The sequence below is a fragment of the Cyprinodon tularosa genome, unplaced genomic scaffold (genome assembly GCF_016077235.1).
Source record: "Cyprinodon tularosa strain WSP-4 unplaced genomic scaffold, ASM1607723v1 ctg276, whole genome shotgun sequence".
In the NCBI taxonomy this organism is placed as follows: Eukaryota; Metazoa; Chordata; class Actinopteri; order Cyprinodontiformes; family Cyprinodontidae; genus Cyprinodon; species Cyprinodon tularosa.
This window is the reverse complement of record NW_024038981.1, coordinates 658,818-730,906: the sequence shown is the minus strand read 5'-3', so window position 1 is coordinate 730,906 and position 72,089 is coordinate 658,818. Positions and strand designations below refer to the sequence as shown.

The following is a 72,089-nucleotide window of genomic DNA, read 5'->3' as shown; positions in this document are numbered from 1 at the left end:
CATCTTTGAATTAGATTTTAAGCTTTTTGGCTACAAAAGACCAGCTAAATTGCTGGATGGGTAAAATAAGGAATGTTTTTGTTTTTTGTTTTTTTTGTGTGGTTCCACAAAAGCTTGGAAAAAGTAGTTTGTTTGACCTGACCTTGAAACAACTGCCAATATAAAAGTAGACATCCAAATACCCGAAGGGTAGTTCAAGAAAGATTTATTAATCTAAATTAACTGAGACATGAATACATTTGACGCAATACGCAAATGCCATTCCAGGGTGTGTCTCTGTTTTTAAAAGTGTCTGTACACCTTTCTCAGTTCAAGGAAATTACTAATTGTAGTTTCACCTTACAGGATTATAATAACATCTTCTGTAACTGCATATCATGGAGGAGAGACACAGAAAGTTAACAATGTCTATCATTTATTTCCCTTAATGATCAAACTGTTGTCAACACCCTAAAGAAATATATTAGTTTTAGTCTGCTTTTATATAAGATATCTCAGCTATAGCATAACTTAATATTTGCCTCTTTCCATCCACTCATCAGTTAGGCTACCTGTACAGAGATCTTAAGGTTTTCCTCTCTCCAGCACCTTTAAACAGTACATTATTGCAACATTCCCAAGACAGCACAGTCCATTCACTAAGACCTAAGACCTTGGTGGAAAGACAATTGGCATCAGGGACTAAAGATATTTGTTTTTCTTTTTTTTAAAGCTGTTCGCTTTTTAGCAATGCTTTTAATCTCTGAAGGTCCTATCATATTTAGTTAATTCCAAGTTAATTATTGTTATTAGGGTACTACTTCATTTCTTTTAATTTAGTTAAATACTTTCATCGGTGCAATTTGATTTATTCTCTTATGTATGGATTTTAGGCTTTTTCTCTCTTTGATTTCTAAATCACTTTGTCTTAGTTATATTCCCAGTATGTTAGATGTCTTAAATACAGTAGCTGCCCTCAGTTCCCTCAGTTCCAGTAGTCAGAGCTGCTTAATAAGACTCACTGTGTTCCATAATCATTTTTCACATCACTTCATTACATGGCATCTCTGATTTTCATCGTTCACTACTGGATAATTTCTTGTGCTGTATCTCATGTTCACCTTGTGCATTACTTGAAAAGATGACAGGATAAAGCTTACTTGGTGTGGAAATATGAGCATCAAGAGAAGGGCAAGAGTGTTCGAAGCAGTGATCAAAGCAAAAGGTGGCTACTTTAAAGAACCTAAAATATAACACATATCTTCGGTTGTTTCACACGTTTTTGTTAATTAAATAATTCCACATGTGGTAATTCATAGTTTTGATGCCTTCAGTGTGAATCTTAAATTTTTATAGTCATGAAAATGAAGAAAACTGAATGAGAAAGCGTGTACAAACTTTTGGTCTGTACTGTATGTATATGTATATATATATATATATATATATATATATATATATATATATATATATATATATATATATATATATATATATATATATATATATATATATATATATATGCAGGGTCTATCTATCCTCAGATTGTCCAGTATGAACCGATCAGGTGTGACATCCATAAAGCGCCCAACAGATTTCACTCTCACAAATGGAGCAGTACGGCTATTGCCATAGTGTTCTGCTTGTTTTATGCATATAAATTGTTTTATTATAAGTATGCAGGGAGTTTATCAGGTAGACATCTAACAGCGTATCACCTTTGATTGAAGCTACTCCACTGGGCCGCTGTAGTAGCTATGCATATGTTACATGGACTGGCAATCATGATTTCTTCAGCAGAAATAGGTTACATTAGGTTGACAATAAATGCTAAACAATAATTTTGAGTTTCTAAATGCTTATACACAGCTATCCTACACTATATTTATATAACATGTTACAAACAGCCACAGAAAAAAACAGTATAAAAAATTAACAAATTCATATCATCCACACTCAATTTATTGTATTTTCTTCAATGACAAAGTTTAATCATGAACAGAATTATTAGCCAAAAGCAACTTAATCATCATACTTTGTGACCCTGGTCTGTGAAAAGTGCTATAGAAATAAAGTTTACTTACTTACTTACTTACTTATACTTTAACATAATATATATATTTTTTACACTGAAGCATTTGTCAATTCACCAATTATCACTTTGATTAAAAAGAATGTAAAAGAAAAAGAACACAATAAAAATGTCACAAACATCAACCAGCTGTAATTAAACTACATCTCATCATGACCATATTCTTGGAGCTCTATGAAAGCCCAAACTTCCTCAATATTCCCTTCAATATCTTCAATTGCCCCTGCTAAGTTTGTCCTTCCCTTTTCTACAAAGTTTGAGATCACATTTCCAAGTTCTTGAAGTGTTGGTATACTAGGGTTACCATATTTTCATTTGGGAAAACCAGGACACCTTGGAGCGGTGGGTGGGCGGTGGGGGGGGGGGGGGGGGGGGGGGGGGGGGGGGATGAAAATAGTTGTTTTAATGGTTATTGAGTCAGATATGTGGCAGTAATGTTTGATTTATCTAAAGGTTTTAATCTGTTACTTTGTAAATGGGTTTGGCTGGAATTTAAGGACAGATTCTAATAGATCTGCAGAGTGGGAACTATAAATCTGATAGGAGTTTAATTTTTTTATTGTTGTTTTGCACAATATGCTTAACTAAGTATTTTTTGTTGTTGAATATTAGAGATTTTGCAGATATATTTTGTAGATACATTGTTTAGATTTACTTATATATTTCTAACCCTTTTATAGAATAGAATAGAAAAATCCCTTTATTGTCCCACAATGGGCAAATTTACAGCAGCAGAAAGATTATTGAAATTGGTCACACAAATGAGGACCTTAGAAAAATGTATAAGAATAACACAATAGGGAAGAGTTAAAATATACAAAATAAAATTCTGTAAAGTGTTTTAACAATATAAAACTGGAGAATAAATAACCAATATGCAGCTATGGACATTTTTACAGTAAAGGATATTTGAAAATAGCACCAACATCAGAGATGTGCAGAATGACAGCAGCAGGTTATTTAACTGACTAAGGTTTCTATCATTATATTTGATTTGATTTGTTCCTGCTCCCGGTGGTTGGAACCTTTATTCCACTCTGGATTCTTGTGAGTCTTTGTTCACTTTAACTTTTTAAAAAATAAATAAATAAACAAATAGTTTTGAAAACCTCTGTATTCATTCTTTTCCTGCTTTGTGTGTCAACTTTCACGGTTGCTAAGCAACAGAGCATACGCCAGTAAAACCCGTCGAAGGGTGGACCTGGTCGAATTCACAGCCAAAACTCTTCCGGCCTCCTTATTTTCAAGGACTTCGAAGGATCCAGTCTAGGTAGACCGCGTCCTTGGAGGATGCAGCCCAGGTTTTCGAACAGAGCCTCTGATTAAGAACAGGGCTGCCACGCGGCTCAGGGATTACGTCACACGGAGCGTCGTGCGCAGTGAAATCAGGACATTTCCTCACTTTCTAAAAAAAACCCGGGACGCCCGGGACAGGACGTGAAATACGGATATGTCCCGGGAAATACGGACGTTTGGTCACCCTATGGTATACCGCTCGATGCAGTTTTCAGTTGCTGCAGGATGGGATAGAGTTTCTCAATTTGTTCCTCATGATAGTTTGCCATCCATGCAAGTACATGCATGATTTTTGCCTAGGAAAAATACATTTCATAAGACAGAAATTATTTGATTAAGACAAGAAACTGGTGGCTCAATGGTGTTAATTAAATCCTACAGTAGGTTATTGCATTAACAAATGTTGAAACAAATAAAACACATTATTACAACGGGTGAAAATAGCTGTTGTGAAGCACTCTTAAATAATTTACTCCAGAAACCATGGCAAGAGTTCAGCACAAATCAGCAGTTCTGAATGAATGATTGCTTTTTCCTCTGTCTAAGTCTCAAGAGGAAATCCTCCGCTCTGTTTTGCCAGTATCAGTCAAGTGATAGCTTGTTCTGCCAATCAGCATCAAGCAGCCTCACCACCTGCTCCATAGACCTTCAAAAGGCTTAGCCTCTGTTGAAGTGATGGAATTTTGTGTGTTATCCAATCAGGGCTCTACTTTCTCAGTGGTTGCTCCAATGCATTGAGGCCCTGGCTCTAGACTAAGAGGCAGCATCTTGCTGTTTCATAGCAGAGGGGAGATAGCGTCTCACGGCAGGCTCAGATAGTTGATCATTGCGCACTTTAATGATTACATTTACTAAATTAAATACTGCATATTTGACAAACTATTTTATGACTATGATAAGTTTAGCCTCCCCAGTATTCAGTGAGAAATCTTCGCTGCACTAAATATATATAAAAACGTTATGATGAATAAATTATACAAACAATATTCAACAAACCACCTTCTTTTGGGCTGCCTCTTCTATTCCACCTTGGAGGTAATCTTGTAGAATGTCCTTAAAAAAAATAATAGGAAGTTATTTTTTACCTCACTATGGAGAACACTAAGTGAAATTTTCAATTATCGTTTTATGATGGGAAAAAAAATTCACTTTGAACTTTCAGAAAAACATTAAATCTTTCTATTATAAAATTAATAAATTATGAAAGTTAATCTGCTAGATTACCAGATGAGCCTGATAAGTCAGTGAATTTGAGAGGTTAATCAAACTCAGCAGAGTGATGAGCAGAATCACTCCTGTGGTGGGTCTCACAGCCATGTTTGCTGAAATTAAAACACATTATTAGGATAAATAAAATTATATAAACAGCATCTTCAATCAATATGTTCTGCTTCTCTACCCAATGTTATGTAAAAATCTTAGTTGTTCAGTGTCTGATCGTACCTGCTGGTTGAATGAAAGACGAGCCAAGGTACAGATGATAATCAACCTAATGACAAACCAAATCCCAAATGTTTTAAATACTCTTCATGTCACTTGTCACATGTTAGACTCCACCTGACTAAACCAGATCTTAAGTTTCATTCTTCATCATGGTTAGCAAATTTGCAAAAACGTTGCAGAGGTTGCAAAAGCACTTTGCAGATGTGATGAGAAAATCCTAATCCCCATGCCATAATGAACTCCTTACCAAGAGTCAGTAAAAAGAAATTGAGAAACAATTTTTGCCACATAACATGGTGTCAACTTCTCATATGAAAAAGTCACTTAAAATGTTTAATATAAACGTCATCTATGGCATATTATGACACATAAAATCCCTGTTACATCTTCCATGTCCATGTCATGTACATCTCCATGTCATGTTTGCCAGAATCTGCATTCCAGGGTGTGCCTCTGTTTTTAAAAGGTCAACTTCTCAGTTCAAGGAAATTACTAATTGTAGTTTAATCTTACAGGAATATGATAAACTTTTCTGTAACCGCATGACATGGAGAGATCTGTATAATATAGACACAGAAGATAACTGAGTCTATAATTTCTTTTCAATATTGATCAAATCATTGCAAACATCATATAACAGTTTTAATCTGCTTTCCTTAAGATACAGTTTAAGGCAATTTCGAAGCCCTGTAAATAAATGAACCAATTTGACAAAATTGGCCAAAACTCGACACATTTGAAGCAGTTTAGAATGGCGGCATCTGCTGATTTAATTTCGGAACTACAACTGAGCGGGTGTCCTAATGTCTGCATTATTTCACGCTTGAACTGGTTTGTTCCATAATAATAGTATATTTAATGATCATATAAATAAATGAAAATATGAAAATAACTAATGTCTGACTTGTGAAATCAGTTATATCATTAATTGCTCCTGTAACTATGGCTACTAGTTCTAATGTATCCAGGTTGTCAAGCTACATGTATATCCGTTTAACATGCAAGCCTCACAGCTGAGAGACTCTGAGATTAATTCCCACCTGGTTCCTCTATTACAGATCTGTTTTTTTTTGTTTCGTTATTTTGCTAATTTATGGCATTTGGGACACTTCTCAGCCTATATGAATTCATTAATAAAGAATCCTTTTAAGTAGTTCTGATAGTTTAAGTGATTTGGACCAACTCTGCTGCCCAGAGTTTTCCAAGTTCCTTCCCTGGTTCTGACAGAAGAAGATGATCACATTAAAGAAGAAGCATTGACTGTTTAGATGTGCTGTGTGAATTAATATGTTATAAATTAATCAATACATGACTGGGGTGAGTATAGATGTGTCTGTAATATTTGTGTGTCTCTGTCTATTTTAGGTGTATGTGTCATGATCTTCGCATTGATGACTGGCTTGGTTGCTTGTTCCATTCACTTGTCTTGCTCTGCCCGGTTGCATATCACTGCTCATCTGATCCACCTGCTTCTGCCTCTATTTATGGTGCTTATATCTAGTTATTAGTGAGAGATTATTCTCTTTCTCTAGTGCCAGTCATGAAAGTGTTTTACAGTAGCAGCCATTGAATGGCAGCCGAATGGCAGCAAAATCCCCTCTATCTTCCAGCCACTGGCCTTGTCAATGGTGTACATATTTTTTTACTCTGACTCTACCCTTTCATTGAATTACAGGGTCTGACCAGGACATAACGCTTCTCTTTATATGTCTATGTTCACAAATCATGACAGAATATTTTAGTACAAAAATTGAATCTTAGGGGACCAGCCAAAAGCCCATAAAGGAAAGTGGGGAAATTTCCTAAGGGCTACTACTGTAGCGTACCTTAGCGTTTCTGATCCTGACCTGTTCTGCCTCTTAACCACTGGGCCTACCTGTTCCCAACTGATTTGTTTGCCTGAACTGTCTTTTGTCTCCTTGACCTCTGAGCCTTCCTGTTCTGATCTGTTCACCTGACCTGGCTTCAGACTCCTTCTTGTTCTGGCATCTTGGACACTCTGGGCGGTGCCTGCTCCATCCTTTGCAGCCCACCTGTTAGAACCTACCTACCAGTAGTTCTCAGGACACAGGCTGAACTGTTAAACCGGGTCGGTTACTCACGTGTTGATACCATCCATTGTTAGATTTATGTGGTCACTAACCTCTGTTTGCTTTCACAGAGTTACCTGTGATAGACACCTGTGATAAACATTTTCTATTCTGTGAACCATGCACCATCAGCTTTGTTCCAAAACAAAGTACAACCAGTGCCTAAACAAACGATAAGCCCAGTAAAGCCCGAACAAGCCAAGATAAAGATGGCCAAAAAGATGACACAGAAAGAGCCTATGTCAGAACTACAGGAGGATTCATCCCAGATCTCAGCAGGACAAAAAGAGGACTCCCCTTTAAATTACCAAAAACCTCCATCCCCACAGACACCAGTCCAGACTGCACCCAATTCCCCCTCTCCCCCACAAAGCCCAGATGTTCCTTTTCTGGAATTTTCTCATAACATGAACAAAGTTTTCAAGATTGGCCTACAGTTGACATCCTCTCCACATAGCCATTCCGAAAGCCGCAGCTATGTGAAAAAACCAGCATCTTCTAAAAGCAGCAGAGCCCCAGATCCTCCTCTACATATCACGGAACGTCAGGACCTTCAGATAACTTCTCCGTGATACACACCGGGCCCTGGCAACAAGCTTATCAGACATAACAGTTTCCAGCATCAGCTTGGGCCTTACACTGGAGCTTATGGAATATCTGTGATGATACGTGGCAGAAATAAGAAAAACAAAATGGGAACAAACAGGAACAGACACTTAAGAGTCATAAACTGTCAGATGCAGCCTGCTACAGAGACAACATCAACCACTAATTCATATAAACTGGCTTTATTAAACATTAGATCTCTGTCAGAAAAATCCCTTTTAATTAATGACTTTATTATTGACAATAATGTTGATGTTATGTTTTTAACAGAAACGTGGTTACATGGACTTAATGAAGCACATATTCTGTTGGAGTCGTCTCCTCCAAACTACAATTTTCTTTGCCAGAGCAGACAGCAAAGGAAAGGTGGAGGAGTGGCAACATTGTTTAATGACTCACTGAAGTGTAAAAAGGTGTTTTTGGGAAAATTTGACTCTTTTGAACATTTGGCTCTGCAGGTAAAGAGCCCGGTACGAACTATGTTTCTAAATGTTTACAGGCCTCCTAAGTCCACGTCAAACTTTTTTAATGATTTTAGTGACGACCTGTCTGTGATATGCGTTGATTATGACTGTTTAATTATTGTGGGAGACTTTAATTTTCACGTTGACAACCCTGAAGACAGAAGTGCAAAAGAACTGTGTGACACACTTAGAAACTTTGGTTTAACTCAACATGTTAAACAACCAACACACAAACAGGGACATATTTTAGACTTGATCATCACTAAAGGTCTGAAGATTTCTAAAGTCAGTGTTACTGATGTTGCCCTATCCGATCACTTTTCTGTTACCTTTGAGGGCATCATTTCCAGTGACTCATTTAGCCAAAGGGACATCATAAGAAAACGCACCTTTAAGGAAAATGCCACAGAAACTTTTACTCAAGCTTACTCTGCTACTTCAACCTTGGGGTGCAACTCAGTAGAAGAGCTAGTAGATAACTTTCAGTCTAAAGTCTCAGACATCATTAGGTGCATTGCTCCAATTAAAGTGAAAGTCTTTTCCGGTAAGAAAAAATCTCCTTGGAGAAGTGCTCCAGCAGTTAGAAGTGAAAAAAGGGAGTGTCGTAAAGCTGAACGCAGGTGGCGAAAGACGAAACTCCAGGTTCACTATGACATCTATAAAGAGAGACTTTACAGATATAGCTTACAACTGAAGAATGCAAGAGAATCTTTCTTCTCTGAAATCATTAACAAGAACATTAATAATACTCGTGCTTTATTTGCCACAGTCGACAAGCTAACAAATCCTCCTGTGTCCGTGGCTCCTGAACTCCACTCCACCCGGGCCTGCAATGAATTTGCTAATTTCTTTACTGAGAAATTCCTAAAGATCAGAGTATCAGTTTATACATCCATATCAAGTTCAGTACCAAAGTTGTCTCCAACTGGAATTGATCTTGGCCAAATGTCCCAATTCAGCCAAATAAACTATAAAAGCTTAGAGGAAATCATTCAGCAGCTAAGTTCCTCCTCCTGCTGCCTTGATGTTCTACCCACAGCTTTCTTTAAGAAAGTTTTGCCTGTCATAGCATCTGATTTGACTCAGATAATAAACACGTCCCTTCTGTCAGGTGTTTTCCCGCAGTCCCTAAAAACAGCAAATATCAAACCACTGCTAAAAAAGAACAGCTTAGACAAACTACTACTCCAGAACTACAGGCCCATATCAAACCTCCCCTTTATCAGTAAGATTATTGAAAAAGCAGTGTTTCAACAGTTAAACACTTTCTTAGATATGACCAGCCGCTTTGACGTGTTCCAGTCAGGTTTCCGTGCTCACCACAGTACAGAGACCGCCCTTATCAAGGTGTTTAATGACATCCGTATAAATACAGACTGCGGAAGAACCACAGTGCTTGTACTATTGGACTTCAGTGCAGCATTCGATACTGTCGATCACTCCATCCTGTTAGAGCGCCTGGAAAACTGTGTCGGCCTCTCTGGTACAGCTCTCAACTGGTTTAAATCCTACTTAAAGGACAGGGACTTTTTTGTGTCAGTAGGCAACTTTACATCAGAGATGACAAAAATCACATGTGGGGTTCCCCAAGGGTCCATTCTGGGTCCCCTCCTATTCAATATCTACATGCTCCCTCTTGCTCAGTTAATAAAAAACAACAACATCAGCTACCATAACTATGCAGACGACACACAGCTTTACATCACCATGTCACCAGGTGACTATAAACCAATTCAAGCACTGAGGAAATGCTTAGAAGAAATCAATGCCTGGATGTGCCATAATTTTCTTCAACTGAATAAAAACAAAACTGAAGTAATAATCTTTGGACCAATAGAGGAGAGATCTAAAGTTAGCACACAGCTTCAGTCGCTTCAGCTAGTAACCACTGATCAGGCCCGAAGTCTAGGTGTAGTGCTGGATTCAGACTTGAACCTCCAAAAGCATTTAAAGACAATTACAAGGTCGGCTTTCTATCACCTGAAGAACATTTCCAGGATTAAAGGACTAATGTCTCAGCATGATCTGGAAAAACTAATCCATGCGTTTATTTTTAGTCGAATTGATTACTGCAACGGTGTTTTCACAGGTCTGCCTAAAAAGTGGATCAGACAGCTGCAGCTGATCCAGGACGCTGCTGCCCGTGTCCTCACTAAGACTAAGAAAGTAGAGCACATCACCCGAGTTCTAAAGTCCTTACACTGGCTCCCTGTATCTCAGAGAATAGACTTTAAAATACTTCTGTTAGTCTATAAATCTCTGAATGGCTTAGCACCTAAATACATCACAGACTTGCTATCAGTTTATCAACCCTCCAGACCACTCAGCTCTTCTGGCTCCAGCCTGCTCTGCATACCTAGAACCAGAACTAAACATGGAGAAGCAGCATTTAGTTCCTATGCTCCACTTATCTGGAACAAACTTCCAGAAAACTGTAAAAGTGCGGAAAGCCTGAGTTCCTTTAAATCAAGACTAAAAACACATTTGTTTAGGATTGCCTTCGACTGTTCTAGTTAAACAATTCAACAAAAACATGTTTTCTTTAATCCAACTGTTTTTAATATTCTTTTTTTTGTTTCTGCATTTTTTATTTTATTTGTTTTTTATTTTTTCCTACTTGCTTTGATTCTGTTTTATCTTCCTGTATTTTAATCATGTAAAGCACTTTGCATTGTCTTTGTACTGAATTGTGCTATACAAATAAATTTGCCTTGCCTTGCCTTGCCTATCCACTGCTACTCTGATCATCTGTGTTTTAAATAAATGCCCTGAATTATCCCACTGTCTGTCTTGCCAAGAATAGTGGGTCTGTTGTTCTGAGTCATGACACTATGTATTGAACTATTCTAAACTAGAACTAAATATAAAATTTCTTTCCCTGTTTTTGAATAAAAATGTTAATGGTAAAATCCACCGTTTATGCCGCAATTCTGATGCATACTGCATAACTTAGTAGTATTGATATGCCCAGATGATTCAAATTTACTGTGAACCTCGATACAGAGTGTGACGTAATAAGGCCTTGCTTGTAATGGGCAGGTGACTGGGATGCGCTCAAAACACTTCTCAGCGACAGTTCTGCTTCGAAAAGGTCGAAGGTCATTGAGCACAATGGCTAGACACGGACACCATAGAAGGACCACAACCTGGCAACAGGACATACATCTCTGCACTGTCAGAACCCGGTAAAATAACATCCAACAGGCCACAGATATGCATGTGTCTGCACAAATTGTTAAAAACCAACTCTATGAGGAGGGTGTGAGTGCCAAACTTCCACAGATGGGGGTTGTCCCATCCCAGTGAGATATGAGAGTAAAACCTTTAAAGGGTGGCCTCAAGGGGACAACTGAAAGAGATGTATGCACCATTCTAACGGATTTTAACCGACCTCCTGACTCCTCTCGATTTGGAGAAAAAGCAGCACTGTGGGGGTTGTGCTCACAGCTCAACACAGCCTCTTACCACTATCCCAGTGGCTGGCCACCCTCTGAGAGAAGCTTATTTCAGTCAGTAAGTGGGGCTGCTCACTGATGATTCATATCAAGTAGTCGATGCAATACAGTACAATACATACAATGACTTTCCATGCATGGAAACATTCTCATTGTGTGAGAAGAAAAACCAAAAACATGAAAAAAAGTCTTTAGATAAAAATTTTACGAATTATTTTGATGAACTGTTATTGCTTGATATTAAATATTTTTTCCTGATAGTGTGCATTTCTTGTGGTCAGTAATCATGTTTTCTGAACAGTAGTTAAAGTTAGAAATAAAAAGTGTTGCCGGTTTTTTTCTCTGTGTACTTTTTACTGGAGCTAAAGAATGTTTTTAAGTGAGGGACAGAAAAGATTAGATAAATTATTGTCTCATTCTATATCGAAATTATCTTTCAGTTTCTGTTTGGATTATAGAGACACCATGCAGAACAAGTTTGGCCTTGGCCTTCCCTTATTTACTTCTCAGAAATCACCTGTGGATGTTTCAACTTACTTTAAAATAGTCAGGTTTACAGTAACTGTGTACTGGAATAATGAGAAAAAGAAACCTACTTGAGCATGACACAGTAGGCTGATTACCACTTTTATATGACACTGTACTTATTATCCTTGTAAAAATGTGTAGTAGTCTCATTTTACAAATACAATTACTTTCTTTTTATGAGGACACTAACAGACTGTCCAACTTGCAAGAGAAGACATTTATTTGCAATGTTTCGGTACTAGACCTTCATCAGACCTAATGAAGTTCTCACAAAATAACATCAGGAGGATTGCAAAAAGCAGTTAAAATGAAGGAAAGTCATTTTTTCCACTTAATGTCCCAACCAGCATCTACATCACCAGTTAATAACAATTATTTAATGAAGTACAAAAAGAAAAAAAATACTCTTTGTATATGAGGCTGTGAAGATTGTCTCTCTAAGTCATTATGTTTTCACTGATTTCAAGGGCATAGGTTTGATTTCCACTTTGGTACTGTAGGGACACTACTGGTCCTAAGTTTCATTAATGTAATTTTAGCAATGCAAAAATGTGCATGCTTTTTTATGCTTGACGTGAGCATCAGGGTGCATTTCGTTTAAAGAGAAAAGCAACGTTTTTTGCTACATTTAATAATTTTATAAGCACTACACACACTAGATGCTGTTTATCAATGTTTGAAGCATGAATGTGGAATTAGGACTTTTTTCCACTTTGAAAAGGTTTGCATTCAGACTTACTATTGACTAAGACAGTAGGTAAATATGTGCCAATTTAACCAAATATAGTCTAAATATGCCCGTTATATGTGGATTTATCCTGTATTTTCTTTTGAAGATAATACAATTTTGCAAAGGTTAACAGGTGAAACACACTATTATTTTTTTAAATGCTCTCTCTGTATCATGAAACAGCGCTAAATAACACATTCAAGGGACGCAAATATCCAAAATAAACAGCTGGATTCAAACATTTTTACCAAACACTAATGTTTTTTACTAATTAACTTATAGACTGTTTAGAAATCTATGTAAAATAAAATCAATGTAAATAGTGTCCCTCTGTTTGTTATTGGCTTTATCCTATTTTTAAAAGTAGAAATAGTCAAAGAAATAGCAACATTATGTGGAACCGTAATTATGCTTTCTAAACAAAAAATAGCAGATGTGTGTGGTTATATAAAGAAATAACACCTGCTATTTATAGCTGAACTGCCTCTAAGGTTCGTCATAAAATGAAAACAGTAATTGCAATGAAGTATTGTTAAAAGGGAAACCCTCATATTTTCTTTTTCAGTCAGCTGTGGCTAAGAATCAGCAATCAGCAGCTTTCGCCTGTTTTAGTGTAGATAGAATTACGTTTTTTTTTTCATTAGGACTAGTTTCGTAGCCTAATATTAATTGAAGAAACTAACGTGAATAAAATTCTTATTTCGTGCTCCATGCACGCACACACGCATACGGATTAGAAAACAGCCAATCAGGAAGAGATAATGCGGAACTTGAGGCAGAACAACCAATGAGAGTGCAGCTAAACAGGACAGTTACTGACTTTAAAGGACAAGAAAGACCGGGCAGCACTCAGACGGAGTGGCAGCAGCAGCTGCGGAGCTGCGAGAGAACAAAAGGTCGGTCCAAAATTTTGGTTGGGACATGTCCCTATGGTCCCTATGCCGAGGGGTCCAGTTACAGTACCTTATAAAGTTCACTCTTTTCATCAAAGATATTTTTAAAGAAAGGAGACAAAAAGTCACTGAAGTAGAGGATATAGAAAAGTAAGTATAGGACATCTGTGTGGTCATAGAACTCTGAGGTGACAACCACAATTAGCTGTAATCATTTGTTAAGGTCAGTTCATAAAGCTGCATGCCATTTCATATAGCTGCATGCCAATCCTTCCTCTCATTTTTTGAAATAGGCTGGAGGACTACTTCAAGATTTATATTTACTGAAACGATAGGTCATTTATTCAGGTAAACTTGGTCAGGGACGGAGTTGGGGGGGGCCCTTACCCAATAAGAGGCCACCCCTACAGTAATACTCTCAATATTCAAAACATTTTAATTTTTCATAGATTATCAATTACTTGGCAACAAAAACATCCATCCATCCATCCATCCATCCATCCATCCATCCATCCATCCATCCATCCATCCATCCATCCATCCATCCATCCATCCATCTTCTTCCGCTTATCCGGGATCGGGTCGTGGGTGTAGCAGCTTCAGTAGGGAGGCCCAGACGTTCCTCTCCCCAGCCACTTGGGCCAGCTCCTCCGGGGGAATCCCAAGTTGCTTCCAGGCCAGCCAAGAAACATAGTCCCTCCAACGTGTCCTGGGTCTCCCCCTGGGCCTGGAACACCTCAACAGGGAGACGTCCAGGAGGCATCCTAATCAGATACCCGAGCCACCTCAACTGGCTCCTCTCGATGTGGAGGAGCAGCGGCTCTACTCTGAGTCCTCCCCTGATGACTGAGCTCCTCACCCTATCTCTAAGGGAGAGCCCGGACACCCTACGGAGAAAACTCATTTCAGACGCTTTTATCCGGGATCTCATTCTTTCGGTCATGACCCAAAGCTCATGACCATAGATGAGGGTAGGAACGTAGATCGACCAGTAAATCGAGAGCTTTGCTTTTTAGCTCAGCTCTCTCTTCACCACAACAGACCGGTACAGGGCCCGCTTCAAAAACACTGTGGTTAATTCTGCACATCAATATACTAACATTAAAGATGATAAGTACAGAATTTATGCTTTTTTTTTCAGAACTAAATTTTGTGTTATATGTGGTAAAAAGAAGATGCAAGTCAGTCTTCAGTTAAATCATACATAAATACCTATTCTAATAAAAACTTAAATAAAATTGTATACATACAAAACATTTTTTGTAGATATTACTACTTGTAAACATTAATTTTATGCAGAATGATTATTGATGAAAGTAGGTAAGTAATGACAATGGAAAAGATGTTCGACCCAGAACTCAAACCTGAAAAAACTTTATCCACTACACCTTTTATCAAGATGGATGTTTAAATATATGCATCTATTTGTTAGCAAAGGCTGTAGAAAAGTATAGTTTTTCTGTATTTGGAAAATATGGATGTTGTGGTTGTTAATTTTTCTGTTGGATCAGTATAGATTGACCCTAAGGTTCTGGTGCCGAACTGCTTTCGGCCACTGTGGTGGATGATCCTCCCACCACCACGTCGTGTTAGTATTTTTTTTTCTTGCTTTATATTATATTACAATTTATGTTTAAGTTGGTTATTTATTTTAGACAGGTATTTTCTAGTGGGTGCAAACTTTAGTTAATCTCTTTCTGAATGGTTTATTTACACTTGTTCTTTTGTTTGAGGTGCTGCTGATGCAAACCAGCTGGAGGAGGAAACCTGGAGCATACCATTTTTGAAAGACTGACGGGGGAGACTTGTTCTAAGTTGTTTTTAATTAGTTTGTCACTTAAATACTCACTTATTATTGTTTCTGCTAATCAAAAGTTAGTTTTGCTTTATTTGTTTCATAGAATGGTTAATTTTGTATTTATTGGTTCTTTTGTTATGTTGTGCCTCCCTCATGTGGTAGACTTGGGTTACTCCATCCCTTTTGAAGCAGCCTTTAGTTCTTTGTTTGCAGGTCAATTTTTTGTTTGAGTTGGATCCTCAGTTGACCTCAGTTAAGTTGGGCCCAGATCCATGTTATTTTGTGTTTAAGTTATTTTGTATTGCTTTTGAGCCATTGCTAACCATTTTTGACACAATTAAATGAAAGCACTTTTTCAATTTTTGAACACCTTTTGTCCTTATTTAAGTTTGGTCCCTCACAACCACCCTTCAGTGGTTATTACCTGGCCACCCTTATAAAATTTTTCTGGCTGCTCCTCTGAACTTGGTTGATTTCAATTATTTTCATTTAATGTAATCTTGCTCCCAGCTATTGAGCTTGCATTGTGTCGGTTGCAGCAACAGAGCAAAAAGCACAAACCCCTCTAACTTGCTGATCATGAGATACTGGCATAAATTAAATTAAATTTGCATAAAGAATTAAAGTATTAAAATGGGTATTCTTACTAACTTTATCTTAACTAAACCATTGCACATTTCAGCATTGTGCTTTTTTGTAATTTTATTTTAAGTTTTTGAAATTTTAACACACTAAAAAAAACAAGCAACATCCAGATGTACATCAATGTAATTGTAACATCTCTATTCACAATCCACGCTCTTTTTTTATATACATACATTCATATCTATATCTGTGGCGGTTGGTGGGGTTTTTTCCAGGCAGAGGCTATGTATTCAATAAAGAGGTATACCAAAAAGCAATGAAATGTATACTAAGTGAACACACCAGTATATTTATATGAATGCCAAAAAATATTATAAAGCAATTCAGCCATCTCACAATGCAGCCGCACATACTAAGGGCATTCGGGTAGTTAATGGTCCAGGCAACAAGATGTCTGTCCACTCCAGCGTCCTCCAGCTTCCCCCTCAGCAGCTCTGGTCTGATGGTGTTGAAAGTGTCAAAGTCCAAGTCAAAGAACATGACTCTCACTGTGCTCCCGGTGGTTTCCAGGTGGGTAAGCGCCTGCTGCAACAGGTAAATTATGGCATACTCCACTCTGATGTCAGCAAACTGCACCGGGTCCAGAGTGGAGCTCACCATGGTGTGTGGGTGAGCTAGCATGAGGTGCTCCATGGTCTTCATCAGGTGGGAGGTAAGGGCGAATGGTCTAAAGTGGGCCAGTTCCTTGCTTGTGGCGTTTTATGTACCAGTACCAAACAGGAGGTTTTCCAAGCTCAGGTTTTAGATGTAGCAGAGGATATCACTGAGTTCTTCAGCACAGTTCCTCAAAAACCTTGGGGGATGCCACACAGTCCAGAAGTTTTCCTCTGTTTCACTCTCTTCAGCTGTCCTCTCACCTGCGTCAAAGTCACTGTGAGGGGGGAGAAAGGCAGGACAGAGGATGTGAGTGGATAGGGGGTAGGTCAGAGTGGCGGTCAGTGGGAGGGTAGGTCTCTGGTGGCCGGGGGGGTTGAGAGTTGAGGACAGGGACGGGGCTAGTGTGAGGGGAGTCAAACTGGATGAGAACCCTGTTTAACTAATCTGCGAACTTGTTTCCTCTGTATGCAGCCCTGCTGGTGATGTTCCTCTACCCAGAGTCCATGTTCTTGAGACTTCACCATACATCTCTGACGTTGTTTTGTGGTAATTGGGGTTAAGGGTCGAGCAGTGGGGGCTTGAAGTCAGAACGTCTAGATTCCAGTTGCAATGCCCTAACCATTAGGACGCCACTCCCCTATTTGGTAAAGCCATTAATCTCCTAATATGGTAGAAGATTCTTACTTAGTGTTATAACACAAACCTGAAATTTTCATAAGCTTCTGGCTTTTCAAGGTTAGCAAACAACAGTGTTGGGCTTTTAATTAACATTTGCTGATTGTGCAATTTGTTAGTTATTTCCAGTGTTAGATCTCATGAATCCACTTTTAAGTAAGTGTATTGTCTCTGCTGCCATCTATTGACACAATAATTAAGTTCCTGAAGGTATACATAGCAGGTGTTTTCATGTGTTTTAGTCCTAGACTCCTTGGTGAATTGAGACCCTTTTCAAGGACCCACTTTGTCAGTAGTGCGGGTTTGAAGGGTGACAATTTGAGCAGAGGTGAAATTGAAAAGACAAAAAAAAATGTTTGATTTTGAGGAAACATTTCTAGACAACTCTATGCCAGTTAGCTTGGCTAAGAAGAACTAAGACCAAGTATACATGCAAATAGTTTATTAAGTAATTTTTTGTCAAACATAGATCTCAGCCATGTTGGAAATGTATGGACAGAGCTGAACAGATGAATGTGAGAAAACAGCATCTAATTTTTTTTTGTTTTTCTGATGCAGGAACCCTGCATCAGAAAGGAAATCTCACTGAGCCCCCCATTAATAATTTTATTTATATTTTTAGCTATCTTTACAATATTTATTAAATAAATTAGACTTACACCAGCCACAGCTGGCTACCGGCCAGTTATTATGAAGACGACCAATTTAAATTTTCACTTGTTCCATTTTTCTTTTGTTTTTTTCTTTTTCTGTGTGGACTCAAATCTTTCTCCTTCCCCTGGTCCATGTTTGTTTTGGTCAGAGCTCCCATAACAACAAATCTCCTGGACAACAGAGATTTTCTTTGAAATTGTTAATGATTGTTGTGTATAATAAAATCTTCTGTAAGGTTTTATTTTGCATAAAGGGGCATTAGAAAAGAACGATCATTTAAGGTTTACTGTAATCTATCATTTTAGTGCAATCAGCTGAACCAGAGAATGAATATGCTTGTTAAATTGCGCAGTGATGAAAAAAAAGGAAGTTACCTAACCCTAGTTTTTCCACAGTTTTTGGTGGTAATACGGTTGGAAGTTAAGTGTCCATCCAATACAAATTCGTCACATTGCCCAAAATACTGGTTAAGGGTTATATGCTAAATATCAATCAGGTTTCAGAAAAAAAAACAGCACTAATACTGCTACTGTGAAGGTGATAAATTATATAATTGTAGCACTTGATAAAAAACAGAACTGTGCTTCACTTTTTATTGATCTTTCAAAAGCTTTTGACACTGTAGACTATGCTATTTTAAAATGCAAGCTACTTCTTAATGGCCTGTCAGAGCATGTGGTTCCTTGGTTTTCAAATAATCTAGAAAACCGGTCTCAGTGTATAAATGTAAGGGGCTTTGTTCTGAATTTGCTACTGTTCACAAGGGTGCAGAGATGGGAAGTAACGAAGTACAAATACTTTGTTACTGTACTCAAGTAGATTTTTCTGATATTTTTACTTTACTTTACTACTTATTTTTATGCCGACTTTTTACTTCTACTCCTTACATTTTTACACAAATATCTGTACTTTCTACTCCTTACATTTTAAAAAATTGTCTCGTTACTTTAGTTTTGAATCATTTCAATGGAGTTACCGTTATTATTTTTCACGTCATCAATACCAAATTCAATCTAATTGGATGGGAATCTACGTTGCATTTGACGCACCACTACAAGATGAATCGACAGATTTGGCGGTATTCATTGGCGGCAAATCATTGCAGCTTGGTGGCGGTGGCGTTAGCATAGTAGCATGGACGACGAGATGATTGAAAATGAACACAACGGAGATCTAGTCCTATTCGCAGACATCCATTTAAAATGTAGGCAACGGCATGAAAAAAGTGGTTTCTACTTTTACTTTTATACTTTTAAGTAAATTTACAAGCCTGTACTTTGTTACTTTTACTTGAGTAAAGAAGTTTAATCAGTACTTCCACTTTTACCAGAGTATTTTTTAACACAAGTATCTGTACTTTTACTCAAGTACGAAAAGTGAGTACTTTTGCCATCTCTGCAAGGGTGTGCCACAAAGTTCTGTTTTGGGCCCCCTCTTATTTATCTTATACATCAACAATGTTGAGCAAAATTTCCCTGATGCTAATATGCATTTTTATGCTGATGATACCATTATTTATTGCTTTGGGTCATCTCTTGAACAGGCTATTTATTCCCTACAGAAGCCTCTGTTGCTGTACAGTATTCATTAATTAATCTTAAATTATTTCTTAATCCTGACAAAACAAAGTTAATGTTGTTTTCAAATCATAAGAAGGTACCACAAACCCGTTCAGTAGTGTCCACTCTGGAAGGAATGTCATTGAGGTGGTACATGAATATAAATACCTTGGAATTGGGATTGATGACACCCTCACCTTCAAACCTTTTATTAATAAACTTGTTAAGAAATTAAAAGTTAAACTGGGCTTCTTCTTTCGTAATAAGACATGTTTTTTTTCTTTTGGAGTAAAAAAGTGTCTTGTCTCTGCCACATTTTTATCGGTCTTGACCTTTTTTATAAGAATGGTACTTCTTCATTTCTTCAAATGTTGGACTCTGATCACGATGCTTCATTAAGGTTCATCACAAACTGTATAGCCATGACACATCACTGTGACCTGTACTCTCAGGTGGGATGGCCTTTCCTCTCTACGAGAAGGCAGTGTCATTGTTACACATTTATTTACCAGGCCCTTCTTGGATTACTGCCCTCTTGTACCTTACTTACACAGAAAAGCATGGCTTCTTATGCCCTGAGATCCAACAATCAGCTGTTGCTCACTGTTCCTTTTGCCCGAACAGAACTGGGGAAGAAAGCCTTTAGCTACGCAGCTCCTTCTGAGTGGAATATTTTACAAAGAAACTGGAAGTTAACTGAGTTATCTTTAAGTGCTTTTAAGTTGAAATTGAAAGAATTTGAAGCAGCCGCAATGATCTGTAATTGTTTCACTTGATATGTTTTTTTTTTAAATTTTTATGTATCTGTCATTTACACTCACCGGCCACTTTATTAGGTACACTTGTCCAACTGCTCGTTAACACTTAATTTCTAAGCAGCCAATCACATGGTGGCAACTCAGTGCATTTAGGCATGTAGACATGGTCAAGAAAATCTCCTGCAGTTCAAACCGAGCATCAGTATGGGGAAGAAAGGTGATTTGAGTGACTTTGAATGTGGAATGATTGTTGGTGCCAGAAGGGCTGGTCTGAGTATTTCAGAAACTGCTGATCTACTGGGATTTGGACGCACAACCATCTCTAGGGTTTACAGAGAATGGTCCGAAAAAGAAAAAACATCCAGTGAGCGGCAGTTCTGTGGGCGGAAATGCCTTGTTAATGCCAGAGGTCAGAGGAGAATGGCCAGACTGGTTCGAACTGATAGAAGGGCAACAGTGACTCAAATAACCACCCGTTACAACCAAGGTGGGCAGAAGAGCATCGCTGAATGCAGAGGCGCACCTTGTCAACAGGCAAACCAAGCAACTGCTTGGAGCCCCGAGCCGCTGGGGGGCCCCCGAGAGCCAGCTACTGTACACCCGCAGATCTACTGGGGTGGCAAATGCCCCCCTAAATGACAGCCTTGCCACCCCTGCTGCCACCCCAGTTGGCTGTAGGGGTGGCAAGGCTTATAAATTATGAATAATTTGAGAATTGCGACCGCTAATTTCCAATGTCGGACTGCAGTGAATGCAGCACGAGATGACGCGAGAGCGACTGAGACTGATTGTTTTGAAAACCGAGCGGGGCAAAGCGAGGGAGCCAGGGGTGATGGGGAGAGGAGACACAGGATGAAACAGGTAAAAATTGATTAACTATCTATCAAGAAATGAAATAATAATGAAAGCACAATGTTGCTAGCATAGCTGCAATGCTGATTGATGCAATGCTGATGATAAAAATCAGGTTGCAGAGCGTTATTTCTCTATCTATGATGTTAGTTAGGCCTGACGTCTCAGGCTCATAAAGACATATTTGCGGTCAACTATGACAGAAAAGAGACTATATAGTTTGGTTGAACTCAAATCAAAACGCACAAAGGCATTGGATCTAAATAAAGTTGTGAAGCGTTTTGCTGAGCAACATGGAAATCACCGCATTCAGCGGTTATAGGCATGTTAACTTTATGTTATGCTCTCTGGTGAACCTTTACAGAGCTGCTACATTTTGTTTTGGCACCTGAGAAAATCTGATATTTCCTTTAATAAAACCAAAAGTGTTAAAAGTGAATTTAAAAATGTGATACTGGTGTAAATCCTGCATAATACAAAGCAGTGTTGTTGTTTCTTTTTTTGTATATATAGTATGAAACTATCCAGAAATGACCTGTATGAACCTACTCACAAAGGGTTTTGTACTTTTACAGATTGGAAGCAAATTTTATTTTTATGTTGCTTCTTTTCAGATTTGTGGAGATTTTGATGTAACATCCAGTACCTGCCTTTTTGTTGATTTGTTGATACAGCAGCTCTATCTACAGCATATTTACATGCATGAAATGTCTCTTTCATGTTGCCTTAACTGCTGTATGTCAAGTTACTGATGAACAAATGGGGTAAATGTGTGTTCAGAGCAAACAATACATAGATGTCTGGTACCTTGTTCGGGTGCCTTGACCCATTTATTTCTACTGTTTTTATTCTAACTTTACTACAGGTCAGTCCATAGATCTCTGATGGGAAACTTTTTCTTTCTATAGTTTCTTCTTGTGCAAATGCTGCAAAGCTGCCTCTCTGACAGTCAATCTCACACATCTGCGACTCAGCACCTGTGTCTTACCTTAATACCTTTCCTGTGATAATGCCCCTCTAGAAGTAGTGTTATCATTCTTCTATCTCCTATTAAGTGAGATCTCATTGTACGATGTATTTCTAATACGAACTGTTTCACATGAAACACTTACTGTACATACTATTCTCACCAAACTGTGATAACTGTGATTAAATTCAGTGTAAACAAATGCCATATGTTGCCACCCCTACAAAAATTCCTGCCCCTCTTTCGCCACCCCATAAATATTTTTCTAGATCCGCCCCTGTACACCCGTTAGATAAACAGCAACAGGCGAGCATGAAGTGGCAACACTATAGTAACTGAGGAGATGCACAACTGCATATAAAAATTAAGATTGGATGGAATGTTGATTGACATAGGCTTTGCCCAGTCAAAATCCAGCCCTGCCCAGGTGGATGACTTCCCTTAATGAAAATGAACGTAGCCTAGCGAATGGGTGACGTTGTAGGCCTATCGTTCAGTAAATTGGAAAGCAATTATGTAACTAAGCTGAAGAAAAAAATGATTCATTTTCCATGTCTCAAGAGAGACTTTCAGGACTGGCGCTTATTTCCATAGAGTGCGAAGGTCTTTGGATCTGGAGGACTTATGTCTGCATTTGCATAAGCCAAGGCCCGTAAGCAGCAATTCTGGAAGCAGTATAAGAACCCAATAATTTCACTACACTTACTACACTTTATATTTTGTACAAAGTTTATATTGGGTTTTTAAAGTAATTTACAGTTTTTTTTTTTTATTTTATTATACATTTATTTTACTTTATTAGTTTATTCTTTACTTTTATTCTTTTATATTTTCCAAAATAACAAGGTTGTTCATGTTTAGAACATTTGGAATAAAAAAAAGGTTTTATTTAATACATTTTTCATTTGTATCAGATTATTTATAGCCTAACATAATGGTGATGAACACTGGTCAGTAGGCCCCCCTAGGATTTTTTGCTTGGGGCCCCCACAGACTCTAGAATCGCCTCTGTCTGAATGCACAGTACGTCGAACTTTGAGGCAGATGGGCTACAGCAGCAGAAGACCACACAGGGTGCCACTCCTTTCAGCTAAGAACAGGAAACTGAGGCTACAATTTGCACAAGCTTATCGAAATTGGACAATAGAAGATTGGAAAAACGTTGCCTGGTCTGATGAGTCTCGATTTCTGCTGCGACATTCGGATGGTAGGGTCAGAATTTGGCGTCTACAACATGAAAGCATGGGTCCATCCTGCCTTGTATCAACGGTTCAGGCTGGTGGTGGTGGTTTCATGGTGTGGGGAATATTTTCTTGGCACTCTTTGGGCCCCTTGGTACCAATTGAGCATTGTTGCAACGCCACAGCCTACCTGAGTATTGTTGCTGACCATGGCCATCCCTTTATGACCACAATGTACCCAACTTCTGATGGCTACTTTCAGCAGGATAATGCACCATGTCATAAAGCTGGAATCATCTCAGACTGGTTTCTTGAACATGACAATGAGTTCGCTGTACTCAAATGGCCTCCACAGTCACCAGATCTCAATCCAATAGAGCGTCTTTGGGATGTGGTGGAACGGGAGATTCGCATCATGGATGTGCAGCCGACAAATCTGCGGCAACTGTGTGATGCCATCATGTCAATATGGACCAAACTGCCTGAGGAATGCTTCCAGCACCTTGTTGAATCTATGCCACGAAGAATTGAGGCAGTTCTGAAGGCAAAAGGGGGTCCAACCCGTTACTAGCATGGGGTACCTAATAAAGTGGCCGGTGAGTGTATTTTAATGTATCTATGTTTAATGTATCTTATGTAACTTTGCTGCCTCTTGGCCAGGACTTGAAATAGAGAACCTTGAAAAAGAGTTTTTTAATCTCAATGGAGTTTTTTCCTGGTTAAATAAAGGTTAAATACATAAAAAAAAAAAAAGCTTAAACCAGGTCTTGAACCAACAACTATTGGATTGAAATACAATGTCTTACAACTGACACCACTTGCATTACTGTCTCTTAGAAAACAATAATACTAAATAAATAAAAATACTACTGAAACCAGTGGCTTGGTCAGACCGTTGTATTGTTTAATCTAACCAAAATTGTTTTATCCAAGTTGTTCCAATCAATCTATTCTTAGTAAATATTGTTTCTCTATCCAAGAGACCGCAACTCTCCTACAAACTCCCATATCTTGACTGAGTACTGAGGCTGTTTAATGCCTGTCGAAGTTTTACGGGCTATCTGAACCACTTCTTGAAGTGGTCATTTGGTGTGGCGGGGTAGCATGGCTTGGACGTAATCAGTTTTGGCCCCTCCCCTAAATGAAGCAAGCCTCGATATGCACTTCACTGAAACAACCCTCCACTACTAGACACACTCCTCGAAGCATCAGCTCATCTCATAATTAGTAACATCTCTAGGAACTAGGATGAGAACATAAGGCAGAGAGAGATCCATAATCAGGATAAGCCGGCCAGCTATGCCACCCTTTGGAGCAAAGGAACCAAAGTAGAGCTTGCAGCTTGCTGCTAGTAACTCAAAGCAGAGAACGGTATTGGCAGCTCAGAGAGGCCTACTTGGAAATAAAGCTAATGTCTTTAAAGAGGCTACAGCTGGCTCAGACTAACTAGATCATAACAGCAGAGGATCAAAGCTGAATAGAGGAAGATCGGATTAGTCCGCCAGGTGGAGAGAGGTTCGAAAGCAAGGTAGAGGGTAGGGTGGCCAGATGACGGCTTTAGGGCGAACAGTCCGGATTTTCATTGCACTGTCCCGCGTCCGGTGCCTCATCCAGCCGGACGTGTATCTGTCCTCCTTTATGAGGCACTAGGCTTGTAGAGCAGATTTTTATTTTATTTTTATCTTTTTGCTGGGCTGCAGCACAATATCCAATCATCAAAAATGCATCACTATCTGATCTAACAGATGATTGGCTAGGAGTGGCGGCGTGTCAGATAAAGATCTGCTTGTCATTGGTTAGAAAAGTAAACAAGGATCAGAATTACTGATGCTAAGTATTAAAGTCAGTGTACTGTCAAAACCAGGATGTCGTTTAACCCAGAATGGACAAAAGGGTGTGAATTTATGACCAAAGGTACTGGAGATTCATTCCATGGTTTCTGCCACTTTGTCGAAGCAATGTGGGCGTAATCAGTTGAGGACAAGCTGCAATTGAACGGCGTGCGAGTACGGATTAACATAAAAGTAATAAATGTGCAGCAGCGAACTCTTCAATGTTAGCTTTTACATGAAGTTTTGTAGCCCTGGATGCTAAAACAACTTGTGCAGAGCTGCAAGGTGGACTATACTATAAAACATCACCAGTAGACTGTGACCGGGAATGTAGACTGTGATGAAGCAGCAGCTGGTCCATGTATGTGTGGGACTTTGGACAGGAAACTGTGTATCTAGGGGTAATTTAAAACAACTTTTTTAAAAGCCTGATGCTGTGACAGAGGCCATTTTGTACCATGAGATCCTCTGTATAATTGGAGGGAAGAGCATAGACATCTGCTGTTTCTCAATTCTCAAGAAGGCGCGTATGGACATAGTTTTGGAAAGTACGTTCTTGACAACAACCCAGGAAATTATGGACTTGGGGTAAACGGGAGCATGCAGATTAAATCTGGAACAGAAGCATACTGCATTTTACCTCCTGTTACTAATGTAATTAATTGTGAAGCTTAGAAGTGTAATGTTCTCACCTGAAATTATTTTAATATGTACTTTTGTAAAACAACAGCGACAGAAGTGCAAATGATGTTTGGTGTGAGTAAATCTGCACTAAGTGTCGCTGGAAAATGTCTAGAGTGCACCCCAGTCATGTGAATTCTGCGAGCGAGGCCCCATTAGGTCACACTTCTTGTTGAGCTTCACAGTAAATTCGAATAATCTTGGCGTTTCAATACTACTGAAGTGTTTAAAAATATCACAATCGTGCCGCAAACACGATTTCCCATTTACATTTTTATTTAAGATGTAAGAACATTTTATATTTAGGTCTGGTTTAGAATTGATTCAGAATAGTTTTCTACATGCACATAGATCTAAAATAGACAGAGACTGACACACTTTACAGATTTGCACACCTATACCCAATACAGTCATATCACACGTCTCTTATCCCTGCTGGGGTTACAAGGGGTGATGGTGCCTATCTCCAGTTGTCATTGGGTAAGAGGCAGGATATACCCTGGTTGTCGGTCTATCGTAGGGCAACCATTCAGTTTATTTATAAAGCGCCAAATAACCACACATGGCAGCTCAAGGCACTTTACAGTTCAACCAGATGATACAGTCAAATTAATTCAAAGTTTTCTGTCTTAGGAAAACCAGTTGATTGCATCAACTCATTGACTCAAAGGCAATCCTTCACACTAAGCATGCTTGTAGTGACAGTGGAGAGGAAACAACTCCCTTTTAACAGGAAGAAACCTCCAGCAGAACCAGACTCAGCGTGTGTGACCATCTGGTGAGGCCAACTGGTGTTCAAGGAGACAGAAGCTAACATACAGTAAGAAGCAGAGATACAAAAGGCAACTGTAAACCAGCTCCACAGGCGGCCCCATCCAGGAAACAAACAGCCAGGCAGACAAGCTCTGAGCCAGCTCCCATGTCTGAGGATGAGGAGAGCAGTGTTGGGAAAGTTCTCTTTCTACATGAACTAGTTCAAAGTTCAGTTCACACATTTTAAAATGAACTAGTTCAGTTCATAGTTCATAATTCAAAATTTTGAACTAAGTTCACAGTTCCAAAAAATTTCATAGTTCTTTTTTTTTTAATATATTGCTCAATTACACCATAGCCTACTGTAGAACCACAGACAGCAATTATTTTATCAGTTGTAACACTGAAACTGTGCGTCAGATTTCATCTTCATATCCAGTTTTGAATTCTTATCCAACCAGGGTTTACATTGCATTGAGGGGACAGTATTTCCCCATTGTTGTTTTAACGTTTTGTTGCTGTCCATTCACTTCACACTAGTAGCAGCTGCAGCTTTCACCCCTACAGTATATTCTCAAAAACATCAGCTGCTTGAATGGTCTTTTTTATGAGGAATTATTAAAAGAAAAACAGGAAAGTAGTCTTTAAGGTACAAATGTTTTTTTAATTTTAATAATTTTTTCCATTTGAAATTTAATTTCAGGACATACTAAAAAGGAATACTGGAATCCTGGAAAATTATATCAGGCAGGTTTAACAAACAAGTTACATGAATAATAAAACCCTCAAGAACATTTTTCTAACACAAACTGAGTGACCATACTGCTGCTTTGTCGCCTCCACGGTCGCCTCCATGCTGCTGTGGCTTCCACGCTGCATTTTGTTTTAATGACGCACGCGGCTGTAGACTACGACAGTGGTAGCTGGTGTTGCCAGATTGGGTGTTTTTCCCGCTACATATTAAGGCTTATTTACGGTGTGATTTAGCCGGGGTTTCGCCTGGAGGGCTCTATAGAAATTTGGCAACATATTGAACAAAATTGAACTGAGATAGCGTGCCGTTCACAGAGACCAGAATGAACGAGTTCACAATAACGTTCATCAGGCAGTAATACAGTACGTTCAGTTCACGTTCGCCCAAAATATGAACGACTTCATGAACTTTCGTTCAATGAACGCGTTCAGGCACAACACCTGGAGGAGAGCACATCCAGCCAGTCACAGTCAGAGAAACAGGACTACTCTGAAAAACAGGCCGATCCGATCTTGAACGTCTATAAACAAAGTTGTTGATGGCAGTAGCACAGCTGATAATTCACAGAGAACTATCACACAGAGAAAAAACAACCTGTCATGCACACTCATGCCTAAAGATAATATAGATAAGCCTAATAACCTAACAGTCATGTTTTCTGACTGTAGGGGAAGCCAGAGTACCTGGAGAGAACCCACACATGCAAAGGGGGAACTGTAAACTCAATGACCCTGGACATGACCCCGGGAACCATCGGCGTTGGCAGACCCTTTTCACAGTGCACGTGCCCCATTGTGGATGTGTGGTGCCTGGGGCACTGATTTTTTTATTAGTTAATTTTCTGCTTTCACAGCTCCGTTCTCACAGAGGAGTTGAGGGAGGAGAACTCTCCAATATAAGCCAGTCACAATTGATCGACAGCTTCGCAAAAATGAAGCCGGGACCAGTGCCGGCTAGCCAATAGAGGGCGCTGCTCCACACCCAATGACCCTTATTAAGACATAAAATAAATAATTTTATTTTTTTTATAATTTAATTTTAAACTAAAACATTAAATATTTTGAAATATATCTCTACATATTTTTTAGACGTGCAAGATAAATATTTAATCTTTAATGACTAGTAAAGTGTCATTTCAGAGTCAATGGGCAAAGATTTTTGCCCATTGACTATCGTTAAAAGTTGTCCATGCGCAGTAGCTCCTCTGGTATACAAAGGTATAGGAGAGCACCAGAGCTGCACCCCGAGCTGACAGGAAGTGTATTTGCTCACCACCTCCCGCCACAGAGCAGACGTTTTGCAGGTGATTGACAGGCTGAGTCGCAGGAGTTGGAGATCCTTCGGAGAGAGAGAGAAAGAAATGGTGCAAGAAACGTCTTTTTCCAGGCCACAAGAAGGCTAGGCATTAAACTAGGCTTACATTTTATTCTGCTTTCCCTGCCCCCTTTTTCAAACTCCAGGATCTAACCCAGCATGAATTAAGACATTTAGGACTGATTCACTTTTTACTTAGCACTTTTTAGAAAAGGCAAAGAAGAATGAACAATCTGGGATTCATATGGAAAATAATAGAATATAGTCTACTTTTTCTAGATGTTTGTTAATTTGCACAGTTGCTCATAAATAAACACATTGTCAGAAAATAAATAGTTTTTAAATATTAAAAATATAAAGCTGACCAATAGATTGTCCATTATTAAACTGGAACATTATTTTTCTACGTTTGTGACATCATATTGGACCATGCAAAAGACAGATTTACCTTTACAAAGCCTAGGAAGGGCAAGATTTATGTACAAAATGTGAAGCTGTTCATGAAATTATGTTTTGTTTTTATAATGTTTTTTTGTTGTCGGCATTCATATAAATATACTGGTGTGATAACTTAGTATACGTTTGACTGGTTTTTGGTATACGTCTATTTTGAATTTATAGCCGCCACTGGAAGAGATGCTACCGTTTACTGTTAAAAAAATGAACATCCAGCTCTCCCATCTTTCTTGCCGTGATATACACACCTCATAGGATCATCACCATCAAACCAAAAACCAATGGGCCAAAATAGAAATGATAAACACAGACATGTACTGTATGTTGTAGAGGTTTTTTTTTTTTTTTTCCTTTCACAGTTGCACATTTTCAGTTTTGAATTTCTAGTTGCTGACAGATCTGTCAGCAACTAGCAATTTATTTCTGACGCTTTACAATAATATATTAGTGCAATAAAAAATTTGCATGCGTGCTTGCATTTATTATCTATGCCCATGCTTTTTTTAAATAAAAAATTGCCCAAAAAATTTTTGCCATTTTTTTTTCGCTTTTTTTTTTTTTTGGGTGCCCTATTGTGCCCCCGTATAGTATTGGGTCAGCTGACGCCCCTGCCGGGAATCAAAAGCTACTTGCTGCAAGGCAGCAGTGCTACCCACTGCACCACTTTGCAGTGATTTTTTATAGAAAATGATCATTTACATGGCACATCCAACCAGTTATGCTCTAGATAATAGCTTAAATCGATTTAAAAGAAAAACAAATAAAAAATTTGTTTATTTGATTCTTAAAGATAAAAATGTTGTCTTGTGCTTTAGTAAAATGTGTCTGACTGAGGAAAGTGAGGAAGGGAAATGGAGAGACAGGGAATTTTTCATCACTTAGTTATTGATGATTCTCCTATATGCATTGCTCATACAACCATCTTCATCCCTCTGTCCATCATCAGATCCACAGGAGTAATATGGAGAATTGTTCCAATCATTTAAACTATTTGAAGGATAATATATTGATGTATTTATATATTTATTGTTGCATCTCACTCAAATATAAGGGAACATGGACTGAGAAGAGTCCTAATTAAAATAAATTAGCAAAAAATAAAATAAAAAATACAGGTATGCAGTTAAGGTACTGAGGAGGATACCCATCAGTCAAATGGATGCATATGCTTTGGAAACCAGGAGGGAAGTATAGTGACATGACCACACCATAGCTGTTATGCATCAGTAGTGCTGTTTATCATATTGTAATATCACAGGTAGGACAATTGTTTTTATTATTTATTAATATAATCATTATCAATACTATTATTATTTAACAATAAAGTTCAGCTGTGAAAAAATTTTCATGCACTGACATTAGGGTGGTCATTGTAGTTCTGATTGCTATCCAGCAGATGCCGCCATTCTAATCTGTATCAAGTGTATTGATCATGGAGTCTAGTTTTGATCAACTGTGTCAAATTGCGGTACTTAAAATACCCTAATTTCACAAAGGTGTGAATAAAGATATCTATCTATCTATCTATCTATCTATCTATCTATCTATCTATCTATCTATCTATCTATCTATCTATCTATCTATCTATATATATATATTTATATATATATATATATATATATATATATATATATATATATATATATATATATATATATATATATATATATATATATATATATATATATATATATATATATATATACATACACACACACACACACATTTAGGGGATGTTGGCCTAGTGCTCTGAGAAGGTTGCAAGTACCCAGTTCAATCCCCATCCTGCACTCTGGGGCCCTGAGCAAAACCCTTAACCCCACACTGCTCCCTGGGCCCTGCACAATGGCAGCACACTGCTTCCCAAGGGGAAATTTCTCCAGTGTAAGATCAATGAAGTGCAATTATATATATATAAATATGTAAGATAGATATAAATATGTAAGATAGATAAGATAGATATAAACATGTAAGATAGATAGATAGATAGATAGATAGATAGATAGATAGATAGATAGATAGATAGATAGATAGATAGATAGATAGATAGATAGATAGATAGATAGATAGATAGATAGATAGATAGATAGATAGATAGATAGATAGATAGATAGATAGATAGATAGATAGATAGATAGATAGATAGATAGATGATAGATAGATTAAATTCACATTACTAGTTCAAAGTGATCACATTTTCAATACTTATTTTTCAGTTAAATTTTTCAGAGTTAAAAAAATCTGCATATAAAAAAATATAACCTATCAAAACTCAAACTCAATTTTTTTTATCCTCCTGAGATTCAACTGGCTCTATTTCACTGTCTTAAATTCGGCATCTAAATTCAGTGTAAAAAGGGAAGGGTTACTTCAGGTCACAGACATTAACAATCCAATACCCAGCCAATCCCGTTATGTTTTCTTAGTCACTTGACGTGAGTAAAAAAACATAGGAAAAAAAAAAAGTATTGAAAACACCACCATAATTTCCAAGAAAATATATTTCTAGAGGTGCTGTTGACATGAAGTCAAATCATAGATGTCCAGAAATTAAGTTATGTGTAATAAAGTGAAATGGCAAAGGTAAAAAGTATTGAACACACTCCAAAAAAGTAAAAAACAAAAAGTTAATTTTAAGTTTCAAGTTTTTAGACAGTGCGTTTCCCATCAAGGAAGTTTTTTCACATCAAAATGTCAGATATAGCGTTAAGAAGGAGGCTTTATAAAGTGGACCAAAAAAACGCCTTGTTTTGCCGGAGTATCGGGTCCGCCCCTTTGAAATGGGGGTCGTTTAGTTTCTTTGTTAGCCTTTAATACCTGTTATCTGTCTAGATCTATGAAATGGTTGGTCGTTAAAGGGAATTGTTGGCCTGGCTAAATAGGCAAGGTGTTCTGTTCCCCTGTAAGGGGGTGTGAAGATAGTGATTGCTGAATTGTAGGTTTTTGAAAAATGAAATCTTAAGGTCTTTTCTTTCTTAACATAGATGGCTTCCTTCACAACCCTCTCAAACCACCTACACTGAAAAAAGTTATGCAACCGTTTTTGGCATTTACTTAATCATATCTAGTTATTTAACACAATTGTTTCATCTTAGCAGGGCAGGACATTGAACAATTGTGTTAAAGTAACTAAATATTTTTAACTAAATGCCCAAATCAGCTGTATTATTTTTTTCAGTGTATCTTGTGAACATTCTGGTCCTTAAAAGGATGTCTTTGTCCATAAGGTGTAGATCTACCGCCAAGTCTTGTCCCGAGGAGGTTTTTCTTCTGTGTTGGGCCATGCATCTGTGGAGAGGTTGTTTGGTTTCTCCAATATAAAGATCAGAGCATTCCTCCCTCCATTGAACTGCATACACCACTTCACTTATATTTGGTCTGGGGGGTTTTGTCTTTAGGAAACAAATTCCAGTTGATTGTTTTTTAACTTTTTATCTGCTTTCGCAGCCTCTTCCGGGCTGGAGTCCATCTGCGAGGCGGCCTCATGGTCTGTGCCGACCACATTCATTAATCAAGTATTTCATCCCGATCAGTAGGGATGAAATAGAACGAAAGTTACGTATGTAACTACGGTTCTATGAATCCCGAATGACAGCCAGAGCGTTTGGTCCCTTAGTATCGCTGGCTCACGAGAAGATTGAGTGACTGAACTACCAGTGTTAGTGCCCATATAGGCTTCCGCTGATCACTGGTAGGCCACAGGTGACTTTGTTGATACTAATTCTCGACCTGCGCAAGAGTGATCATTCAGTGCTTGACGCACCACCTCTAGCTGTCATCCGGGATTCATAGAACCATACTTACATACGTAAATTTTTTTTTGCCACCTGTGCTTTGCATGTTTGATGTGAAGGGCCCTTAAGAGTGCTTACATCCGGGCCTGTGTTCTTGTGAAAAAAAATCCCAAAATAACATTTAACTGAGATTTAGAGTCAAGATAAAGAGAAAATATCTTTATGACTCCATGTGTACTAATTTTATTTCTGAATGAGAAGCTGTACTGTAATTCCAGTGCAGGAGCCCAAATGCAGTCTCTTGAATAATAGCTATTACCTTTAGCTTTTTTTTTTTGCATGTTTCTGTGTGTATTTTGCAATGGGAAGATGATCCGGACATTGAGGACACTCCTGTTGCACTCCTCTCTGTGGCAACTGAAAACTCCACTGGCACCATCCAGTTTGTCGAAGGTGACATTGTTGTGAGAAATCTCCCCAGATAGGCTGATGCACTTCTTCTCTTGTTTGGCTTAACATATGCATTACATTTAGATTATCCAAAAAAACTTGTCCACACATTTACCTTTGTTCAGAAAATACTCCTGTGTGGATGGTTTACAATTACCGGTAGTCTTTCTGGCCATCTCTTGTTGAACCCTTTCTAACACTTTGATTATCTCCTGCGAATTTGCCTGAAGTAGCTCAATCCCTGTGCTTGTTGTCTCTAGGTTTTTCTCGCGGGGACAAAATTAAAAACTGTATTCTTGGAGACAGTTGGAGCCTAAGCAGGTGTGGGTTTAGTATATAAGGAGGTAAAAACTAAGAGAGGGGGTCTCTTTCCTTCTGTGAATAGAAGAAAACCAAGCTTGAGATATAGAAATTGTTTTTCTGTTTGATTTGTTCATTATCAGTAATCTCTGTTTAACCCAAAAAAGGCTTTCTTTTTTTTTTTTTTTTGTATTACATGGAGATTACTACCAATTGGAATAAAGGACCGGGTAGAACAACCTGCTCCATTTACCTATTCTGTGACAACAGATCCCAGAGCACACTGGAAACCAGTTAAACTTTCTCACTGGGTAGACCGCCACACTTGGTGAACCAAATGAACAATGAACTGGTTAAATCTGTGGAGGAGCAACTATGATTGATTAAACTGGTTTCCACTGTGCTTGACCAGAAGGGCCACAGAAAACAAAATAAAGAAGATAAACCATAATGAAAATGCAACTGCAGAAAGCATTTTAAAATGCCAGGTTAACAAGAAAATGGAAAAGGAATATAAAAAATAACCTTTTTTTAATGTGTCATTAGGAAATGTTTTTAAAATAAAATTTATGAATAGAGGTTTTTAAATATCGATTTAGAAATGTGATTTAAAAATACATTTTTAAATTACATTAATAATGGATTAATACATTCAATTCAGAATTCTATCTGGAGAGACTCACACAGAGAAAAGCTGCGATTAGAAAATATTAATTTTATTCATACAGGTACTACAATCATATTCTTTAGAATATTTAATTCTAAAGAGAACCAACTGATTGCAAGGACTCATTGACTCTCTGAAATCCCTCACAATGAGCATGCATGTAGCGACAGTGGAGAGGAAGACCTCCTGTTAACAGGAAGAATCCTCCAGCAGAACCAGGCTCAGTGTGAGTGACCATCTGCAGAGGCCAACTGGGGTTCACGGAGACAGAAACAGATTAACACATGAACGAAATAAGTTCTAGGGCACTTGTTGTGGGAAAAGGTATTCACTATTCACTCCAGGTAAATAAACAGAGATCAATGGATTTGTCTGGAACAAGGAGACAGCCAAATAGGACATTTATTTATACAGTATATTAGCAAAATCAATTTAGTCCTTTAAAATTTTATTCCTTCTGAAAATTATCTCAATAAAAAATTATTTGGGTTTTTTGTGCATTCGAAACAATTTCCTCTTGTCTGAGGATAATTGTTTGAAATACATGTTGGGATATATTGCCAAAATGGAGCTAAATCAGTTGGATGAACCATCTGAAACCATCCCCCTTTCCTTTTCCACAAGGAGGACAAATGATTCCTTAAAAAGTACTGTAAGAGGCGGTCACCTCAAGCACGGACCAATCAGGTGATGAATGAAGCCGATACTTCAACAGGAAGTGCCCCCACGTAACTCATGGTTTAAAACCCAGAGCGCAGACCTTATCTTTCTCTTTCCCTGAGTCACTGCCCGTTAATTAGAGGCTCGTTTCACGTGAAATACCCGAAGAAAGCTAACTGGAAGTAGCTTTCATTTTTCCTGCGTCAAAAGTCACGGATCGCAGTGTTCCATCGTGCATAGCGCCTGCGCTAACTGGGGAGACAGAAGAGTCTGGAGTTGACTGCTGAGAGGAGTTTGTTTTCCCCTTTTTCGTAAGGATCGACCGGAGGGACGCTTCCCGCTGTTTGCTTCCACAAACTCAATCTTCCTCGACTTAAGAGCACATCAAGCCCTCTGCTGTGGCATCAAACTGACAGAACTTTCCCGAGAGTGGATCTGGTGTTGAAGAACATCCGCACGGCCGGAGCCAGGCCACGTGTTCCCTCGGAACCCCCCACTCCTTCACGGACCAAAGGCAACTCACAGCAAATCAATTTCCTTTTCTTTTGATGCATTAATGAGGTGCTGCGCTCGGCTAACTCCGGATAGCGCTTTATTTTGATGATGTCACCGGCTGAAATTAAAGTGGATAATATCTCAGAATTCAGAGCTTATTAGAACACTTCAGTTTGTTGATGGGTGTAATTACTGATTGATAAAAAAATATTTTTGAACGATTTGATTTAACAGTAGATGTTACACAATGTCCCTTTAAATGTTCAAGTTAAGAAGAAAGTAGTCAAACAGAGGTATTGTTGTGTTCGTTCTTCCATAATAAATAAGTCACTTTGATTCATGCAGCTCTTTTATTTGTTTATCAAATAAAAGAATAAACATTATTTTCTGCTGTGCATTGGAGGACAACCAGTGTGATTTCAACAAGATTGTTGTTCTCCACGGTGCTGATGAGGATCCGGTTAATGTCTCCATCCTTGTTGAAGGCCAGGAGATTTTACCACCATGCTACAGTACTGCAAAAGCCTGCTGGCTGCTCATGGGACTGATATATGCACTGAACATGGCATACCCTCTCCCTTTGCACTACACTTTTGAAGTGTTCCAAAAACTTTTCCTGGAGTTGAATGGATTCAAACTATCAGCAAAAGTAAACAACGTGAAGTTAAAGTTGCTTTCATCTTAGAGGAGGCAAATGTGGCATCAAATGCAAAGAATTAGAAGTGGGTTCCAGTTAATGTAAGTGCAATGTTGCATTGTCATTAATGTTTTCTTTTTCTTTTCAAATAATATATGTTATTTGGCAAAAAAATAATATGCTCAAATATTTAGTAGAGATTTTTATGTTCATTGAGAATGGTTAGAATGATTTTGGTTCATTGTCGAAATTGCATTCTTCAAAATAAACTTGTCTGGACGACTGGTTCAAATGTTGAAATTGCGCTTTTAATGTGTAGGTTTGTAAGATTTTTATTGCTGATTTGAGTGGTGACTATATTAACTGTTGCTTTCACAACAGTTTCCAGTAACTATAAAGAGTAATTGAGTTCAGATGAGAAATAGCTGAAATATAAACGGGGAGGGGGGGGACTAAAGACATATATATATATATATAAACTCAAAGTATTTGTCTTAACTGTCTAACGAATCAAAATGTGTTTGAGACAGAGAAACCCTGAACCTCAGAACAGCATCCTGAGGGATGTCGTACAAACAGATTTTTCCTAAATGTAGAGCAAGTTACGTAAACTGCCCACATCTCCAAATGCATAACAGTGAGCAGATTTGCAGTTAACTTAAAATGCATCCAAGTCTGTGGAGAACTTTGCCCAAGGTTTATGATGGGATGTTTATTGCAAGATGAAGAGTCAGATTAGTACACATTTTGTCACAATAGAACGACAAACCTCAGTGTGTTTCACAGGGATTTTATGCGTTAAGCCAAAAAAAAGTGAAGGGAAAACAAGGTGTTCTTTTATTAATAAAAATGTTTTAATTACCAAAACTGTATTGGTGTATATTTAATTCTGTGTATTTGTTGTTTACAAGTCATACCAAACTTCTCTTTTTTCTGTACAAATTATAATGCAGTACAACAAATGCACTTAATAATAATGCAATATTTGTACATGCTTTTTTCAGTTAAATATAGGCATACATAATCTATACTCCACTGCTCAAAGTTTAAATGGCTGTTTCAGTTCTGATCCTCGCCCGGAGGTTATTTTGAGCATGTTTGTGTAGGTTAAATATTCTTGATCTTACATGAGTACATTTCTGTAATAAATCTGGAAATTGAGTTTTAGAGGGTTTTACTTTTTTTATTGCCTATTTGAATAGTACAATTCCAGTTAGACTGTCAAATTTCTGGCTGGCCCATGAAAGATTGGAAAATTTAAAACAATAGTGTATTTACTTTGTTAAACTGTTTAAAATGAAAAATAGTTTAATGTATATAAAATGTATAGACTTTTATTTCAATTTATTTGATAACATTTATCAAAAGAAAAATGGCTATGGTTACCTAATATTAGTGAGTAATGTAACATAATGAAGCAAAGTAAATGTCAATCAGAGAAAATAATTAATATCTACTTAATTACTTCATAATGGCAAATTCTACAGGGATATAACATTTACTTAAAATTTTGAATAAAATGCATTTCATTTTACTTATTTTGTTTTAATAAATCTAACTTACAACTTGGATGTAATTAAGTAAATGTTACTTAATATCTTCACAACTGTTATGTTTAATGGAAAGTAAAATTCACTTGATACTGGCTAGTGAGTGTTACTTGATATTGCAGCATTAAATTTTACTTAAATCATTTGAGTGCAAATACTTACAATATATTTTCTAAGTAAATCTTATTTTTATTTTTTTTTTCAGTATAGCGGATGATTTATCATGCAGGTCAGATCCACCCCCTTTTTGGTAGTAGTGCGAATAAACAGAGATAAAAGGTTCTTTATTGACGATTAATAGCTCTGCTGATAACTTAGCCTGGGCCACTAGATTTGTGGGGATACCTGGATTTTAACAGCCGGTCCAGGAACCCTCCAGAGGTGAAACCACAATCCCTGGTAAGTAAGTAAATTAAAGCTACAATTATTCAACTAAGAACACTAAATTTATTTCACCTCCGATTTTGAATAGGTTAAATAATTAACTATAACTCCAGTTAATCATTTATTCATTATCTGCAGGATATTATTTTGCACAACATACTGTATGTTACAGCAGTTTTGCAAGGGTTTCTTTTCTCATATTACGTTGCTTTGTCACTGTTGTGGCATGTCAAAAAAGGGCTTAGTTACTGAGACACTTTAGTCTTAATATAAAAAGCCTTACATCAAATTAGATTAAAAGCACACCTACCTATTTATAAAATGTAGGCGTGTCCATAAATCTGTGGTTATAGAACTGCTGTCATAAAACTACCTGTATATTAAAAAAGAAGTCAGTGGCGCTCACCTTTTTTTGATATATGTCAACATGCACATAGGATACAAATTGATGAGGGGATGCAAACTGACATTCCCTATTTCTATGCTTTTTTTTGTTGTGTTTTTCCTTGTTTTGCACTTTAACAACATCGATCTGCCGCAACAAAATACAGGTATGTTTAATGTGTGAGTGTTGTTTCGTATCCCACTGCTTAAAGTGTCATTAACTCAAATACTGCTTCTACTGAAGATCTTGCAACTATATCGTCAGTTACTTACTTTTTTCAAATAAGACATAATATAGCTTGATTTTTGTCTTTCTTTTTTTTTCTCCTCCATGTTCTTTTTTTCTTCAATTTTTTCTCTCCTCCTGACAGCCTTTGCTGGGCTCTGAAAAAAGCCAAAGTGGCACAAATTAAAAATATTAAAGAGGGGCTAAACGTGGAAATTTCTATTTAACTTTACATGCATCAAATAATTAGAAATAGGTAAAACTTAACTAAACAAACACTTAGAAAAATATGTTTTAATTTGATTATTAGTTATTATTTTACACATGAATTTACCACATGCCCATGTGCCAAATTCAACATAATTTAATTTTATCTCTTGCTTTATAAATAAATACTGTTATTTTTATTAAAAAAAAAAAGATTGCATTTTGTAGATTGTATTTCTACAATTATCTGCTGCAAACTTTTATAATGTTATTTGGCACATGCCGCAAAAAATATTTGAAAATGTAAATTTTTGAAAATGTAAATTTTTGAGAATGACGTCACCAAGATTTTACAAAGATTTTTAGTAGATTCCCCAATGCTACAGTCTAAAATCTACTCAAAATCTTAACAAATATTTTTTATTAGATTCCTCAATGCTACAGTCTAAAATCTACTCAAAATCTTAACAAATATTTTTTATTAGATTCACCAATGCTACAGTCTAAAATCTACTCAAAATCTTAACAAATATTTTTTATTAGATTCCTCAATGCTACAGTCTAAAATCTACTCAAAATCTTAACAAATATTTTTATTAGATTCCCCAATACTACAGTGATTTAGTTAAATTTATATAATGCCATGTGTGGGGTTCCACTTCCAATTTTCTTGTTACGGGCCCAACCAAGGTTGTCGGTCGGCCTGGTGTGTGGGCTCTTATCTGGGGGATTCAGCAAGATTAACATGTTTTGTTCTCAAGAGTTTCCATGTCCATAACAGGGAAGAATGTGGCATTAAGACAAACACTGAGAACGGAGATAAGAAGAAAGATGTGTGAGCTTGGCAAAGAGGCACTTTCTGGCAAAATACTTACAACAGCAAAAAACTTTGGGAACTTCATTGTGGACGACAGCCGCAAAATTCTCTACTGTTATATTCCTAAGGTAACATCCACCCAAATGCAACCTACTCATTGTACTCATTAAACTCATTAATTCTTTTTTTTCCTGATGTTTTTCTTTTACATGTTTTTATACAATACTTTTGAACATTTTGTTTTTACTTGATATTGTGAACTATTACGGCCTCGGCGAAAATATTACATATAAAATATTTAAACTTTGAAAGTGATGGTTTTGTGATTTAAAGAAGATTTGTGCTTTAATTATTGCAATATGGTTAACAGCAGTTAATTAATAATTATTCAACTCTTGAAAGGTCTCTTTGGGAACCAGTGCCTTATGGTGAGACCTTAAAAATAATCCCTGGGAGATTGTTAAAAAATATGTGCAAGCACATTTCTTAAACTTGTAAAAAAGCCTTTCTATGTTTCTTAAATTTTTGTGTGTGGTGTTATATTATATGCCCAACTGTCTGTGTGTAAAACTGGGCTCATACATTTCAGGGTTTTATTGTCATTACACTGTCATTACCACATCTCCTTACACAACATAACTCCTCAGAGGAGCTATTAGTTCTTTGGAATCTTGACTCGGATATTGGCACATAAGTAATTTTGAATAGAAGAGGTAACTGCTTTAAAAACAGTAATATTGGTAGGGCCACCATCTCCTTGATTAAAAAAAAAATCACCGCAAGTGCTCCATAACTAGTAGTTGTTTGCTTGCAGTCAGTTTCAATAAACTTAGAAATATATTAGTCATCACTATGAGGCTAGCTGCAGTGCAGCACATAGCCCCTTAATGGTGCTCGACCTTTCCACACCTGAATATGTCATCCATTTTACTAACTTTGCACAAATTCAGGAATAAATTCCTAAAAATTAAATGCTCGGTAAAAACTTTACTGGTGGGATTTCTATAAAGCTAATAAAAACTAGTTAACAAACTTGGCAAACTCCAAGAAACAATTAAATTACAATGGTGTCTAAAATACTTAAACTGGACGGATGTACTTACCTCACATATTTATTTTAGGCAGTCCAGGAGAGGAAAGCATCAGACAACTGAAATATTTTTCCTGAGCAACATTGGTTGATGGCGTAAGCTCAGCAGGTGCAGAAGGGCTGCCAACCAAATCATGGAGTGAGATTTTGAAATAATTTTGACATGCAACCTTGTTAGGGTTAGATGACGACAAGGTGCAGCTATAGGATGAAGGTTTTCAGACGATTTAACTGAAAAAAACTTGTAAAATCTTGAATTTTTATAGCACAGTAAATGTTACTGAGTAACAATAAGTGATACGTAGTTATGTGGAACATTTTTCACACAGTATACAGTATTTTCTACATTCTGGTAATTTTCGGAGAACTGAAGTAAAGATGTATGGGCCCTACTAAAATACTTGCATCTTAAATATACTGTAAATTAAGAATTTCACAGCTATGGTTAGTAATTATTCTATGCAGTTCAGGTAATATAATCTATAGGGAACTACTGTAATAAGTTATTATTGGATTACTGGCACTAATATTACAACCACTGAAATCGATTCTTGTGCAGACTACACTGTATATGAATATTTGGTAATAGGCTAAGGATTACAAATCTTAACTTATTAGCTTATTTATTTATTTATTTATTTATTTATTTATTTATTTATTTATTTATACCTATTTTATAGGTCTGATGTTGCAGGGGGAGGTAATGAAAAGTGTTAGGAGCATGCTCTTGTTATGATGCCAGTTTGTTTCAGCCTTTATCCAGTCTCTTGTAGAAGGGCTGGTCATATCACAGGTTATTTGCATTGCAACAAGGACAGTTAGCAAGATAGAGTGAATAAACAAACTTGAAGAGGGGAGGGGAGCTTGCAGGGAAACTGAAATTCTCTGGGACATCTAGTGTTAACATATAACGTGATGCTGGAGCCACTCTGGCCACCATATGCCAGCATGAGAATGTCCATTTTGGCTGATCTTCACAGAAGAGAAGACAGATTAAGAAATGAATAGATGTAACAGTTATTTAAAACTGAAAATAAAAGGAAATTAATTTTCAACAACTTTATTTGGTAAAAAAAATATTTTATTAAATGATTTTCCTAAATCAGATATCAGTAGATTGATTCTTAGCCTTCTGTGATTGTTTCTGATGGGTAGTTAAAATAATCACCTGGTGAAACAATGTGGTTGGTACATGTATATAGAAGACATGAGATGACTGAATTAAAAAGGGATTCTTGATCAGATCTTGCAGTCAAATGTAATAAGCATATCAGAAAACACATAAATGTTAAAATTATATTAGTGCTTAAACCTTCAGTGAAATTAAGTTTATTTTAGCACATATAAACAAAAGCCCAAACATGTCAGCATGACATAGCATACATTCACTATTAGCTTCTTGTTAGCTTGCTTACTCTACAGTTAACACAGTGTTGATAAAAAATTAAAACCAAACAATTGTTTAGCTGGAAACTCTTTGCCTAACGTGACCTGCATCATCTGTTGATCTCTATTTTGGAAAAATTAGGCTTCTCAACCTTTAGAAAAGCTTAACCCAGGCCATTTTGTTAGATATGTTTTTGTGTTGATGTCCTACAGTAGCCGAGAGGCTTTTGTCTTTTGTGGTCGTGTGAAACCAAGTGTTACGCCCACCAAGGACACAACATATTTGAGGACACGAGACAAAAATGAGGGTTCAAAAAAAGATATTTTATTAATAAATTCTCTCCGTTTTAGTTGTTCTTGGTTCGGCTTCTTCAGATGTTCTGCGAAGAGAAAAATAGTTAACGGCCCTCAAATCCCGTGCCCCAAAAAAATAAAAAAAGAAACCCAAAGTAACAACAGAAAGTTGGACCTGGCAGGCCGATCGAACAGAATAAAACGGTACAGCAGGGGGCCAACCCTATACAGGGCCGTCGAAGCCCCTACTGGTACCGGACTAAAGGCAAAAAATAACCTAAGCGAAAGAAAAATCGAAAACAGGACTACCGGTCCCGCCAGGCCAAAAACCTCAAGAAAAAAGTAAGAAAAAGTTAACAAAAATACCACATGGCAGGTTGGAACGTCCGCTGCAGGCCGCAGCGACAAGACAAGTGCGCACCGCGCACGATGGAGCAAATGAAGCAGGTGGGAAGTGGCGTCCAAACGAGGTTGGAAAGGAACGCGCTAACGTGCTGAAGGCCAGCCTATTTATAGGCGGACGACAGCACCACAAATTAACATAAGTAACTTGCTAAAAGAATCCCAAAATATATTAACAAAAGATCCTTCAACTAAAGTTTATAAGAAACAAAGAAAAGAAATGGACAAAAATCATAATGTGCCCGAAGCACATAACACCCCCACCCAAAGACTCTGAATGGGGTCTGAAGTAAAAAAAAAACCCCAACCCATTCAGAGAAAAAAACAAACGGGACTAGAGACGCGAGAGTGCGTCGGCCACTACGTTGTCTTTACCACGAACATGCTGTATAGAGATGTTAAAGGATTGGAGTCGCAAAGACCAGTTCATCAAGCGGCGGTTTTTATTCCGCATGCGAGCCAGAAAAACTAACGGATTATGGTCCGTAAAAACAACCACAGATCCGCTAGAACCTCCAACATACACCTCAAAATGTTCCAAAGCAAGGATCAACGCTAATGCCTCCTTCTCAATGGTGGAATACCATCTCTGATACTTATCCAGTTTCTTAGAAAAATAAGAAACCGCATGTTCCACCCCATCAGTACCATCCTGGAGCAGGACAGCTCCGACACCAGAATCACAAGCGTCCACAGACAACTTAAATGGTACATCAAAACGAGGATCAGACAACACAGGAGCATTAACCAGCAAATGCTTAGTTTGCTCAAAAGCAGATTGACACCGATCAGACCAAATAAAAGCCACTTTAGGGCTAAGTAGGTCTGTCAACGGGGCAGCCACAGAGGAAAAGTTTTTACAAAACCCCCTGTAGTAGCCAACCATCGCCAGATAGCGGCGTAGCTCAGTACGAGTGGTGGGCACTGGGACAGAAAGAATAGCCTCTACTTTAGCCTCAACGGGGCGCACCTGACCTCCCCCGACCCTTTTTCCAAGATAGGTCACCGTCGCGTGGCCGAATTGGCATTTAGAAAGATTAACCGTCAAATTAGCCTCACTCAGACGCGTAAAAACAGTTTTTAAATGGTCAACGTGCTCAGTCCAGGTAGCAGAACAAATCACCACGTCATCCAAATAAGCCTCACAGAATGATAAACCCGACAAAACAACATTCATTAGCCGTTGAAACGTCACTGGGGCGTTACGCATCCCAAAAGCCATCACGGTGTACTGAAGGAAATCATCGGGTGTGACAAAGGCGGAAATCTCCTGGGCTCTCGCCGTTAAGGGCACCTGCCAGTACCCCTTTAGCAAATCCAGCTTCGTAACGAACTGGGCAGCCCCCACATGGTCCACACAATCCTCCATACGAGGGAGTGGATAGCAATCCGGCCTAGTCACCCCATTTACCTTCCTGAAGTCCGTACAAAAACGGTCCTCCCCATTGGCTTTAACAGTCAGGAGACATGGTGAACTCCACGCACTACTGCTGGCAACAGCAAGTCCATGTTCCACCATGTACTCCACCTGCGTCTGCAAACGGCGCCGTTTGTCTGGGTTCACTCTGTACGGGTGTTGTTTAATTGGCCTGGAATCACCAACGTCAATGTCATGGCTGAGCACACGAGTCTGAGTGGGAATATCTGCAAACAGAGACCTATGAGACTGGATCAAATGAACCACATCAGCCTGCTTGGAAAAATCAAGGTGTGACAACAAGAGAGGCAAGTTCCCCAACACCGCTGAATTTGGAACCCTCCCTTCAGTAACAGCCGGGGAGAAAACGTCATCTTCAGGTTCAGCACCGGACAGCTCCTCCCGTGCATCTGCAGCTGCCCCGACATCTGCGTCATCTCGTTTACTGGAAACACAACTGATAGATTTATGCAGAGCAGATGCACGTTCGACGTACGGCTTCAGCATGTTCACATGACATAAGCGTGAAGTGCGCCTCCGATCAGGAGTAGAGATCAGATAATCACGATTACCAACCTTTCTCGTGATTGTATAAGGCCCACTATAGCGCGCTTGCAAGCTGGAACCAGGAACCGGAAGTAACGCTAACACTTTCTCCCCAGGCTGAAAAACTCTCAAAACTGCCCTTCTGTCAAACAAGGACTTCATTTTAGCCTGTGCAGTTTTAAGATTCTCTTTAGCAATCTCACACGCACGATTCAACTTCATCCGGAAATTACTAACATAGTCTAACAAATTCAGGTCAGATTTGTCACACAACCACTTCTCTTTCAACAGCCTTAAAGGGCCGCGAACAGTGTGAGCAAAAACCAAGTCCGACGGGCTAAACCCCAGAGATTCCTGAACCACCTCCCGAATAGCAAACATTTGTAAATGTACACCTTCATCCCAGTCTTTTTCAAACTCCAAACAGTAGGTGCGAAGCATTGTTTTTAAAGTTTGATGGAAACGCTCGAGTGCGCCCTGACTCTCTGGGTGATAAGCGCTGGAATGATAGTGCTTTATGTCCAATTGACGTAAAACCTGTGCAAAAACTCTAGACATGAAATTAGACCCCTGGTCAGTCTGCACAACCCGAGGTAAACCAAACAATGAAAAAAACTTTGTCAATGCTTTAACCACTACGGGCGTAGTTATTTTACGCACCGGAAAAACCTCTGGAAAACGAGTAGAGGTGCACATCACCGTTACTAAGAATTTATTCCCCGCTTTGGTTCGAGGCAACGGACCCACACAGTCAACCAATACTCTCTCAAATGGTTCAGTGATGGCTGGGATGGGATACAAAGGAGCAGGAGAAATCGTCTGATTTGGCTTTCCAGACACTTGACAAAAGTGACACGAATTACAATAGCGCACGACATCGCTCTTCAATCCTGGCCAAAAGAAATGACGCAAAATGCGATCATAGGTCTTTCTGATGCCAAGGTGACCCGCTAACGGATTATCATGTGCCAACCGCAAAATTTCTGAACGATATGGAGATGGAACAACAATCTGCTTCACCACACTCCACTCTTCAACAGGAGACACATTCAAAGGGGTCCATTTACGCATCAGAAGACCATCATCCAAAAAATAGCCAGTAGAAATGGAGTCAGGCTTATCAGTTAATGCATCGCCGAACAATGACTCCAAACTCTTATCACTTTTCTGGAGCTCGATCAACTGCTTCCTAGACCATGATAGCGTATTCACATCCAACATGTCATCCTCCACAGTTCGCTTCAATGGAACATGTTCGGATTCAGCGTTGAACAAAAAACTTCCACTCAAGTCAAACTCATCTTTCCTCTCGGCTTGATGTCGTTTAAGTGCTGCACGCGTAACTGCGCATGACGTGAAAACACCTGGGAATTTACGGGCGAGCGCATCTGGACAGTCGCTCAACACCGGAACAGGTGTAACCTCTGGGGTAACCAATACTCGACCCCCAGCCAAATCGTTGCCCATGATCATGGAGACGCCCGCTATTGGAAAACTAGGACGCACCCCAACCACAGCGTCACCAGACCACAGCTCAGACTGGATCACAATTTTATGCAGAGGAACGCAGATTTCTTGCATGCCAAAACCACGCACTGGAACATCAGAGCCAATCGCAGTGTCGTTATTCAACGGCAAGATTCCCTCCATAATAAAAGATTGAGAGGCAGCAGTGTCTCGTAATATTTTTACAGGGATCTTTTCACCAGTTAGAGACAAAGAAACAAATCCATCCATAATGAAAGGCTTAAAATCAGCATACTCGCAAGGCTGTGTTGAAAGCGGATGAACATCGTCTTTCACAGTTTTAATTAGAGCGACGGGCTTAGTGTTCTTTTTCTGCAAAACCGGGCAATTGGCTATAACGTGTCCACCCTTTCTACAATAAAAACACGTCCCATTAGTTTTTAATTCCAACCTGTTATCCGATTTGCCTCCCACGCCACCGAGCGCAGCAGATACATCTGTTTCAACAAGCGAGGCAGTTTTGGCCCACTCCTTCCCATTATTTTCAGAGTGGTCAAACTTACTAAAGAGATGTGAGCGCTCAAAATTACTTACTAAAAAAAAAAAAAAAAACAAAAAAAAAAAAAAAAAACAAAAAAAAAAAAAAAAAAAAATTACTTTTGTGCGTTAACATGTACTCATCAACGAGCACCGCAGCTTCTGACACATTTGAGACTTTATTTTCATTCAAGTAGGTGGTAACTTTCTCAGGCAAATTATTTTTAAAGTCTTCCAACAAAATAAGTTGCTTAAGCTGCGCAAAATCGGCAACCTTCTTAGAAGCGCACCAACGATCAAAGAGAATTTCCTTATCTCTAACAAAATCCACATAAGTTTGATTGTAGCGTTTTTTTAACTTACGAAATTTCTGACGATAAGCCTCTGGTACTAGTTCATATGCCCTCAAAACAGCACTTTTAACTTTTTCAAAATCAAGGCTATCAGCCACAGAAAGAGACGCATACGCCTCCTGCGCTTTGCCACTTAATGCACACTGTAACAACAAAGTCCACACATTTTTGGGCCACTTAAGTGTGAGTGCCACTCTTTCAAATAAAGTAAAGTATTTATCAACATCCCGCTCATTAAATAGAGGAACCAGGCGAACATTTCTACTCACGTCAAAATCAGTCGATTTCTGAGGACTCAGCACCAAGCTCGAGTTCCTTCAAACGCAGTTCGGCTTGTATCTCTAATCGTCGCTGTTCAAGATGCAGCTCCTTTTCTCTCAAAGCAAGCCGACCCAATTCAACTTCCAGTTCCTTCAAACGCACCGGGTCATCTTTCAACGAAGCCTTCGATGGCGATCCAACAAGACTTTTCGGAAAAACTGTAGCAGGAAAAATTCCTATCTGCACCAGCGCTTCTAACAACTCAGCTTCAACTGTTCCCCTCTTAACGCGTTTATCTACGGTAACCTTGAAATGCTCGGCTATTAACAGCAACTGATCCTTTGTGCAGTTACGCAAAGTATCCAACGTGGGCCCTCGAACAAACTCATCCAGGTCAAACTCCATGTCTACCCCTGGAATCAAGCCACACCAAATCAGGAACACCTCTGCACAAATGAAGCTACAGCACCACCAGAACCGAATGCTCTAACTAATCAGCGCAACGCGCGTCAGCTGCGCAAAAATACACACAAACCCAGCACAACCGCCAACAAACAAGAACCAACCGTAGGACACGACCTGTCTCTAAAAGGCACACTTTGTTTAAACAAGCCCCCAAAAATATGTTACGCCCACCAAGGACACAACATATTTGAGGACACGAGACAAAAATGAGGGTTCAAAAAAATATATTTTATTAATAAATTCTCTCCGTTTTAGTTGTTCTTGGTTCGGCTTCTTCAGATGTTCTGCGAAGAGAAAAATAGTTAACGGCCCTCAAATCCCGTGCCCCAAAAAAAAAATAAATAAACCCAAAGTAACAACAGAAAGTTGGACCTGGCAGGCCGATCGAACAGAATAAAACGGTACAGCAGGGGGCCAACCCTATACAGGGCCGTCGAAGCCCCTACTGGTACCGGACTAAAGGTAAAAAATAACCTAAGCGAAAGAAAAATCGAAAACAGGACTACCGGTCCCGCCAAGCCAAAAACCTCAAGAAAAAAGTAAGAAAAAGTTAACAAAAATACCACATGGCAGGTTGGAACGTCCGCTGCAGGCCGCAGCGACAAGACAAGTGCGCACCGCGCACGATGGAGCAAATGAAGCAGGTGGGAAGTGGCGTCCAAACGAGGTTGGAAAGGAACGCGCTAACGTGCTGAAGGCCAGCCTATTTATAGGCGGACGACAGCACCACAAATTAACATAATTAACTTGCTAAAAGAATCCCAAAATATATTAACAAAAGATCCTTCAACTAAAGTTTATAAGAAACAAAGAAAAGAAATGGACAAAAATCATAATGTGCCCGAAGCACATAACACCAAGTCTGGGACTTCATTGTTATTACTATAAACTTAACGAAAATGTTACACACATTCTTTTTGCAGCAATTTAGTTCTGAATGTGGGTTCAGGACTATGTAGTTTGAGCAGGGGTTGAGGAATGAAGTCCATTTAGCCATGTAGTGTTTGTTCTTCCCGAAGTGGCCCCTCTCTTTGAAATTCCACCAGCAAGCAAAAAGAGTGATTTGCCAGGGAAGCATTCTGACCAAGGCCTGCTGGTTTAATTTGAATTTAATTTGAAGTTTTAACTCTTAACTCAACATTTTTTTAAACACAGGTTGCCTGCACAAACTGGAAAAGGATTATGTATGTCTTGAAAAAGGGCAAGCCTTACATCGACCCTGCAGCTGTTCCTCCCAATGCTGTACATCAAACAAAAGCACTCAAATATCTGTCAAACTTCAGTCCAGCAGAGAGGGAAGTAAGTAAATGTATTTATGTCTTGTCAGAATTTAAGGTATCAAATCTTGCAATAATAAAATACATGTACATTTATTTCAGTATTTTTTTCTCAAGTGCCAATTCCAACCAGTGCAGCTACTCCTCTTAATGTCATATAATTGCTCAACAGAAGCATGGGTAATACTTTTATGCAGATCAATCTATGAACTGTTTATTATACAGAAATAAAAGAAAAAAGCTATTTCTGTCATATTAGCATTAGTAAATAGTAACTATTAGTGAAATAAGCATGAGTAGTGGTAGTAGCATTTGTCCAAGGGCCATACAGAGAAATCATAACCTTTCTTCTTCTTATATTTTTTACACCAAACAATACCCTACAGAAGAAAATTCATGCTTCAAAAAGCAAACATACAAATAAACTCTGGGTTGTGTAGTGGTATCTAGATAGGAAACAATGTTTACTTTGGTTCGTCTCTATAAGAACCCATAAACTATTATAGGAGAGGTTGTTTAAAACAGCAACAGTTTTCCTATTGTAGATATTTAAAAAAAATGATACACTGTGTTTTATTAAAAAGTCATAAATAGTTTGTGGCTCTATATGACGTTGATTAAGCTGGACTCAAGGCAAAAAGGCTCTTTGGATATGAAAATTTTGCAGATCCCAGTCTAAAGGAAGTCTATTCGACAGATGAGTTGCTAAAAATAACAATTCTCGGTCAGCAACAATGCTTACTATACGTAAGTACAAGGACATCTGATAAAAGTAGATTCAATAACCTTAGGTATTTGCTATGTACAGACATTTCTACTGTAAATATTTAACTAAATAAGGTAGAGATCAAACATTAACAGCTTTCAAAACAAATAACACAACAAAAGTTCAAACTGAGTTCTTAAATGGACAGGAAAACAGTGAAAAGGGGATAAGTCAGGGGTTATATGCTCACTTCTAGAGTTGTTGGTTAAAAGGCAGTCATCCATGTTCTGTAATGTTGGAGATGCTTCTAGAAGACAGAGAAGCACTATACTGAAAGTATTACAAAAGTCCATCAATTTTCTTCCGCTTATCCGGGGCCGAGTTATGAAGGCAGCAGCTTAAGCAAAGATGCAGACTTCCCGATCATCCAGACTCCCCCCACCCCCCGCCTGCCAAAGGGCACTATGAGGGACTCGGTCGAAAGCCTTCTCCAGGTCCACAAAACACATGTGGATTGGTTGGGCGAACTCCCACGAACCATCGAACACCCGATGAAGGGTATAGAGCTGGTCCGGTGTGCCATGACCAGGACGAAAACCGCATTGTTCCTCCTTGATCTGAGGTTCGTCTATCGGCAGGACCCTTCTCTCCAGCACCCTGGAGTAGACCTTACCGGCAACGTTGAGGAGTGTGATCCCTCTGTAATTGGAGCACACCCTCCGGTCCCCCTTTTTAAAGAGAGGGACCACCACCCGGTCTGCCAGTCCAGGGGTACTGTCCCCGACCACCACGCGATATTGGAGAGACATGTCAGCCAAGACAGTCTCACAACATCCAGAGACTTAAGGTACTCAGAACAAATCTCATCCACCCCCGGGGCCCTGCCACCAGGAGGCTTTCTAACTACCCTGGTGACTTCAGCCTGGCTGATGGGCGAGTCTGCCTCTGTCCCCTGCCTCTGCCTCCTCCTCGGAAGGCGTGGTGATGGGATAGAGGAAATCCTAGTAGTACTCCTTCCATCGCTGAACAATGTCCCCAGTTGAGGTCAGCTGCTCCCCACCCGCATTGTAAACAGTGTTGGTGAAGCACCGCTTCCCCCTCCTAAGGCAGCAGATGGTTTGCCAGAACACTCTCGAGGCTGCACAGGCTGCAGTACGCTTGGCCTGCCGATACCTCTCAGCTGACTCTGGAGTCTCACTAGCTAACAAGGCCAGGTAGGCCTCCATCTTCAGCTTGATGGCATCCCTTACTTCCGGGCGCCACCACTGGGTTCGGGGACTGGCAGCCACACCTACAGATAACCGCATTGGCCATGGAGGAGGAGAACATGTACCACCCCGACTTCATGTCTCCAACCTCCAAGTCAAGTCCAAAATTTTAAAAAAGATTTAATTTTGGCCAGATGCAGGTGGAGAAAGTATTATTACTTGTAAAGTGTGCTTACTACACTTTTTTGATATGTTAACAATCTATCCCTGTTTGGTATCAAAAGTTACATTTGGGAACTAAGGTCCAGTATGATTGAATTGTTTTTTTTTTTCTACAGATCAGGCTGATGAACTACACGAAGTTTCTCTTCGTTCGGGACCCATTTGTTCGCCTTATCTCTGCTTTCCGAGACAAGTTCCAACCCATAAATGAGCCCTTTTATAAATCTTACGGAAAAACTATGGTGAAACTCTACCGTAACCAGTCTCATCCTCCCAAAACACAGAAAGAGGCAGTAGCTTTAGGACTGCAACCAACATTTTACAACTTTGTTCAGTACTTGTTGGACCCACGAACAGAAAAATATGTGCCCTTTAACGAGCACTGGAGACAAATGCATCACCTGTGTCACCCCTGCATGTTAGAGTAAGATTTTTTTTTTTTTAAGTGAAAAAAACATTTGTAAAACAGAACAAAAAAATGAAATGTTGGAACAAATATCTTTATAAACAGTGTTTGTTTTTTTACAGGTATGATTTTATTGGTCACCAGGAGACGCTTCAGGAAGATGCTGAAGAGCTTCTTAAAATGTTAGAGGTGGAAAACGAAATTAAGTTTCCACCCACTAAAAATGCAACTACATCGAATTTGATCAAGGAATGGTTTAAAACGGTGCCTCGAGAGGACAGGAGGATGTTGTACAAACTCTATAAATGGGATTTTAAAATTTTTGGATTCAAAAGGCCAGATGAAATCCTAGATAGTTAATATTTACGTTGATCGGTTGAGATTTAAGGTTTATAATATGGAATATATTGTGTAAATAAAGATGATGCATGTGGATGATTTTATTGGGAAATAAGTAGTTATGACTGGTTGGGTTGTGTGGCCATAAGGCATTTAGGAGTTTATCATCTTTATAATTGTAATGTTTACCTGTTGTTTTTATGGATGATGTGCATTACATCTATGTTCTCTTCTTTTATGTCTCTGTTTCCATGACTTTGACTGCAAAGATTATGGGATACACTATACAAGAACTAAAGCTCTACAAATATTCCTGCTGTCTTATTAAAGTATTCCAACTGCTACAATATTGAAATTTAATTTGAACATTGACCACTGTTGATTAAATGATCCCAAATCTTGAAACACTCCAGTTTCTTATTTTAAATATACTAAAAACCTACCAATAAAAACCATACCAGAATGATCTGTATTCATGTCCCAATAAATAATTCGCTTTACAGCAGGTCACAATCGAAATACGTTACAATATTTAAGTACGTAGAAACAGCTTCAGCAGCTTTAACCAAGGTGCATAAATACCAAAATGTGTACATTAATATCGTCCCCAAGAATATTAAGGTTTCAGTGTGTTCCTGTTTTTTTTCTGAAGTCTACAAGAATGTATCTTGTTTTGTTGACATTTAGGATCAAATTATTGTTTACACACTATGCCACACAGCTTTTCACCAGCTCTCTGTACTCATCTTCTTGTCCATATTTGATGCAAGCAGTAACTGCAGAGTCATCTGAGTATTTCTGCAGGAAGTCTACTGGAAGTCAGACAGCATATAAAGGAATGAACAGAGTAATATCCGCTGTGGTGCTCTTGTACTGCTGACTACTTGATTGGACAGCTGACCCTTCAGTTTAACAAACGCTGGTCTGTTTTTTCATGTACTCTTTGACCCAGGCAATTGCTGATGTATCCACCTGAGTCTGGTGAAGTTATATGACAATGGGCAGGAGAGAAAGATACTGAACTTATTCCTAAACTGAACCTATTAAATAACGTATTTAGTTAATTTGCTATGTCCAAACTTCAAACTGCCTGATTATCTTTCAGCTTGAAGCCTGTGATCTTCTTCATCCCTCGCCCCACATCTCTGATATTGTTCTGCTGTAGAATGTTTTCTTGGTTCTTCCTGTCTGGCTCCTTGCCTTCTCTTATCTTGATCTTAAAGGTATAAAGGAGGATATTTTATTTCTGGGTGGATCATCTAAATAAGTTGTCCTCATGTCATTCATCCTGGTTATATGTTTGAGTAAGGCCGTTCTACGTGCTCTACCTGTTAGCTATCTTTTTCTGTGCATGCACACTTTCAGCTGCATATGTGTGGTGATCTTTGGTTTCAGACAATCATTGGGGCCTCGCCATGGTTCTTTGAAAATGGGCAAGGGTCCTAAGAGAAAAAGGTTCTATGAAGTGTATGAGAAGAAAACAAAGGCCTCGGAATAGGCAGATCTATCCCATAATGCTTTACATGGAGAGCTCTCCTCGCAAAGCATTATGTGATTTGCTGTCACAGCAGACAGTTGCCATAGGCTGTCGCTACCCTACAACAGCAACTACCGTATTTTCACCACCATAAGGCGCACCATACTAAAAGGCGCAGTCTCAGTTATGTATGGCATTACTGTATTTAACACACGCATAAGGCGCACCGGACTATAGGGCGCGGGTTTTATATACCGGTATGTATCCTCTACTACGGTTAAATACCTCTACTGCGTATTTAAAAATAGAGCGGGAGAAAAACTGAGTATGATTGTGCTTTATTCATGTATTTATTACAAAATATTAATCAAACTTGGGAGCAGGCCGTGTGACAGACACATGGCAGATGACACAGAGCGCTGTGATCACTCCTCTGAAACAGTTTATTGACGCATAAATTAACTTAAAATGCAGAAATCTGCCAGCAGAATATGTTAGCTTTTACTATCCTGGTGCCTGCAGTTTAGATTATTTAGATGAAAAACACCTACCAGCTGCTGCGGTGAACCGCGAGGAGGCAACCCAGCCAGAGGCTGCTGTTGAATGGGATTCCTACTGATATGTGGGGGTCTGAGCGGCTCCGACAGAAATAATATTGAAAGGCAGGATCGTAATCTGGATGAACTGACTGCACTGATTAAGTTTTCAGGTGGACTTTCTCAATTAAAAACATATTAAAACTACTATATTTCCACTGATCACAGCAAATATAGCTGCAAGGCAAAGAAAGGACAGAGCAGCTCCAACCAACACGCGTCAGACACACTTTTGCACCGCGCAGCCAGAGCAGCAAAGCTGCTTCAGCCGCGCGTCAGAACTAACTGTTACAAGCAGCAGACGTGTGTACGTAGCATTACTTTGAACGGCCGGTTCACACCAATGTCGAGCAGTTGAAGTTCCTTTGTCAGACCTCCCGGAATAACAGCAAGCACATTTGTTTGTTTCACCATGTTTTTCACATCGGCTGTGAGATGGGCACGCATGGAGTCACAGATTAACAGCGATGGTGATGCGTGGAAAAAACCAACTGGTCTCTTTACATTCACCTCCCTCAGCCACTCTTTCATCATCTCCTCAATGAGGAGTTCTGCATAAAGCACATACCTGTTCTTTTATACACAATCCACGCCCACACTTCCCCCTTTAACGTTCTCATGGTGGTCTCAACATTGTCCGCAGTAACAACACACATAGGGCGCACCACACTGTAGGGCGCGCCACACATTTTGAGGGGAAAAAAAAGATGCGCCTTATAGTTGTGAAAATACGGTAATAACAAAGATGCTGCAGGTAACGCACGGTGGAGTTACATGACCCACGGGGCAGAAAGCAGTGATCATCTGTCTGAACAGTCAGTTAATTGAGTTTGCTATAAAGTCCACTGTAAAGTCCCTGCTGTATGAGGATACAGTAAGCTTGTATGAGCTATGAAAACAGCACATTTTAAACAGGGAGTGCACAAGGAGAAATGGGCTTGTGTGTCAGCTTGACCGGCAGAGGCCCAATATTTAATGGAGAGGCAAGACAAAACTGACGTTTTGGTGGCTTTGTTGAACTCCATCTTGTGCACACCAACATCTTCATACAATAAAAAGAGCAAACAATGGCTCTGTTCTAAATCCTGGGCTGCATCCTCCAAGGACGCGGTCTACCTAGACTTGATCCTTTGAAGTCCGTGAAAATAAGGAGACCAGAAGTGTTTTGGCTCTGAATTCGAACAGGTCTACCCTTCTGCGGGTTTTACCGCAGTATGCTCTGTTGCTTAGCAACCATAAAAGTTGACACACAAAGCAGGAAAAGAATGAAAACCGAAGTTTTCAAAACTATTTGTTTGTTTATTTATTTTTTATTATAAAGTGAACAAAGACTACACTCACAGGAATCCAGAGTGGAATAAATGTTCCAACCATCGGGAGCATGAACAAATAAAATCAAATGTAATGATAGAAACCTTAGTCAGTTAAATAACATGCTGCTGTCATTCTGCACATCTCTGATGTTGCTACTATTTTCAAATATCCTTAACTGTAAAAATGTCCATAGCTGCATATTGGTTATTTACTCTCCAGTTTTATATTGTTAAAACACTTTATAGAATTGTATTGTTTATATTTTAAGTCTTCCCTATTATGTTATTCTTATACATTTTTCTAAGGTCCACATTTGTGTGACCATTTTCAACAATCTTTCTGCTGCTGTAAATTTGCCAATTGTGGAACAATAAAGGGATTTTTCTATTCTATAAAAGGTGGAGAAATATATAAGTAAATCTAAACAATGTATGTATAAAAATATATCTGCAAAATCTCTAATATAAAAAAAAATACTTACAGTAGTTAAGCATATTGTTCAAAACAGCAATAAAAAAATTAAACTATCAGATTTATAGTCCCCGCACTGCAGATATGTTAGAATATGTCTTTAGATTACAGCCAAACCCATTTACACAGCAACAGATAAAAAACCTTTAGATAAATCAAACATTACCGCCGCTTATCTGACCATTAAAACAACTATTTTCATTCATTTCAGACGGAACTATTCGCATACTTGTATTAAATTAAACTAAACTTCCAATTTTCACCACTGTTCGGCGCCAATTAACCTTTCTTCTGATCACGGAACAGCCGGCTTGCTTGGTCTAGCAATGAATCCTGGGTAAGCCAAGGATACCGAGGATACATCAGACCCGTCCTTCAGATCGGGCAAAAAGAAGGACGCATTCTAAGGCCGCATAACGAGGAGTCTTGGAATCCGACCAGACCTTGGCGCTGCGCTATGACTTAATCGTCTTTCGAATCCGGACTTCTAAGGACGCATCCCAGGTTTTCAAACAGAGCAAACATGTTATACCAAACTCAATTCAGGTGACATGAAGGAAGGAACCATGAAAAAGGATTATTAAGAAAAAGAAGCAAACCTACACAAAAACAATAAACTATAAACCTGAAGTAATATTTACATACAATACAATTAAACAAATCTAAAGTCAATCACAAAACCCATCAAACTTAACAAAACTAATCCCAACCTACCCTCCTGATAATTTTGGTTTGCTCCAAGTGCATTGCAGCACCTGGAGCCCTCCTACCTTTTTCAGCCACGTCCTGCTGAGGAGCCAAACCAGGAAAAGGTAGGTACTTTGACTTATCATAAACAGAAAGTAAGGTCAAATAATTGACATTAATGTTTAAACTTTCTTTCCACAAGCAGGATGGCCAGTCCTTCTGCTTCACAAGAAAGCTTGCCAAAAATGTCCAAACAAAACTACAACAAAGAACTCATACAACCCACCTATTTGTTCCGACTTAATATTGCATAACACAAAATCAATAATCATATTTCATGGGGTAATGGGACTCCTAGTCCCCATTACATTGTGCATGCTCTTGTACGTGCATTTATTTTTAAAGTGGAGAGGGTGGGTCTTACAAAAAATCATCCACAATACCTTGAAGTTGCTTCTGTATACTCCTCATTAAACCCATGTCTCCCTTCTTGGAAGGCTTGTTTTTTTCTTAAGCGATTGCATTAGATCACTTGTTGTTTATTATTTGGGAAGCATTTCACTGTTGTGGTAGAAATGGTTTTATCTACACATACGTTTATGTTATCAGTCACACTCTCATTGCTTTCATGCCTTTTTCTTGTGGTTGACAAAGTACATCCCAGTCTTTAGCCTCAAAACAATCTTGCAGGGCCAATTCAGCTTCCTGTGACCATTTTCTTACAGTTCCTTTTAATGCAGGTTGTCTCTTAAAAAGTGGCTTATGATCTGAGCAGAGAAAAACAAGATTGTGATCTGATTTCCCAAGAAGATGTCTTACTTCAGAGATCTAGGAGACATTTTCACAAAACAACTCAAAAGTTTTGTTGTCTCCGGTGCAGCACCTGACAAACCGTTGGAACATTGGCAGTGTAGCACAGAGTGAGGCGTGAATAAAGTCACCAGTTATTGCCACAAATGCATTGGGATGTTGTGTCTGTAGCTTAGCAACAATGTAATGATTACCTTGGAATGAGGAGAGGAAGGCTAAACCTTCAGTCAATAATAAATATTTATGCCCACATCATAAAAACGTATGACCCTCAAATTATGCTCTGGTTATAAGTATCCGTTTCCAGGGTTATAACAGACATGTGCTCTTTTGTATAACATTTCCTAAATGAGTTTACTGTCACCAATCAACACACCTTTCATCCTGACCTCTTTGTACGTGTACTTTGTGTTTGGTGGAAAGATAGAACACTATCTTTCCAAGGTTATAAAAGACATGTTTGCCTTGTATAAGCAATCTAAATGATTTTACTGCACTAATAAAGCTTTACATTCTGTTAAGACCTTTCTTTGACCTCAGTTCCAGGATACTGATTTTACCCCCACCATGGTGAGCATCAACACGTAACCTAGGCTCCAGGAAACTCATCAGTTTAACCAAGCTCTAAATGTGTTAAGACCATTCTTTGATCTGCTCCCACAAACTGTTACTTTTGATGGAGGATATTGCTACTTCCCTAAACACCTCATGCATCAAGAAACGGTATGTTTTTCACAACCACACTTTCACCGGACATAATGGGGACCCACCCGTAGATACACCTGTGTCTGCCCTGGACTGGAAAGTGTTTTTTTTTTTGTTTTTTTTACTCCTGAGTGGCCAACTTTTTATCGTTCCTATCGGTCACTCAAACAATTATTTCTAATTTTAAAGTCTTGATGGTGTCACTACACAATCCGTACTGGAAGCACGAGCCGTACCATCAGCTCATTTGCACATGTGCATGCAGATATTCATCCAGGTCACCATAACTAATGCAATTATGGTACTAAAGGTCTTATTTTTACCCATAAATAAATAAAGAATGCTACATCTCTAAAAACATTTTTATGACTTTTCTGAGACAATTTAATGCTTCTTAAATTTTCTCCATTAAACTGCTTGTTTGACATCATCAACGAACATACTCAGAGCATGTTATATATATATACGTAATACATATATGTATTATATATACATTTAATATACACACAAATATATGTCACAAATTAACTAATTTAAGAACAAATGTTCACATTTGCATAAATAAAAAAAAAAGTGTTTGAACAAAACATTGCATTTAATTAAAATACAAAATAACAAACTTTTTTTTAAATCACAGTAAAACTAAGTTTCCTCTATGGATCATAATACTCATTAACAGAGAGCAAGCCTTAAAAATACTGAATGATAATAATACACAATAAAAAATAAGGAATGTTTGCATTATACTGGAGTTTGCATTATAGTGGAATTTGCATGTTCTCCCTGTGCATGCGTGGGATTTCTCCGTTGTAGTCCGGCTTCCTCCCAGAGTACAAAAACAAGATTGTTAGGTCAATTGGCTGCTCTAAATTCTCCTTACCCCGAAATCCCACATACTCCGTCAGCGCTCCGCTCCGCCCCGCTGCGCTCCAGACCGCCTGCACAAAGCAAAGCCTACAGCCGCCGCTGTTGCTCCGTCCCCTCCGCTCTGAGTTCCTTGGAGATCGTAGAGGGCATGCGCCAGATGAACCAGGGTTTCCGCGGATCATTAAAAATAATTACAATTCATAATTCTTTTTTTAATCAAGGCCTTAATTGGCACTAAAATTAATTAAATATGTTTATCGTTGCATTTATGATTCTTTAATAAAAATGCTTCTAAAAACAATTTCGTCAGATATATTATATCGCTATTAATTTGCGTGGAACTGTTTATAAAGCCGTATGTTCGGAAAGGAAGCTCGAGGCGGAGAAAAAGCTAGAGGATATATATATACGTATATGTGTGTGTGTGTGTTCACATACATACAGGAGTCATGGAACTCTGCTTACAGCTCCTTCATATTTCATGTACACTAATAACTTGTGTACATGGTTCTTGTTGATGGCATTAAAATCATTTCAAATAGCATTAAATTTGAGTCACTCATTCATGTATGAACCCTGTGAGCGCTTAATTTAATTTGACATATTAAAAAAATCCCACCATCATCCAGCATATGTTCAGTTTCTGCCCAAATATATATATATATATATATATATATATATATATATATATATATATATATATATATATATATATATATATATATTTGTAGATTTTTGTAACAGAGATAAGGATAATTCAAAACTGCTTTTTTTTTAAATGAACTTGTTCTCTACAACTCAGCATCTTTTCATTCCTGTAATAAGAAGGTTCTTTTGAATGGATTTGATTAAACTTTAAGTCCCTCGGTATAAAATAAATATTTTGATGGAGATGAGAAATCTGCTTCCTCGTTGGTGAATAACCAATAGTTTGGATCCAATCATTTAAATAAACGGTGTTAGTTTTTTTTTTTTTTTTTTTTAGATATTTATAAGAATTGTGCTATAATTTCTAGTCACCAATCTGTTGCTGCTATATTTTAATTTGACGAACCGGAATTTGTCAATGTTCTTTTTCCTGTTTGGTGCGATTGCAATTGCGGATCTTGACCTGGCCGGACCGGAGTGGAGCAAAAAATAGCTCGGCTCCGTAATTTGTCGGTGACGGACGGAGAAGATGTACGTGGACGGAGACGTGCGGAGGAGTAGCGGTGGATGTGGAACAGCTCTCATTGATTTCCATGAAAGACAAGCGCTCCGCACGACGTACGTCAGCGGGGCGGAGCGGAGCGCTGACGGAGTATGTGGAATCTGGGGGTTAGGTGTGAGCGTGTGGGTGAATGTTTGTTTTGCCTGTTTGTCTCTGTGCTGCCCCGCAATGGACTGGTGACCTGTCCAGGGTGCATCCCACCTCTCGCCCGTAGACAGCTGGAAATCGGTACAAGCATCCCTCACAACCCCGCTTGGGATAAGCGTGATGGGAAATGCATGGATGGATGCATTAAATAATGTTATAATACAATAATATAGCATTTTGTGTTTATCATATTAATATTTAAGGGGTCATAGAATGATAATATAGGGTATTTGGTGCTGGTCCATAAGGTCTCTGAAAGGGGTGTGTAACATTTGTTGGGCTAGAAATGGCATTTTTGCTGTTCTATGAGCCCTAATGCAGCCTGATTAAAAGCCCTATAATGAAATGACAAGTTTTCTTTCTTTTATGGTATGCTCATGAATATTTAGATGAGCTGCGCTCTGTTTGGTTGGTTAACAACGAGCAAAGCTGCTGAGCAAAGGATCTTTATAGCAACTAGCACTCCCTCACTGAAACATCCCATTTTTCATATGGTAGGGGGACCAGACATCCTCTTTTTCCCTGACACGTCCTACTTTTCATACCTAAAAAGATGTCTGCGGGGAATTTCAAAATCGTCCGAGATTTTGGTCAACTACAGTGCAGCAGCACCGAGCCGTCAGCCCCGGGGCTGGTGTGGGAACCGTGGAGGACTTGACTTACCAAGCAGGCCGGGGAAGCATGGTAAGGCAGGTGGGGGGGGAAACATACCGTCACCGGGTCGGGTTTGGTTGCTACTGCCCCGTCCGCAGGGGTTCCCGGACCAGCCCCGAAGCTGACGGCTCGAATGCCTGGTCCGGTCAAGTTAGCGGCCCAGCATTTCCCACCCAGTAGTGTGGAATGTAGTGTTGGTGCGTGCAACACAACCGCACCAACACTACATTCCCCACAATGCAATGGTACCCCACAAAGTCACAGTACCGCGCACAAGCAGCCTTGGCCTGTGGTCCGGTTCTAATGGTAATTAAATATCATCCATGGGGCCATGGATGGATTCCCAGGGGGAAACATGATTGTGTTTTTCTTTTATTTACATTTTTTGTTGTTGTTCTTTGTATGTTAGGATTGTTTTGGTATTTGTTTTACCGCCTTTAACAATCCAAGCTTGTCTGAAGTCGGTTGTGTAAGGAGGCAAAGTGCACTAACTGCTCTCCCCAACTGTTGCACGCAGGTGTCAGCAGAAGCTGATGGAGCCAAAATAAAAGGAGTCTTCTAGCCAGGCTCCATTTATTTTGGCTTCAATCAGCCCCTGCTGAAGCCTGTCGCCTTTTCAATTCTTTGGTCCTTTTTGGTATTGCTCTGTTTTTTTGTTTAATACATTCCTTTTTTAAAGCACCTCTGCCTGAATCCTGGGTCTGCTGTCATGATTCATCACAACATTTTTACATTTCTTTGCACAAGATGGGATTTTTCTTTGAAGGAAGTATTGTTTTCTCTGTGTGCCATAGATTTTTGTATTTTATTCTATTTATTAATATTTTTTCAGTTAAATGGACTCGGGAAAATCGCAGATAAGAGCCATGAGAGAGAATACAACTGATTATATATTTTTTTTTCTTATTGTACTATTTGAAAGCTCTATGTACTATTTGAAAGCAGTGAACATAGAGCAGCACAGTAGTACATTTTCAGTTTACAATGCATGAACTTTCATTTGTGTATTTATCTTAATACATTTATTAGTAAATTAAAAGTTTATTAAAAATACTGATATTAATATTTTGTTTGAAAAAACAACAACAATATATTAGGTCTTGGGTCAATAGGCTATGTTCATTTCAATATGTTTTAATAAATATTTAACCAGTCTGGCCCTCGGCTTGTAGCAAATTTGTTTTTTTGGCCCTCTGTGTATTTGACTTTGAAATCCCTGTTTAACGGATTGTGACATGTAAGAGATTATTGTAAATAATTAATAAATAGTATTTTTTTTGACTCGTCTTGTGATTAAAATGGGTCTAAGGCAGCTCCTATTCATTCTGACAGCCGCGGTCTGAACTGTGGTCTGACCCAATGTCCACCCTCTAGCCACGACAGCGTCCAATGAGGCATCTACATATATAACGTCTATGGTGACACATGGAACAAACAAGAGTGAGGAGGAAGCAGCACAATTAATTTCTGCTAGAAGCTAAGATCTGAAGACAAACCACTGAGTAAAATTTCAGCTGACACCTAGTTGGATGCATAGCAAAAAGCCAATAGTGTAACTCAGCCGGATGGAAGAAACATGAGCCATGACATCACAGTGACAACAAAGTTCATAATATGTACTCATAGCTTTCTATCTGTCTCTCTAACCCACCCGCCCCAACACACACAAACATGGATTGGTTGCTAGTAGAAGATTAACACCCTGATCTGATTCTTATGCCGCCAGAGCTTAATGGTGATGTCATTGTGCAGATGCGACCTCGTCTCTGCGAGGAGGAGGAGGAAGCCCGCACCGCCTGAGAACCAGGATCCCCGCAGCCACACAGAGGCCCGGACCCCAGTCGCCCCCCCCCCCAAAGGGACAAGCATCCCCCCAGAGGGCGGTAGAGGGTGGCCCCAGCCGGAACCCCTCGTGGTCTCGGGGCCCAGGCCCCAGTGGGCCAAGACAGACAACCGCCGACCGCCCCGGGCGCCGCCCGCCCGAGGTGGGTGCAGCCGGCAGCCCAGATCCCCAGTGCCCGGGGGAAACCCCCCCCCCGACCCGGACGGCCCGGACTGCACCCAGGGGGACCGGACCTCCCAGACGGCACCCCCCCGACCCGGGCCAGCACCCACCCCAATGCCCCGGCCCCACACACACCCGACACCAGGGCGCCCGCACCACTGCCGGTCCCCCCCACACACGCCCCTCCCTCCACCCCACACACACTCTGACTCCCAAACGCACCGACCCCACACACACAACCTGACCCACCCCAACCCCACACCCACACAGATGCTCCTCCCCCCCACCTGCACGCACGCACCAGCCAGACCCACCCCCCATCCCCCACACAACCCTCCCCTCCTGCGCAGCCCGCCCTCCGCCAATCATCGCCACCCACTCCATCAAACACCAATCCTACCCACGCCAAACTGAGAGGCAGTGCTAAGCCATGTCAGGAGTGGGGTCGCGCAGACAACATGGCCACCTACCCGGCCCCCCCCCCACACACTCCGCGGCCCGCCTTCGAGAGGTGATTGCGAGCTGTTGTTGTATCATGTTTCCAGTGTCTAAATGCAGTTAAAACTGGGGAGCAGGTTGTCTCGGCATGCGGCGAGCTAGGGTACGTTGATGCCCCCCTCTCAATACCAGCCCGAAGTCCCCTCCCCAAGGCCCTATGTGTGTGTGTGAAAAAGAGCGGGGGGGAGAGGAATCGAGAAAGAAGACCAGCGGGGTGTATGAATTCCCCTCTGGAGTTTGAGCTGTTGACGGCATTAAGTACCCCTGCCTCCCGGGATCCCCCCAGACCAGAAGGGGCCAGGCACGACCGCCCCCAGAGCCACGCACCCAGCACCGCCGCAAAAGGGCCAACAGTAGCCCCCCAGGGGCCCCCGACCACCACCGCCACAGAGGAGGGACAGGGACAGGAATGAACGAGGGCCGCGGAAGGGCCAGGGCCCACAGGCCCCCCATCCTCAGGTCCCTGCTCTGAGTGTTTAGCAATTCAGATAAACACTCAGAGCAGGTCTCCCGTTCACAGCATGAAGGAGACTGTGTGAACTTCTTATCTCTCTGGGTGACAATCATTCAATTAATTTAATTTAATGTTATCTTATTCCCAGGTTGTGACTCTGCATTTTGTCAAGTGCAGCAACAGAGCAAAAGGCAAAAACCCCTCTAACTTACTGATCATGAGACAATGGCAAAAATTTAATTAAAGTGGCATACAGTAGTGTAATGGAGTTTCTTACTAACTCTGCCTTAACTAAACCATTATGTATTTCAGCATTGTGCTTTTTTGTTGTTTTATTTTAAGTTTTCAAAATTTTAATACAATAAAACAAACAAGCAACATCAAGCAACAAACAACAATAAATCAAAATAAATATAACATCACTATTCACAATTCATGCTCTTTATGTATATACATACATTCATATCTATATGGGTTAATTCACACCCTAAAAGGTAGCAAAGGTTAGAGTCTGTGCCATTCATGTGTTTAGTTTAGTTTTGCCTTTAAAAAGTGTTCCAAGATGGTAGTCCAGCAGCATTGAAAGTCATCCATAGAGCTCCTGCAAAGTCTTTCCATTTGTATCATGGACATCATATCAGTGACCTATAGTTTGAAAGGAGAAGCAGAAGACCTCCAGTATCCCAAAATTCTCTTCGTAATAATAAACCTCAATTCCAGAGGTTGCCACATTTTAGCAGGTACTGTCCCCGTGGTGTGAGGGCATCCAAGAATTATAAATTCTGTCATGATTGCAGCCACGGTAGCTTCTCTGATTACTCATTTCATTCATCTGCCGTTGCCTCCCCGCTCTTCTTATTATCATTGATATTATTCACCTGCTTCCTCTGCTATATTATATATATTATCTGTCTAGTCTTTGTTTATTCATGTTATTTTTTTGTGTCTGTTATTTATTGTTTCATGAGAGTTAAGTTCCTGGTTCATGTCCTGAGTCTTGGAAGCCAGTGGACTGGGAGGGTTTGGTGATTGACTCATCTCTCCTATTCATGTCCCGGCTCTTCTCTGCTGAGTCCTGAGCGTTTTAGCCTGGCATGCGGGAGGAGCCCTTGTCGGGCTACGGACTCCTGGATCTCGGAACTGTCTGGTTCTGAACTGTTTCTCTGATCTGGATCTGTCTCCTGCCTGCTCACTGGGGTTCCTGCATCGGGGACACTCTGGACGGCTCTGAGACGCATCTTGTTTGGTAGTAGTAGTCCATGAGCTGGATCTTGCATTTTTCGTAGAGGATGGACTGAACTATTATCCAGGTACATGACTGACTTGGATAATCATCTCTTGTCAGATGATCATGGTCACTTACCTGTGTTTCTCCCTTGAGAGTGTCAGTGATTGGGCAGTCCGCCGCCAACCTCCTGCAGCTGCTTCGGTCTGATTATCCTCAGCAGTCTGCATTTCTGTTCTGTTTTATTATTTTTCTGTTATTAAACTTTTTAACTTTCCATTGTCCGACTTGCCTTGAATACTGGTTCAATCTGTCCTTTTTTATGACAAGTCCAGGTTAAGGTTGTTGGAGGGTCCCTTATACCTTGGAGTACAAATCCAATACCTTCCAGCAGATGCAAAATAGACCGTCTGGTGGACCGCAAAGCGTGAGAGAGCATTTCTTCTGACAGATTACACCTAACACTTATTGAAAAGACAGAGGTCTTGCGAAATCTGACCTTAGAGTGGTGTAGCTGGTGAATGATGTTAAATATAGTTAGTTAATAGCAACTGTTCATTAAACAGGAACAGACTTTGGTAGGCTCCTCCTTCACATAGAGTCAGCAATAGTCAGCCCTATCTCATTCCCCTAAACCTCCCTCGTTTTTACAGTGTCTGCGGTGATGCTGTCACAAAATAGACATATATAATTTATTCAATAAGATGCCTGGTTTGAGGGGGACTTCTTACAACAGTGGTCACAAACCTTTTTAAGACTGAGAGCTACTTCATGCGTACTGAGTTCACTAAAGCTTCATACATATGAATTAGACATATAATGAATTCTCCTTTAATTTCCAATTTCCTTCTACATATTGCCATTTTTAATCTACATAAATGATTAAATGTTCTATATGATGAATCCACTTAGTTATTTTGTTTTCAGAAGGCTCTGAGGACCCTTAGAGGGACCCTTATAACCCGTAAGCACCGCCTTGGTGACCCTTGTACTAGAATATTGTAAATGCCATTTTCCTTGGGAAGAGTGTCAGAGTTTTCATTCTTTGACTCAAAGTAGCGTCTGACCTTTAGATAATGAAATTAATGTGAATGGGACAAATTGCATTAATCTTTCAATTAGTTGAATGATGCAAACTTTTTGTCCATACACATATCCTTAATGACTCTCCCTTTCTCTCCATTCACAAAAGGATGTGATGGAAACATATTGGTGTCTGTACTAATTTATTTGTTAGAGCAAGAAATCTTATCTGGTGCAAGATTTTACTTAGTGTTTTAACACAAAAATTCAATTTCTACAGGCTTCTGGGTTTTCAAAGTTAACAAACAATGGTGTTGTCCTTTTATTTAACATTTCCAGATTATGTCATTTGTTAGTTATTTCCAGTGTTGGATCTCAGGAATCCACATTTCAGTAATATGATTGTCTCTACTGCCATCTATTGACAGAATTATGAAGTTCCTGTAGGTCTACATAATAGTTGTTTTCATCCGTTTTTTGTTCTAGACCCCTTGGTTAATTGAGAACCTATTTAAGGACCCACATTGATGTCAGTAGTGGGGGTTGGAAGGGGGCCAATTTGTGCAAATAGGTGAAATAAAAAAAAAATCTCACTAACACCCCATTAATATTTTTAATTATATTTTTTGTTTTTGTCAAAAGCATTCCTGTTCTTGGGGAAACACTGGAAATGCAGGGAAATTAATTTAGATTCCTTCATTATTATTATTATCATTATTATAATTTATTTTGCAGCAGAACAGTTTGCTAAATGTTTGCTAAATGTTTAACCACCATGAATTGTATAAATTAAGATACAAATATTAGCCGATATGGGTAGAAAAAAGAGCTAACTTATACAGTTGATTATGGACAAAGAATAGACAACAGATAAATGTACAATAACTTTCCATTTTGACAATAAAGACAGAGTGCATTAAGTGGAGCTATAAAAAGAGGAGATACAAACAGAAGCAAGATATTGAATTTGATGTTTGCTTAAAAATAGAAAATGCAGCATTCGTCATTTTGCCTTTATTAAATAGATGTAAGTATTGTCAACTCAAGAGTATGTTGGTATTGGCAACATATCAGCACACTGATTTTCCTTCAATACACAACATTTCACAATGTTTAACAGCAAAGAGACACATTTAAGGGGTGAGGTGGAAAGGTGGGGTTTGTGTCGGGGACTTTTTTCCTGAAGTTCATGTTTAGATAATAGTTACACTAACTCATATTATTACCATGGTGAATGCAAAACCACATTATTATTAACCAGTTATTATGAAGTTATTGTTAGCTTTTGCGTTTTCTTATTCTGACTGGATTTGCACATCTTTCTCCTTTCCCTCGCCCCAAATGTGTTTTGGTCAGAGTTCCCAAAACAGCAGGACAAATCAACTGGAGAACAGAGGTAAGGATTAGATGAGGAGCAGGGAATTATTATTAGAACATCGGAAGAGAGAGAACTATAACTGAGCTATGCTACCCTTTGGAGCCAAGGAACCGCAGCACCAGATGTGGCAGTTACTGCTAGCTCAGGAAGAGAGCTGCTGGGGTAAAAGGCTGATGACTCGGAAGAGGCAACAGCTGGGCCGGGCAAACTAGAGGCTAACAGCAAAGTTTGAAGCAGAACAGAGGAAGATAGGAATAGTCAACCAGGCATAAAAAGGTTTGAATGTAGGGTAGTGGGGCTTTAGGCTTTCGAGAGGAGGCCGGCATGACATCGAAGGACCCGCCAGGGAGACAGAGTAGGAAGAGACAAAGGCAGGACAAAAAAAAAAGCATCTAGAGCAGGGGTCACCAACATTTTTGAGGCTGAGAGCTACTTCATGGTCACTGATTCATAGGACTAATAATAGTCACCTATGAACATACAGTAAGGGGTCAGCTTTCACACAAACTTCATCCTTAATACAAACATTTTTATGGTTAACTGTTAATTTCCAACTTTCTTTTCAATATTGTCATTTTCCAATCTCAATGCATGCTAAAATGCTCTATATGGTTCATATAGTGAAAATCTCTACAAATGATTAAAAATAAGAAAAATAGAATAAAATAAAAATTTCAAACTTAACCTTCCGGTGAAGTGTTCTTTTTTCAGAAGATGTTCAGAAGATGATCACGGAATGTGATCCTTAAGGCCCTTATCTAGCGGCTAATTATTGGTATTGGTAATGGACGGAGGGCCGCTGAGGATCAGAGGAGTGAACAGCGGAGCGGGGATGAGAGACGCAGTAGCGTCCGTTTCTGTGCTGGAGGTAGAATACGAAATGCTCTTTCCAGGGCTAATTACAACAACATTTTTAAAAGCTTGATTTAATGTGATCTAATGCAGTTAAAGTGACATACCAGAAGCCATTTTGTATCATGACGGCCTCCGTATTGTTAAAGGGAAGAGCATAGATATAAGCCATCTCTCAATTTACAAGAATGCGAGGAGGGAATCGTGTTCTCACCAAGTTAGTTCTGAAGAAAAACATCGAAAAGTATGGATTTGGGGAGAACTTCATAATTCATAGCTAGTCTGGCACTGCATTAATAGTCTCAAGGTAATGAATTATGACGTTTTTCATTTAGTGAGGTAATAATGAGGTTATCTCCGGGTACTCCGGCTTCCTCCCATGGTCCAAAAACATGACTGTTAGGTTAATTGGCTTCTCTAAAATTCTCTTTAGGTGTAAGTTTGTGCGTCAATATGTGTTTGTCCTGTTTGTCTCAGTGTTGCCATGCAATAGACTGGAGACCTGTCCAGGGTGTACCCCGCCTCTCGATCAGTGACAGCTCGAGTGAGGGACCAGCAACCCTTGCGAACCCATCAGGAATAAGCGTGATGGAAATTGGATGGATGGGGGAACAATGATTAACACAGTAAGATAAACACATATCAAATTAATTCTTTGCCAAATAAAGCAAAAAAATCGGCATCAGAGCAGTGGTACTTCACACATGGCTATGCCAGGAGAGGGCTTCTGCATACGGGCTAACTATAACCTGGCTGCGGTTAGCCTCGGAGCTCCACTGGTTGCCACGGTACTCTCAACATCTGAACTTTTTTTTATATTACGTACTTAATTAGTAAATCGGTCATATTGTAAAGCTCAAAACTATAGTGTTCCTCCTTTAAATTATCTTAAAACATGCTTTTGTAGAACAGCCGCAACAGAAAAGGGAACTTTTTATTTAATAACCTAGTGATGTTTGGCTCAAGTCAGACTGCTCCACACAGCTTCAAACATTTTGAAGCAGAATTGTCACTAAGAGTTTCAAGTGCACCCCAGCCACATCACCACAGTAAGCGAGGCCTCGTTAGGTCACACTCTGTGTTGAGCTTCACAATAAATTAGAATAATTTAGGCAGCTCAATACTACTGAACTATTTAAATGATTTAGAATCACGGCTCAAACTGCAGCTTTTCCCATTTACTTTTTTATTCAAAGACGGTTTATTCAAAGATTTCTTTATCTTATATTTAAGTCTAGTTATGAATTCATTCAGAATAGCTACTGTACATGCACCTAGATCTAAAATAGAGACACACACACATTACAGATTTGCACTCCTATACCCACTGCATCATCCACTGATGAATTCATAGCAGATATTTATTCACGTGGTACATGTAAACAGTTCTCATGTAACAGATTATATTTTAGATTAGGTTATTCTAAAAGAAGAATAAATAAATCAAAAATTAGGTTAGTTTAGATAATACTTAAAGAAAAATGTTGTCTTGTGTTGCAGTAAAATGTGTGTGACTGAAGAAAGTGAGGAAGAAACATGGAGAGCCAGGGCGTTATTTTATTGTTTAGTTATTGATGCTTCTCCTTTAATACGATTATCTTCATTATTTAGAACAAAAAGAAGAATGTGAAGAACTACTGGGCAGCAGAGTTGGCTTGAATTATTTAGACTATCAGAACCATTTAAAGAATGATTTATTAATGTATCTATATGGTTGGAGGTACAGCCCACTCAAATATTAGGTAGCACTAGGGTGGCCAGAAGTCCGGCTTTAGGGCGGACAGTCCGGATTTTCATTGCACTGTCCGGCGTCCGGCGCCGCATCCAGCCAGACGTGTATTTGCCCTCCTTTACCCCCAGATTCCACATACTCCTTCAGTGCTCCACTCCGCTCAAGTACGTCGTGCGGAGTACTTGTCTGTCATGTAAATCAATGAGAGCTGTTCCACATCCTCCACTACTCCTCCGCACGTCTCTGTCCACGTACGTCTTCTCCGTCCTTCACCGTCAAAATACGGAACTGAGCTCTTTTTAGCTCCGCTCCCGTCAGTCCAGATCAAGACCCGCAATTGCAATCGCACCAAACAGGATAAAGAATGTAGAGAAGACCCGGTTTGTCAAATTAAATTATAGTAAAAACAGGTCGGTTACTAGAAATTAGAGCATAGTTCGTATATATTCCCAAAATTAAGAGCAATTAATTAAATAACTGGATGCAGACTATTGGTGCTTCAACAGACCAAAAAATTCTTATTGCAGGAATGGATGAAGAGATGATGAGTTTGGAAGCGGAGAACAAACATAGTTCATACAAACTATGGATGATCCTGTTTATTCCTGTTACAAAAATCCACAACAGAAAGAAAATATTTGGGCAGAAACTGAACATCTGCTGGATGATGATGGGGATTTTTTTTTACATGTCATATTAAATTAAACGTTCACAGGGTTTATACAGGAATGAGGAACTCTAATTTAATGCTCTTTTAATGCTATTAGAAATAATTTTAATTTCATCAACAAGTATCATGTACACAAGTTATTAGTATACATGAAAAAAGGAGCTGTAAGCACAGTTCCATGACTCAAGTTTGTGTATATATATCTATATATATATATATCTATATATATAGATATATATATATAGATAGATAGATAACATGGTGAAATCATCTTTACTCTCGACAGGCTGCAGCCATGTCACGAATTCCTCTTTTCCAGCCACTTTTTGACATTTGTATTGTCCTATTCACTAGCTCTCTCTCCGCCTCAAGCTTTTTTTCCAAACAACTGCTTTATGATCAATTGCAGCAGTTCTGCTCAAATTAATCGTGTCAAAAAATAGTCACTTTTTAAACACCACAATGTATTGAATAAATACAAATGCTGGGAACCAATTCTTTTTTTACATCTCTTTAATATTTTGTTCTATTCAACTACACAAGCATCATCTTTAAACTACTAAGAATTGTACTATAAATTTGACTTTACCCGATTCTTATGTACACCGTAGTAATTTATTGATATGCCGCACAATGTCCTCCTTTTTGGTGCTATAGAAATGGCCACCCTAGGTAGCACGGATGGAGAAGTGTCCTAATTATAACAAATTAGCAAAAAAAAGAAGCAAAAATACAGATCTGCAATAAAGAAGTTGGGTAGGATTCAATCAGCTGCGAGTTGTGGGTCAATAGTATTGTTATGGAACAAACGAGTTCGCCATGAAATATTGCACATGCACAGACATTAAGATACCCACTCGATTGTAGTTCTGATTGCTATCCAGCTGATGCCGCTCTACTAAAATGTATCAAAGGTAAAGATCATGGTGTCTAGTTTTGGCCAACTGTTTAAAATTGTAGTACTTAAAACACCCTGAGTTAAGCTGGGTGGGTATGTTTGTATGTTATGTATGTATGTATGTTAATATATATGTATGTATGTATGTATGTACGGTATGTTTATATGTATGGAATGCATGTATGTATGGTATGTTTATATTTATGGTATGTATGGTATGTATGTATGTATGTATGTATGTATGTAAGTATGAAAAGTAATTTAAAAAAATACACAGATTTACAGATGATATTACGCATTATCAAAGAGCAATCCTTAAAATGAAATAATTTATAAATACAGTATATCATATTTATATAGTATTATGATATATTAATATAAAACATTGAGTCTGTCATATCAATAGTTAATTGCAAAATATATAACTATGTGTATATTTGATCCAATTTCAGTTCAAATTAATTATTTCTTAATCTGAGG

The 72,089-nt window shown here is 39.0% G+C and overlaps 3 protein-coding genes across 3 annotated transcripts in view; all 3 read left to right on the top strand.

Annotated features, from left to right (window-relative positions):
* Positions 1-673, top strand: part of LOC119786655 (carbohydrate sulfotransferase 12-like) — a 4,272-nt gene extending 3,599 nt beyond the window's left edge. Inside the window, exon 5 of the mRNA XM_038290150.1 lies at positions 1-673. This exon is cut by the window's left edge and continues 177 nt beyond it. Within this exon, the coding sequence (XP_038146078.1) occupies positions 1-64 (64 nt within the window). The 3' untranslated portion in view covers positions 65-673.
* Positions 674-37,916: 37,243 nt separating this feature from the next.
* On the top strand, positions 37,917-52,308 carry LOC119786636 (carbohydrate sulfotransferase 12-like). Its single transcript, XM_038290130.1, has 5 exons — positions 37,917-37,941; positions 39,525-39,688; positions 48,934-49,077; positions 51,308-51,615; positions 51,720-52,308. The coding sequence occupies exons 2-5, from the start codon at positions 39,575-39,577 to the stop codon at positions 51,955-51,957; spliced, it is 804 nt and encodes a 267-aa protein (XP_038146058.1). The 5' UTR covers positions 37,917-37,941; positions 39,525-39,574; the 3' UTR covers positions 51,958-52,308.
* A 10,304-nt stretch (positions 52,309-62,612) lies between these two features.
* LOC119786630 (basic proline-rich protein-like) lies at positions 62,613-63,293 on the top strand. Its single transcript, XM_038290125.1, has one exon. It carries the CDS (start codon positions 62,613-62,615, stop codon positions 63,291-63,293), a length of 681 nt encoding a protein of 226 aa, XP_038146053.1.
* The last annotated feature ends 8,796 nt before the right edge of the window (positions 63,294-72,089 follow it).

Excerpts from the sequence above, each read along its gene's own strand:
- LOC119786630 (XM_038290125.1), top strand. The coding sequence starts at position 62,613 with ATGTCATTGTGCAGATGCGACCTCGTCTCTGCGAGGAGGAGGAGGAAG.
- LOC119786636 (XM_038290130.1), top strand. The coding sequence starts at position 39,575 with ATGTGTGAGCTTGGCAAAGAGGCACTTTCTGGCAAAATACTTACAACA. Across the intron at positions 39,689-48,933 it reads TCTACTGTTATATTCCTAAG|GTTGCCTGCACAAACTGGAA; the intron begins GTAACATCCACC and ends TTTTAAACACAG. Across the intron at positions 49,078-51,307 it reads TCAGTCCAGCAGAGAGGGAA|ATCAGGCTGATGAACTACAC; the intron begins GTAAGTAAATGT and ends TTTTTTCTACAG.